A 72,089-nucleotide genomic window follows, 5' to 3' on the forward strand; every position below is an offset into this window, starting at 1 on the left:
AAAAGTATGTCTTTTGAACAAGGGGGAGATGGTGTATTGAGGTATCAAGGTAGGTTGTGTGTACCAAAGGTGGATGAACTTCAAGAGAGGATCATGGAGGAAGCTCATAGCTCCAGATATTCTATCCATCCGGGTTCCACAAAGATGTATCGTGACTTGAGAGAAGTTTATTGGTGGAGTAGTATGAAGAAGGGCATTGCAGAGTTTATTGTTAAGTGTCTGAATTGCCAACAAGTTAAAGTAGAGCACCAAAGACCAGGTGGTATGGCTCAGAATATAGAACTTCCAAAATGGAAGTGGGAGATGATCAATGTGGACTTCGTTACTTAGTTTCCACAGTCTCGCAGGCAACATGATTCTATTTGAGTGATTGTTGATAGAATGACAAAATCAGCCCACTTTTCGCCAATAAAGACTACCCATTCAGCAGAGGACTATGCCAAGTTGTATCTTCAAGAGGTAGTTAGACTTCATCGGGTTCCAGTTTCGATTATATCAGATAGAGGTGCACAATTTACAGCAAAGTTCTGGAAATCTTTTTCAGAAAGGCTTGGGTTTAAAGGTGAAGTACTGTTTTTCATCCTTAGACAAATGGTCAAACAGAGCGTACTATTCACACCTTAGAAGATATTTTGAGGGCATGTGTGATTGATTTCAAAGGTAATTGGGATGATCACCTACCTCCCATTGAGTTTGCTTATAACAATAGTTACCACTCTAGCAGCCAGATGGCTCCATACTAAGCTCTTTATGAGAGAAGATGCATATCTCATATTTGATGGTTTGAAGTTGGTGAAGTTGGGTTGATAGGACCAGACTTAGTTCATCAAGCTATGGAGAAAGTGAAAGTTATTCAAGAGAGGTTGAAAACAGCGCAGAGTCGTCAGAAATCCTACACTGATGTTAGGAGAAGGGAGTTAGAGTTTGAAGTAGATGATTGGGTATACTTGAAAGTTTCACCCATGAAGGGTGTTAGGAGATTTGGTAAGAAGGGGAAGCTTAGTCCCCGGTATATTGACCCTTACAGAATATCCAAAAGGATTGGTAATGTAGCTTATGAGTTGGAGCTACCACAAAAGTTAGCAGCGGTCCATCTGGTATTTCATATTTCCATGTTGAAGAACTGCATGGGAGATCCTTCATTTTTCATACCAACTGAAGATATTGGTATCAATGATAGCTTGTCTTATGATGAGATCCCTGTTCAGATTCTAGATCGTCAGGTTCGCAAGTTGAGGACCAAGGAAGTAGCATCAGTCAAAATTCTTTGTAGGAATCAGTTTGTTGATAAAGCTATTTGGGAAGATCAGGAGGATATGAAGAAGAGATATCCACATCTCTTTGAGCCCGGAGAAATTCCAGACCAAGGTACTAATTCTCTTCTTAGTACTCTTTAATTTATATGCTTGATGTGTTAGATTTGTTGGTTGGGTGTTTGAACTGAATGTTAGATGTTACGCCCTTAGCCTACGTAGAGTGATCTCATTCGGGGATGAATGCTCCCAAGGGGGAGATATTGTCACACCTCGCTAAGTGAAAGAGCTAGAATTAGAAAGAGTCATTTTGGAAAGAAATGAAAAAAATCTGGAAATTTGTTTAAGTTATGTTAAGCTTGAGTTTTGGGTCAACTTCAAACAACCATAACTCCTAGATCAGGATGATTTATGTGTGCTACTAGATACCTTAGGAAATATCTTTGAATTATCTTTTCAACGCCGCCGAGTTTGCTCGATTTCGAGTTCGTATGAGGGAGATATGGCCATTCAAAGTTGGGATGTCTAGATAAGGAAAGTCAAAACCGGAATTTAGAAGGGTATTATGGTCTTTTCACCACCCAATTAATTAATTTCGTTTTTGGTAATTAAGTTTGGGTCTAAACTGAATTTATTCATTTTACTCTTTACAAAATTTAATTAGGGTTTTGAGAGGAGAGAAAATAAGAGGAGAAGAAGCAAGGATTCGTCACGTTCTTGAAGCTAAGCTTGTGAATTTCGCCTAGGGTTGATCCCTACGAGGTATGTGAGATCACATAACATTGGGTTAGTTCACCCACGAGCCAAACATGATTTAATTCAGCGTATTTGTGTTCTTGAAAGAAAAGTTTATGAGTTCTTTAGGAATTTTGTTAAAGTTTTGTTTGAATCTTGATTGTTGAGTTATAATAATAGTTATCACTCCAGCATAGATATGGCACCATTTGAGGCGCTTTATGGGAGGGGATGTAGATCCCCCATAAGATGGTTTGAGGCTGAAGATGTGAAACCTTTCAATTTGGCTAGGTAATAAAAATTTCGTTTGGGTTTGTTGATATTGTTTTGGGATCGAGTGATAGCACGTGTAGGGGGAAGGGAACAGTTAGGCGGTGAAGTAGCGAGTTCCAAATCAGTGATAGGACTAGTTGGCCGAGGGTCCAGGTGGGTTGACGTGTTGGTGTTTTGAAGTTGATAGACAATGAGAGGAGATGAGTTTCTATGTGTGTTTAAAAGGGAAAGGTGTGTGTGAATTTGTGAGGAGGCGTGGTGGTGGGAGACACTGGGCAGTAGGTACAGAAGATGGGTTCTGGGAAGCGGGAATTATAAGAGATGAGGGAGATGGAAATTTACGTGGAGAAAGGAAAGGTGCAGGAGGTGAAGCTGTGTTCGCCACTAATGCATTGTCGGATGAGGACTGGAGTATGAGTTGCCTTGAAACTGGATGGAGAAGGAGTAGACGATGACAAAAACTCTGTTATTGTGCAAGCTTCTATTTCTAATGGGAGGGAAGATCTGTAACTATAGGAATTTTAGGCGTGGGGTCTAAAGAATTTGGCATTGTGGCTTTTGCCCATTCCAAGTGAGTTGATTTAATGGTAGTATTGAAGAACAAATTTTTAAATGGAAAAATATGCTCAATAAATCACACATCGCGGGATAAATACACCTTTGCAGAAATTGGATCAAAACATTGGTGACAGTGATGAGATAAGGAGAATCTGAGATAGACACACGGGGTAGATTTTGGTTCAAGTTTATTTTTGGAGTATGGTTTAAGCCATGGATAGCATAAACAACCAAAAATCCATAGGGAGTTATAATCGGGTGATTTACCAAGTAACGTAGGAATGGAGATTGACTATCTAGGTGAGAGGTTGGCAGATGATTGATGAGGTAGACACTATGATGACAAGCGAAAGACCAAAATTGGGGTGGAAGGGATGCCTCGTGTAAGAGTGTTTTTGCAAGTGTTTTTGCAGTTTCAACGATATGACGATGTCGTCGTTCTGCAAGTGCAACTCGTTGAAGCGTATAGGGTGGGGTGGAGACATGTTCAATGTTGTGAAGTGAAAGATAAGAGTCAAAGACTTTTATACTCTCCTCCGCCATCAGTATACAATGATAAAAACTTTATGTCAAAAATGTCTTTCCATCAAAGGATGAATTTTTGAAAGATGTCTTTGACTTCACTTTTTTTAGTTAATGTGTAGAGCCAAGTGTATTTTGTATATTGGTCAACAAAGATACAATAATACAGCTTCTTGTCAAGAGATAAAATCGGTGATGGCCCCCATAAATAACTAAAAATAATTGAAGCGGTTTAGAGCTACACAATGATAATTGAGTAAAAAGATGTCAATGGGCTTTATTAGATTAACAAGAATTGCAATGGAAGAGTTTGTCTCACTCATGAAACGGTAGCGAGAATTTATTTAAAATAAACCTAAGAACTCTAGAGTGCGGATGACCAAGACGTTGATGCCAAGTAGTGAGAGAAATGGATGGTGCAGTCATGTGAGCTTGAGGATGTGAGACAGGTCACTTATACAGTCCATTGTTGGTCCGGCCGTGCACCAACGATTTCCGCGTTTTCAAATCCTTCACAACAAAGTCAAAAGAAAAAAATTCAATAGACTTTAGATTGTCTTGACAAAAGTTAGAAACATATAGAAGTTTGTGTTTAATGGAAGGGTCACACAAAGTGTGGGTTAACTTGAAAACATTGTTTGATGCATAGTAGAACAAGTGTGAGAGATGGGAATTTTCTTACCATCATCCATGGATACATCCTCAGTACCATGGTACGATTGTAGATTGTGTGATTATGTTGTGATGTGATGGGTGGCTCTTGAATCAACTATCCAAGGGTCGGCTGCAGTAGTAAATCCAGTTGCATAATTGGCTTTGGCTTCAAAGTGATTGTGAGACTCCGAGCGGTAGACATTGGCGGTGTGGCCAATCCTATTACATAGTTGACATCGAGTAACACCATTTGGATTTGAGTTGGACTGCCATTGTGGTGGAGTATTTGGATGTGAGTTTTGGTGCCATTGTTGAGAATTGTTGGTCTGCCTGCAACTGTTGCGATTATTGGTATTGGATTATTGGTATTGGATTTGGTGAGAGTAGCGATTGCAGCAGTGATAGGACTAGACAGTTTCTTAGCATCCTTATGGCAAAGGAAAAGTTCATAGTCCAGTAGTTTTTCAAACAATTCCTCATAGGAGATAGTCGTATCACGTGCACGAATGGCAGCAGAGATCTCACGAAACTCAGGACCTAGACCACTGAGTATTTTGACAATGAGTTCAGGATTGGACACAGGAGCACCAGCAGTGGCTAACTCATCCGAAAGAGACCGAATAGTGTAAAGATAATCAGAAATTGAGTGAGATTCTTTAGTGACACGGGCAAGCTGATCACGCAAACTAAAGACTCGAGTTTGAGATTTGTTCGCATAAGTGGTATGTAAAGCATCTCAAGTTGATTTAGCCGAGTCATCAGCAGCAACAGTAGGAACAATGGTGGGTTTGACAGAATCCATGAGGGTATTCTAGATGAGTTTGTCCTGACGGAACCAAGTTAAGAAGGTAGGATTAGGAGATGTGTTCATGCCTAGGGTAATCGTGCGATTGGGGGCCAGAGTGGTCCCATCGAGATGGCCAAAGAGGTTGTATCCATACATAAGCATGGAGAATTGGGCTTTCCAGGTGGCGAAGTTGTGACCACCGCTTAGTTTGAGAGGTAATTGGGACGCAGGATTAAATTGAATGATACTGTTGGTACCCATCGTGTTATCAACATTGACAACTCTAGGATTGTTGCCATTGTGATTGGTCATGTTGTTGATCTGCGTGAGGAGAAGGAAGGAAAAAAAATTGGATCGTTCTCGTTAGAGCGTAAGAGCCCTGATACAATGTAAAGACTCAATAGGTTCTAGAAAATGATACTTTATTAATGAAGGCTGAAAGGTATTAAATAGAGTTACAAAGAACTAATAAGACTCCTAAACTAATTGAACTACATAAATAATATTTGCTGATATAGCTAATGCAGATTCCTAAATAAGCAAGGACTATGAAACACTAATACCGACTTAATTATTAACTACTGTCTTAACTGACTTCTGATGCTCCAATAAATGAAACCGTCAAAATCAATTTCACGCTTGTTTACCCAAATAATCGACTTTGATCGAACTTCAACCAACTTTAAATTTTAGAAGGAAAAATCTTTTTGGTCAGAATGATATTTACCTATGTTATTTTACCTTTTTAAACATTTTTACCCTTTTAATTTTAATACCTTTTAACTAAAAATAAAAAAAATGATCAGTTTATTTTAAAATTAAAAAATATTATAATTTTTTAAAATTTCTGATTAAATTCTGGCCATTTAGCATTACCCATTTTAGAATTTATTCACCGCAAGCATATGGTTTGCCTCGTTTATCGTGTCATCCTTTTCCACGAGTCACAAACCACATTTCAAGGCTATAGAGAAGGTCTTGTTGGAAGAAGGGATCCTAGAAGTCAAAAAAGACTGCAGATACGTTACATAAAATCACTTTTTTACTGCGCATAGTACACCTACTTTACCTTTTAGTTTAAAGTGTAGATTTAATTAAGAACAAATTACTGAATTACACTCTTTTACTTACCTTAATATTCATTTATCCCTATTTATTTCAAAAATTTCAAAAATCCCTTATTTTACCTATGTATCCCGCATGTATTCCGTGCACAATGCTATGTATCCCGCTATGTGGAATGTATCAAACGCTATGTATCTCGTGCACAACACTATGTATCCCGCATGTATCCCGTGCACAACGCTATGTATCCCGCTATGTGAAATGTATCAAACCTAATGTATCCCGTGCACAACGCTATGTATCCCACAAACATCATTTTTAAGGAATTTTTGGTAAATAGAAAACTAGAAAGAATACAATGTTATTTAGTACTTATAATATGTGATTCCTATAATTTATACAATTAACTCTCCCTACAAACAGTAATTCTGTCATGTCACTATCATTCTTGACTCATTTTTTTTCATTATTATGTATCCAATCACTATTATTTGGGCCACATTTAACACTCCTAGAAAAATTATTAGTCATTAGTTTACCAAATATCATAAAATGCGTTCCTTCATGCCAAACTCTCACGATTATGATCATCAGCCTGGACTTTTATCACATTTTGCAAAGGTAGAAAGCTTACCAGCCTTGAGTTTATGAAGGAGTTTGGATTTGCTTGGCTTTGATCCAATCCCTAATTAGGAACTAAAGTGAGTTTACAACATACAGCTACCAGCAAATAGCTAAAATAAGAATTTGGGAAAATAAAAACTACCTCATTCAGCTAATCTCACCCTCGAGAAATAGCTGAGATACTTAAACTACTTTTATACAAGCTTAACCATTGTTGAATTATGAAATCCCAACTTAAGCTAATGCCTTACATTACAATCATCTGATATCGTCTCCTCTGATGAGGCGTCGCTATTGATGACAATCAGCTCAACTTTTTCATCTGCTTCTGTCTTACAATGTTGCTTCCCCTCTCTCATAGGGAGATGAGCACAATCAGCATTACCATTATTCAGCTCAGTTTTTGGTGTAGTGTACAAGTCGCTCAGTCTGTTCATTGATTCATAATGAGCTCGGTTAGGTTCAGAAAACGCTGGACCAATCCATGGATGGATAAACCATGAAGAATCTGGGGCAAATCCAGGAGGCCTGGGTGGGATAGCAACCACTTCCTTAAGCCAGTGAGGCAAATTACCTACTTCAGACACTCTGTTCATAATTCGAGAACTGAATGAACATTCAACACCTGAACCTGCAGAGTTCTCGGATTGATTGAATCTAGCTCTTTTGTGTTTTCCCCTGAGACAGAGAGAATCTAAGGTCCCTACATTTGTTGTAGCCAGGTGAAGTAATTTGTGCGAAGTATTTTGAACATTTGGAAAATGAAATGGTATTTGGCTCCGGATGTTCCCCTCTGACTGGGAATGTGCATGCCCAAGTGAAAGTTGAACATCATCCATACCATGGGATGAAACATCAGCTTTATGTAACTGTCTCACAGGGGAAATGGATTTTCCATGTAAAAGTTTAGACTGTTCCTCCATCCACCGTTCTGCCAAGTCTGTTGGTGTCCTCCAGGAAAAAAAGCGCAGTCTTGGATCCCTCAACATCACATCCCAGTTACCTCTTCCATGCCGCCTCACACCAATCCAAAGAGAATCTAGCTCCTCTTCTGACCACATGGTTGGAGACCCTAATTTTTCTGCAAATCTCCTCTTGTTTCCGTTTTGAGATCTTGCTCTATTAAGAATGTTATCCAGGATCATTTGATGTCGGTGAAGCATTGATGCATCAACAGAAAACTGAGAAGCTGCTCCTTGAATGAATTCGCTTGGTTGATTCCATACGTCAGCCAACTGTGAGGATCTCGAAACTAAAGCTTGACTTGGCAGTGACAAACCAAGAAAATCTGAGGATTCTGCTATAGTAAACGCACAATGTCTCTTGTCTTCTAACGAGGAAGCTTTTCCTTCTTTAGAATTAGCATGAGCACTCTCATTTTCCTGCAGGCTTGCTAATGGGAAAAAGTTGTAGGTTCTATCATCCGACAAAAGCTGAAAGCAAACAATTTAATGCATCTCAATCAAATGTCAAAGACTCAATTGGAAGTGCACAGTATCACAGAAAACTGGTAGAGATTGAGATGAGCAGCAGTTTCTTTAACACTACACATACCTGCAGTAAATCATTCTTCGAAGAACTACCTGCACAACTATCAACCATTGCTTTTCCAGATAAGCAACCAGCTTCAGGTAACTCTGCATGAATTGGAGTTATCTTCTCGGGCTTGTTGTCAAGTAATTCCAAACTTTTATCAGAAGGCACCCTATGTAAAACCGTGGAATCATTTCCATTCAAGGAGCAAGGAGGGTTCAGCTGAACTTCCAGTGCAGTTGGAATGAGGTGTTCATCAGATGCTTGTTCTGACCTATTGCGGTCCATTTTGTCATCACTATCTGAACATGGTAATTTAAAACAGAAGCATACTGAGACACATAAAATTCATGAACACGAGCTCCTATAAAAACATATATCTTAAATCCAGGAGGATAAAACCAAATAAAAATACATACCACAAGGTATAGATATATCTAAAGCTTGGGAACCACTGTTACTTGCAACCTCTAAGGGAGACGACATTGGCACTTCAGTTCTGGATAAACCATCAAAAGAAGGGTCCTGAGGGCTATGAAATGATGACTCCTTGAAAGCATCTGAAGCAACACCGTCATCCAAACCAGAGAAACCTACTCCAGAATTTGGATCAGCTACTTCGTCGATTGGTGGAGCTTCCTTCACTGAGATAGGCTGTTCATTAACATCTAACAATCTGTACAAGCAAAATCCAGGAATTAAAATTGAATATCTTCAACTAGGTTATATTTCCAGACAAGAATCTTTCATTAAACCTGTCCCCTAACTTCACTATAAGGCAAGAGTAGACGATAGTTAAGCTTACATCTTCATCTGTGAAGGAGATCCAGCACAAGCACGATAAGTGTCACCTCCGTTGGTTGTCTATAACAAAAAAAAAACTTGGTTAACATTGGAATCACATGATTTTCTAGAGAAATAATTAGCATGTCAGTCTTCATCGGGTGTTTAGTAGGACAGCAAAGACGAACAGAGAAGCAAGCACGTTCCACCAACCTGAGTTATCAATGCCTTCACATAGCTTAACATGTCAAAGGAGAAAACCAAGTAACCAGTTCAAGCAGGATGCAGAAAAAAAAGTCTCATGCAAAGTGAATTTGTCTCTCAAATTACAGAACCTGTAGGCTAGTATCTGCAGTTATAGGAAAGCAAGAAAATTTACATAATCCATTTGAAATACTTTGGCTGAGCCTTGTCTGGACATAGAAAAAGAATGTTCTGTTTTTGCACAGTTGTTTTGTTTTCTTATACAATATTTTTTATTTTATGTTTCTGAAAATAAAAACAAAAAAGACTCTCAGAACATCCCAAAATAATATCTCCTAAAACCAAATCCAAACATCCATAGAAACAAAACAAACAAATTAGATGAAAACCAAGAAATATTAGTCTAAGTGCCCTCAAAAATAAAATAAATCTAGACATCAATTTAATACCCTATATTGCAAAAGTCAGCAGAGTCTAGGCTTCAATCTGCATGCTCATGGTTACTAAGAACTCGTACAAGAAACACAGAATATAATATTCGTAACAGTCGAAGGAAAAATGGATGAGTATAAATATTTGTCTCATGTATTCAAAGTAAGAGTCTAGAGAAATACTATGGCTATCCTACAAATGCATAATCTATTTGTGTTTTGTTTCTGCCAATTTTGCACTTTAGTTTAGGAATACGAATAACTATAAAATAAATTAGAAAAGATTATGAATAATCAGCATTGATCTCCGAAAACTGGTTAGATATGTTTCAGATTATGAATAAGTTTAATATGGCACACTTTCTAGTATCATCTAAAAATCAACTGACAAAAGTTCTTTTCATTACTAGCAATGAAGTGGCTTGTCTAGGATAAGGATTAACCTCTGGATGCTTAAAATCTACTGAAAGATCCACCGAGCAACTCTTAGCAACTGATTTTTCAGTGTCATGAGGAGAGACAAGACATGCAGTATTTACAACTGATAAGCAAGCAACATCTTCAGCTTCAAGATTGCCCTTGGCATCTGCCCAGCCTGCATCCTTGTCCCGCTTGGCTCTTCGCTGAAAAGTAATCAGACTGGAAGACAATTTACTTGTACTAACTGCATTTACAGAGGGGATCAGAGAGATATCTTTTAGTGTGTCAGCTTCTTCCGGACTCGGTTTTACCAAATCAGAAGAATCAGAATCCTGAAGATTGCATCCCCTCTCACCACCAGAACTTGGGGAGACCAAATCCTGTTCTCTCAAAGAATTCAATCCTGTCAACGGGGAACGAGAAAACTTCTGGGTGCACTTACTATCACATAAACTGCCTGAAATAATGCAAGAACATAATCTCTTCTGTGAACTCCTCGATTCTCCTTCAGAAAGAGGCCCTTTGGAACCCTTTGAAGACTGAACTTCTTCAGAATTATCCTGCAAAGATGAATGGCAATTAAGCAACTTGGGAAGTTTAGGCAAGAAGAAGATTGTTTCAATGAAAATCACAATTCCAAAAGTCACATTGAAGCTCAAAATCCATCTCTCAGGCTAAGCTTGACTATCTAACAGTCACAGTCCCTAAAAAGTCATAATAAAAATCCTGAACACATCATACAAGTATAAAATAATTTCAATAACTCAATTACCCATCTGCTATCTTGATTTTGACAAGGAACAGGCATTTAAATGTGCAAGTTGATACAAATAATTTTTCAATGGTGCGCACTATTTTCATCCTTAAGAAATACAGAAGTAAACTTAAAAGAGAATGTTGAAATCAACTATGTCCAATCAGTTGTTTCTGCATAAGATGCATGTACGGTTGTTCAATTCTATCCTTTTTTCTATTATTTATCTTTCTTTTCTCTTTGCTTTATCATGCAAGATAGGGGAAGCAGGAAATGTGCATAGCGTAACTTGAAGAAATTTAAAGGGATTATGGTGATCCAGCTAGGCTACAACTGAGCAGCAGGGAAAGAAGTATAGATCAGATGGAGTGGTGCAGCAGGATTTTTGAGGGGGGGGGGGGGGGGGGGGTAGAAGTGCGAAGACCAATCAACATGGATAGCACACTAGTAACGAAGACCTAGGAAAAAAAATTGACAAGTTGTGTGAACATGCTTGTGTTAAATTGATTTACCTTCAGATTAACAAGGTTGTCTTGTGTTAACAGATCAGTTCACGATGGAAGAAAGCATTTCCAATAGTTTCACAAGTTTAATACTAGGAACACAGAAAATAAAGGGGATGACTGCATCTTCACAATTAATTTGATAGTAGGACGAAAGAGGGAGAAGATTATATTCACCCTATATAAAAAGTTCAACCAACATAATTCAACAACGGTTTGTTTGATCTAGTAGTAGCTTATAAACTCAACAAGTGATTGCTTATCACGTACAAAAGAGAGATTTTTCTTAATTGATATGTCTGGACCAACTTGCATGCTCCTCAACCATTCAACTGGGCAACTTGCCAAATCCACTAGCACAAGATTGCGAAAGTGATCCTGCTCGCTATGGTCAGAGAAAATGAGCTCACATCGAGGGTTATAGCTGGGATTCAAACTTGGGATCCCTGAATTGTCACTCCCATGTTTCAACCACTACATCACCTTTGGGACCATGTACTATAAAAAAACTTGGTTTTCTGACAAAAAATGAAAAATCAAGTTCTACTTATGAAAACTCTGCCAAAGTCTACGCTCTCACACTTCCCATACCAATTTCTAAACCCACACCCCGTCATAAGGAGTTCTTTTGTCACTATTGTTTCAGTCAGTTTGCACCCACCCCTAACAGTTCTATCATGTAAGCACAAGCAGACATGTTTCAGTATATACAACTTAAGCAATTCATCACAAGAAGAACACCATGAACTCTTGAATTTACCCTAATATACTCTTCATCCTAGTTGTCATTCTAATCAAGTAAACAATTTCCCTAAAGCAAAAGAATGACAGAGAGAAAGAGAGACACAGATTGAACGGCTATTAGAGACAGTAGCTAATAATCATATAATTAGCATTTGCATAATGTACGTCTGAAAGCAAGAGATACAAGTGTTGGGATCATGCACCACACTACACATCTGTGTTTATTGATTATGAAGAATCACTAGTAAGTCAAAATCTAGGAGATGATCCATATGTAGATAACAATTTAATTCAGAATAGTTGCCACAGTTACATTAACACAAATGTGACGACATAAATTAGAAGATGTCTATCCAAAGAAAATCAAGCCACAAAAAGGGACCTCATACAACAACAACTACTACAATTACTACTACACCTCAATCAAAAGCACAACAAAGACCTCATGCCTCCAATAGAATGTTTGGTTTCCTAAACCAATTGGAGTACGGTATATCAAAGATCTCACCTCAAAGTCTTTCTTTTCATCCTTGAAGCTAGGGTTGTCATACTTCTCCTCTTCCTCCAGCAAAGGGGCTACGGCCTTTGATTTTCTACACTCAGAAGGTGTATTGTGAGTCCCATTTTCCGGAAAAAGATCAGAACCTGGTAGCCTCTTTCGCTTGTAAGTCAAGAACACTTTTTTCCGAATCATTAAGCTTTTGAAAGGTCATACAAAGAGGTACTGAAACTTCCACAGCAAACTTAAAACAACATGAATTGCAAAGTCGTCAAATTGAAGCTAAAGCCACACGATATGCTGCAAAAATCATAAAAAAAGAAACTACATCAAAATGACTTCATGTAAGCTCAACATTATTGGAACCACTTTTCACCTCATCATGAACTCGTTATTGAATTTTACCTATATGTGCTATAAACAATCTTGGGCAAACAACACGAGAGAAAAAGTATAAGCAACACTTACTCTTCAACATAAACCCATGCAAATAACTACTCCCTCTATCCCAATATATATGACTCACTTCCCTTTCCGGTCACTCCAAAAAAGAATGACACATTTTTACATTTAGCAACAATTTAACTTCTAAATACTCTTTTCACACCTAATGCAATGACTAATAGTCACACAAACCTCATTTTTTTACCACAAATTTCAAAAATCTTTGATTTTTTAAAAAACTCTGAGTAAGTCAAACTACATCACATGGAATGGAAAGGAGGGAGTATAAATTCAGGGCTAATATGTATAAGGTTATCTCTTCCAATTCAACAATGATGATTATCGGAATTCCTAAATAAGCAAAGACTAAAACTTTACAGAATCCACAACTTATCAAACCAAAACCTTTAAAATAACAAAAAAATAAACAGAAAAAAGAAAATCACCTTAAATTCAACATAGAGCACCAAGAAATTTGAAGTGCCAATATGCACTTCATCCAAGATTTTTTGTCAAAAAAAAAAAAAAAAAAGGGGAAAATAGTACACTTATCAGCAAATAGAGTTATTAAAATGGAATTTACCCTTAGAAACCCAAAAATTAAGACGGAAAAAAATAACAGATAATGAGTACTCTACACACACAAAGCAAATAACAATATGAAATCTTTCTAACAAAAAGAAGAGAAAGTTGGAAAAAGGAGAAAGAGGTTACGCCTCACCGGACGGAAACGGAGAAAGTCGCCGGCGATAAGGAAGCCTGAAAATTTTCCGACAAGAAAGCTCAGTTTGAGAGAGAGTGTAGTTGTACTCACTTGTCTGGTCTCTAGAGTACTGTGCGATTAAAGTGAAGGAGAGAGAGAGTGTGCGTTCTCTTTTTGGACTCTTTCACTTGGTCAGTTTTTTCTTTATCACAATAAATAAATTTTCAAATTAAATAAACAATTTAAAAAGTTATTCACACAAATAACAATGTAAAATTTTATTGAATTCAAATATTCATAAAATAATGGATCATATCAAATTAAAGGTATATAAATTGAAATAATCTTTCTAAATTAATATAATTGAATTAATTATATAAGTCCAATAAATAGAAATCCAATTTTTTGGGTTAATTCGTCAAATTGGAGTACACATGATAAGTCCACATTGTAAAAGGGGAAAGGCATAAATTGCCCCCTAACTTATATCGAAAAGTCAGTTATATGATTATACTATTAGGGCGATCTATTACATACCTTTAGCACGCAAAAGTGTATTTATTTATCCCTTCTGTCACTCAACCCCAGGCATTATGTATAGAGTGAGAGTCACTCGCCTCCTAGTGAAACCACGTATTAAATAACATATTTCATTTCACCCAAATCCATTTTATTTTACCCTAATCCATTTTATCTCACCCACTTGTTTAGTTTCTCTAAGAAAACTAAACCTAATTGACACTTTCGATCTTAAATCGATCATTTCGTGAACATGATGAGAGTTGGTCTTCTTCAAATAGAGGTATTTTTCTTGAAATTTTGCAATGATATGGAGATATTGATGAAGATATTTGAAGTATTATTTTAGAAAACACTCAATAAATGAAATGATGTATTCTCCAAGTATTCAAAAGGATATTGTTGATTTTTGTGCTAAGAAAATTTTTAAAGCTATCCTTGAAGATTTAGATGGGGATTATTTTTTGAAATATTAGTGGATGAATCAAAAGATATATCACATAAGGAGAAAATGACACTTGTTTTGAGATATGTTAACAAAGAAGGCGAAGTAATAAAGTGAATTTTTGGTATCACTCATGTTAGTATACATCTACTCGTTCAGGAGACGATCTACTTTTATCTTTCAGATCATTCATTAAGTCCATCCCTAATACTTGGACAAGGTTATGATGGAGCTAGCAACATGCAAGGAGAGCTAGATGGTCTTAAAACTTTGATTTTGAATGAGACTTCACCAACATATTATTGGGTTATGAAGGGTGAGTAGGGAGTCATGCAGAAGCTTACAATTGCATATCATATGGTTGATAAATCATATGACAAAAACTTATACTAAAAATCAAAATATTATTATATGAAAACTAATATAAAAGAAAAATATTAAAACTGTTGAGAGAATAAAATCTCCTCATAAACTAAACTCTTAAACGTCTACATTGTGGATTTTATTGTGTTATGTTATGGGAATAGGATCTTCAATTTATAGATCTCCAAACTTTTCCTCTAAGAAAGAATAAACCAATATGGAAGAAAATTATATTTTCCTTTCAGAAAAAGTAAAAACATTTATGGTAATGTTTTGTTTTTTCTTTTAGGGTCTGTTTGGAAAGCCACCTGGTAATTGGAATTGGTGTAATTACTAGGGTAGTAATTACCAGCCTAGTAATTACACTGTCTAGTAATTACATTGGCATGTTTGGTTGCCACAGTGTAATTACACTGTAATTACCCATGTCATGTTTGGATGCCACAATGTAATTACACAGTTAAATTTAAAATAAATTAGATTATTAAGTAAATAATATTACTACTTAAATTAATTAATGAATACAAAAGTTTTTCAAGCCTAGATTTTCCAGCATAACACATCAAAATTATGCTTGAGATGGCAAAAAGAAACTGATTGCACCCTCAGTGATAATAGTTGTGCTTGCAATAATGGCATAACTTGGGTGACATACAAGTGGTGTAGCAGTGAAACAAAAAAAATATGGAGTTAACAAGATTTGCCATCATGAATGACATCAGACCAAAAATATTTGAAGAAATGTTGATCTATCATTCATGAGTTGTGATAACAGACTACTCCAAATACATATGAACTTAAGTCTCTTGCAACCTCCATCCACAAGCTAGACTACTCCCATTTCTTTTCCCCACTAATCCGTCCAACGACTAGGATAATTGACAAAAGGCAATTTCTTACAATGTTGGCAACTTGTATTGCACATGATTTACATCCTTGATCTATATGGCATATGCGTACATACGTACTTAGAAGTATATTTTTTGCTACAACATAACCTTTTTTATACAGTCAAGTCACAACAAAACTAAGAGAATCATTCGATCTATGATATTCACCTAATTGCTCTAGCATTCCACATTTGTTGAGCTATTTCATCTCTCAGATTGCACATATATTGTTTATCAGCATCTGTCGGTCCTCGTCCAATGTCTTCTTCATCAGAATTAGAATCAGAGTCAATATCATTCAAACCGTGAGAATCTTCTATTTCCTCTTCCATGTGTTCTTCAAAATATGAATCCTGCCAATTCCACTTACGAATGAAATTATGAAGTATGCAACATGATAGTACAATCCAACCTTGTTTTTTGATGAAATACGGAGGAGGAGTCGTTAATATAGGAAATCTTTTTTTCAAAACAACAAATGTCCTCTCTACGACATTTCGAAGTTTTGAATGTCTCAAGTTATAGAGCTCACGAGCATTTTGTGGTGCTTGTGTTTGGCTCCATTCTCTCAAATGATATCGTGCACCACGATAAGGTGCTAGAAAGCCCTTTGTATTTGCATAGCCTGCATCAACAATGTAATATTTTCCTACAAAATTACAAGTATCAGCTTGAACTCTTTAGAAAAATAAATAATATCACTATTTGAATTATTAGTAAATTACCATTCGGACTTTTCAATCTATTTTGTGATCTTTCCCAAACAGCATTTCTTAACACTCTAGAATCCGAAGCAGAGCCTTCCCAACTACTAAGCACGTATTGAAATTTCATATCAAAATCTACAACAGCAAGGACATTTTGAGAAAGAACTCCTTTACGATTTCTATATCTCGATTGTTCTTCCATGGGTATTAGTGCAGGAATATGAGTTCCATCTATAGCTCCAACGCAATCCTTCAAAAAGCTTACAATAAATTTTAAAATATGACACAAAACAATTATAAAATTTTAACTAGTAAAAGTAAATGTAATGCTAAAAACTAACCTTGAACCAAGGATAAAAAAATGGATTAGAGAATATTTCATGCGAGATATCTTTTCCTGCCTATTTCACATAGTATTTCCCTAATCGGAGACAAGCTTTCAAGCACTTGTTAAAATAACGACTAATTGTTTCTCCTGAATGTTGAAAACGATTTTGCACAACTATTTTCCTTTCATTATGAGCTAACGTAAATAAAAATATAGCCAGTTGTTCTTCAACTCTAACCATTCTTGAATCAGTTAATAGACCTCTTGTTTTCATCTCATCTGCAAATTGCAAGAAACATCCAACATTCATACGTAATAGGTCATAGCATCCACGAGGATGTCCTTCAATCAAATATTTAATAAACTTTGCTCTAGTTAAAATTGATCTGTGCACTCTTTTTTTGGATCCAACACCAAAATAACTTGCAATGATACTAATTAAAAGTACACATTTTGTCAGAAACACCATGATGTGATCATTCTTTGCCATCCTATTTGACAAGTAAATGAATTAATTCTAGAATAGATAATCTAGAAGAGAAGAGATAATATCATATACAATCTTAACAAAATATAAGATAAGTAACGTAATTTCAAAACAAAGAAGAGATAATATCATATACAATCTTTAACAAAACATAAGATAAGTCTTAGGATTAATTCTAGAATAGATAATCTAGAAGTAAATAAGATACCAGCCCAAAACGTCATTCGAACAACAAAATATGCTTTTAAACGACATCACTCAATATAAACCAAGTTTGCGCATGACCCATTTCTTTCTAAGCTCTGGAGGCATAGCAGCAAAAAATTCAGCATTTCTCTTATCTACAAGGAGGTCAACAGTTTGCATAGTCCATTCATCATCGAAGTCTAATTCCAATATCAAAGGCATTAATTTTTCAGCGGAAGTGTTTTTTGGTTCATGTTGTAGCCTTATTTGTTCTTCAGCTATTGTTGTCCATCGATCAACAAATTTTGCCAAGCTATTTCCAATAGAATTCTTAATTCTCTTTGGACGTGATGTCAAAGTTGGTTGCTCATCTAAATGCCTTTTTCCTGCTCTCTTTTCTTGATTAGATGATTGAGTTATTTCAGGACTAGTAAAGTTCATGTTCTGAACAAAATATCCATCATCCTGGTCAACAAATTGTGTATCTTCAGCACGTATGATAACTTTTTCAGCAGCTATATCATCATCGGTGAATTCACTTTGAAAATCCTCGACATCATTAATTTCACACCCATTCCTACCATCAGCAACAGTATCTCCAAAAATTAATGCCAAAGTATTATAGTCTGGCAACGTCTTCGTCCTATACTTAGAATCTTTTGGGTGTGCCTATTATATTATCAATAGTCTTAAATCAGAAAATAAATAACATAAATTTAAACTATATCGAGAAAAAAAATAAGAATATATGTAACTCACTGCAAGGTATTGCTCCCAGACATCATCTTCAACATCAACTTTTCGAGTTTCTTCATTCCACCCAAGTCTCATCTAATTTGTTCCCATATAGCTTGTTCATTTCTTTTTCTACACTATCCCATCCTTCAGTGGTTAAGCCTCCTGGTTGCGTTCTTCCTAACTTAACTTGTTCAGCAATAAAGTAAATGAAATGTTCATCTTGAACTTCACTCCATTTGGTGTATGGTTTTCCAATCTTAGGTGTTTGGTTAGTTGTCATCCTACATAAATGAAAATATTAAAAATTTCAAGGCAAAAAAGTACTTCACTAAAGTAGGCTTTGATGTTAATTTGGCAAGGTGAACTTGATTGTTCTTAGAATAGCATGAGGAGTAATTTACATCATGCTCACATTTACCGAATGACTATGACTAATCACATATATCAAGTGTGGCAAGAGAGGAATCGAACATTATTTTGATTTGACGCATCATCCAGGAAGTGATGTACAAGGCCAGTTTCAAGCCCAAGCTAGCAACGAGGACAGCAAACCTGAACTGTTAACCCATTTACAGTTTGTTTGGTAGGCTGACTAGGAGTTGATATTTTGTTTTGCTACTTACTATAGCTACCAGTGATAATATTATGCACTGTAACAATCAACTAATATACAATTTTAAATACAAAGAGTGTAAATGGAAAGAAACCAAGAGCAGAGGTTTATCGATTGATGCAAACTTCACAACCTAAAGTCGTCAAATTACAGTTCTCAGTCACTCTTGTACCAACTCGCTAATACACCAACAGTTGCACAGATGATAACATAAACACCAACCAAATCAACAAGATTTCCACCCATACCAACTGACATTCACCGATCAGAACCAATCATAAAAATAAAGTAAATATGCAGTTCTTATCTTTAGTATTTCTATAATATCATGTGCCCCTTCATCAACTTAATACCCAGAGCCTACAAGTAAATACGCAGCCCAATCTCAATAGAAACAAACAGTGAAAACAACCATAAAAATCCTCAACAAATATTGGCACAAATCATGAACTCAATCAATCTCTAATTAAATAAGGCTTGATTTGACTTTAGACACCAAACCCAGTTTCAATTTATTATAAAAAAATTTTAAAAAAAATTATCATATTTATTTTAATCTCAAGAACTAATAGGAGAAAATACAAAGATCAAACTCATACATAATCTACCTAGACATCAAAATTTGAAAGTAAAATGAATTAGAAAGAAGTCTTACTTTGAAAGAAGATGCACAAGGTTTGTTCTTGTCCCGTTGAAAGAAATGGAAATGTCCAGACAAAAAGAAAGAAGTGACCTTTTGGTGTTTCAAATAAAAATATATTAAAAAAGATAATATTAAAAAATTCATGTAATTACATGGTGTAATTACACTCAATTCCTGACCCTCCCCAAGGAATTGAAGAGTGTAATTACACCCCTTCAATTACACCCAATTCTCCTCTTACCATGTAATTACTTGGTCTACCAAACAAGACAAAGAGAGTAATTACACCAATTCCCAATTCCATTGTGTCCTTTCAAACAGACCCTTAGGAAAAAATAAACTTCAAATAAGATAAGAAAATCAGGGGAAAATCCTAACAAATCTCCCATTTTGGCTTGAATTTTCTTGATCCTCTTTTATCATACAATCTTCATGTATCACTGTTGCTTACCATGGTTAAAAGTTCATATGGGTTAAAAATTGAAGCCATGTGTTAAAAGTTATGAACAGGGTTGAAAGTGGAGCTCATGCGTTAAAAGTAATATGCATGAGTTGAAAGTGGAGTTCATGCGTTAAAAGTAAGATCCATGAGTTAAAAATGGAGCTCATGCGTTAAAAGTAAAAATACATAAGTTAAAAGTGGAGTCCGAGCATTAAAAGTTTGTTGGGGTTGAAAGTTGATTTTATTTTTAAGGATAGAGCAGCAGGATATGTTGAAAATATATTTGAAAATTTTCTCCACATGTAGTAACACAAAAATCATTATCATCACATTGATTGCAAATTGATTTGAAATCACGTGAACCTGTCTTCAATCTTGTTCAACCATTGGATCATTGAACCATGTGCTCTGATACCACTTGTTGGGGTATTGTCACAACCTAGGGGTACCCCCTAGATGTAAACATGGCGTAGTCGACCCCGAAGGGGTCTCATACAAGCCCTAACATCATCATATCATAAGAAAGTAGAAATAATGCGGAAAATTAAAACTTTACAATCGAAGTTCAAACTTCATTTTCATAAAAGGAAACTAGTAGAATCTAGACTCTTAGTCTCATACACCATCCAAGTACAATAGAAAATCTCAAATAGGGTCAATAGCCCTTTAGACATCATAGTCTCATAAAATGAAGTACATAGAAAGTTTACAAAGTCTAGTACAATAAGAAAGAACATAGAGTGGCATCAAATGCTTGTCCTCAAATCTTGAGGACCTACCACAAGTCTTGGAGAAGTCTATTCCAAGTCTTCTTCAAAGTAGGAAATGGAAGTCCTAGTTGGAACCTACACTCATAATATGTAGAAGGGAAAAAGGCATTAGCACATAATATGTACTAAGTATGGAAATATACATAAAAACCTTAAAACATGCAAAAAGGACATTTTTATAAAAGATAAGCATTCATGAGGTTTTGAAACCAACTTGCATCATCAACATAAAATTCAAGCTAATATCACAATTATATTCACAATATAGTAAAGACATGACCATAGCAACCCCTAAGGTCCACTTGTGTCATGTATGGTTGGCATCCCATAATGCCAACCTTACTAAGCATCCTTTAGGAACTACCTTGGTCACACATATTACTTTTAGACTTCATCACATTCTATAATCATAAGTAGAGGATTAGTCATATATAACATTTGAATATAAGGACAAGTCATTCATAGCAACTATCCATTCAATATACATGCATGCATTCATGTCTCAACATAGTAATGAGAACCATCTATATCGTCCTACCAAGTTTATCAGTACAATGTAAAATTAAAGTCTCATACCCCCACTCCTACCTAGCAACCTTACTAAGAAGTTATAGAGTAGTTCATGCTTCATCCATTATCTCAGTATCTAGGAAAAAACTACCATAACCAACATAGACCATGAGAGCTACATGGAATCTGGTGTCTAAACCCCACACCGAAAAGAGGTGTTCTACTTGCCTAAGGTAGAACTAAGTATATAGCTATAAGGTGGATCCACTAGCTAAGTCTTATGTTGGCACATAGTTATGGGATAGGGAGATTGCTTCTAGAAACTCTACCTCTTGCATTAACGGAGGATTCCCCATCTCATGAGTTTACTAAGATGACCCAACCTCTCGCATTAACGGGAGGGTCTTCCTCATTGGCCATATCCACTCGGTGCTTAGTATTATTTCCCAAATTATTATCATTAGTATTTCCATTGTATCTACATGTGTGAAGGATTGTTCAAGCCTTCATTCAATACAATTCAATAAGTAGCTTATAGATTCATTAAGGTGAGAATGCACTTTCAACCTAGAATCAACATTAGCATGTGAGTAGAACTTTCACATTAACATTCATAGTGTCTTCATGAGAACTATAATTTCAATCAACACAATACATTAACATCATTCTAAGCAATTTATGCAACATCATATGTAAGGGATAAGGGAAGAAAGACCATTCACCAATACCTCACTTTGCACCATTGTCATAAAACTTTTACCCTTCAAGTAAATCCCAAGTTCATATACAACATTTCTCAATATGTACATAACCCTAGAAGTTTACCCCTTTCAGGGTCATGAATCAAGTATCACAATTACACCTAAATATACTACAATAGGCATGGGGAAACAAGATTCAACAACTAAATAATCATAGATACAATTCATAGTAATCATCTTGCATCAATACCTTCACTAACATTCGTGAAATTGGGGTCATGGGGTGCACATGGGTTCACGCAGATTTTTACAATAGAAATCACCAATTAACATCAATTCATCCATGATATAAGTCAAATAACATAATGAAAACTTTTTTAGGATGAACCCATGGCTAGAATAGAAACCCTAGTTTTTAGTCAAGATACCAATTTTGAAATAAGAGTTTTGAAGGGCTTCATGAAGAAACTAATTCATGAATCAAGATCCCCATACCTTAATAGAAGCCTTGCCCACGAATTGAAGTGAAAATCTTGGGGCTTGAACCCTAATCTTCAAGTTCTTGGTGTTCTTCAATAGAGGAACTTCTAGAGAAAGAAATATTGAAAGGATTTGGGTCTTCTTTTATTTCTTTTTAAGAGTGATTAAAAAGGGATAATATGACTCTAAAAAGTATTTATATTTTGTAGGAAAAGAGTAGAAAGTGTTGGTTTAAGTTTAGGAAAGATTTACTAAAAGACCCTTCATTAAACTCCAAATTCTAGCCTTCCCACGCTGAAGCTCGCCCATTGGCACCCTTTGGCTCGCAAGGCACTTAGGCGACTCACCTAATGCACCTTAGGCTCTCCCAAAGTTACATTGAGCTCCATAAATTGGCATCTCACTTAGGCGATAGGGAGGGGCAATGGGCCAATCGCCAACCCATTGGGCGACCCTCAACCCATCTTGCCCTTTGTTACAATAGCTAGGACTAGTGAGGAGGTTGTCCATTAGGCGATAAGAGCCCTTTGGCGCATCGCCAAGGCTCATGGGTGAAGCTACTGCCCATCGCCGAATGGTCTTGAGGTACTATTATTTTTCCTTTATTATTCTTAGGTAGTTTAAGGTCCTAGACTTCACCCTAGACTCCTCCCTTAACCATTTAAGCTCTAAGATAGCCTAGTTGTTGCTTTAAGATTACTTTAACCCACACAATGAGGCTTTAGTTTATGCTACCATTTTCCTGGGTGTTACAGGTTTGAAGGGTGATTAGGCGTCATGCGGAAACTTACAATTGCATATCATATGGTTGATAAATCAGATGAGAAAAACTTATACTAAAAATCAAAATATTATTATATGAAAACTAATATTAAAGAAAAATATTAAAACTGTTGAGAGAATAAAATCTCCCCATAAACTAAACTCTTAAACGTCTACATTGTGGATTTTATTGTGTTATGCTATGAGAATAGGGATCTTCAATTTATCGATCTCCAAACTTTTCCTCTAAGGAAAGAATAAACCAATATGGAAGAAAATTATATTTTCTTTTCAAAAAAAGTAAAAACATTTATGGTAATGTTTTGTCTTTTCTTTTAGGAAAAATAAACTTCAAATAAAATAAGAAAAACCATGGCAAAACCCTAACACATATTGCATTCATTGTTCTGCCCACCAATTGCAGTTAACACTAATGACTATGATTCAAATGTAGATAACTTTTTTTTTGATTAATTACTACTGTGTTAAATATTGTTGGAGCACCTTTTAAGCGCAAGGATTTGCTTCGGGAACATCTTGCCAAAAAGTTAGAAGATTTACTCATATCGGGTGAAGTGAAAATTGAATGAGGATTAAATAAAAAATGTAGGCTTTAGTGGTTAGGTGATACTTGTTGGGGTTCTCATTATAGAACATTAGATAACTTTATTGCTCTATTTCCATCTGTTATTATGTGCTTGACTTACTAAATGTGAATGTCCAAACTATACTAATTTGTTGCTAAAACTTTTGTGATACGATTAAGACATTTAATATTGCCTTTATGTTGCACTTGATTTGAAAAGTTCTTAGACAAATGAGTTGAGCTCCTCATTACAAAGGATGGATCAAGATATATTATCAATGCTACGAAATTTTTTGCTCTTACAAAACGATTATTACAAAACATGAAGGATAGTAAATTCGAATCATTAATGAATGATGTCTCTTATTTTTGTGATAAGCATAATATAACCATGCTAGAGATGGATGCTAGTTACTTTTCTGGTAAGTTAAAGCATAACGCTCTTGATATTACATATTCTTATTATTTGCGAGTTGAAACTTTTTATATTGTTATTGATTTGCATCTTCAAGACCTTAATAATCGTTTTGATGTTATGAGTACTGATTTCTTTCTCGGTATGGCTAGTTTGAATCCAGCTAATTCATTTGTTAATTTTGATAAGATCAAGATAATGAGAGTGGCTGAATATTATATGAATGAGTTTGTCATCAACAAACTTCGAGATCTCAGTTTTCAGGTTGATAGCTTTATAGTTTATGATTGTGGTTCTGACAAAAGGTTCTTCAACTTGAAGGAAATTAGTGATCTTACTAAAGTATTGGTTAAGTCAGATCTACATCAAATTTGGTCACTTGTTTATTCACTTATCAATTGACTCTCACTCTTTCTATTGCTATTGTTTATGTGGAACGAACTTTCTCATTCATGAAGTATATCAAAAATGTCACTTTCGTAATAGTATTGGTGATGACTTTTTGAGTGATTGTTTAGTTTGTTATGTAGAGCGTAAGATATTCACAAATATAAGCAATGATGATATTATATATCGTTTTCAACATATGAAAAGTTGTCCAACACAGTTATGACTTTAAGACTAGAAGTCTCTTTTTGTAATAATAATATTACTAGCAGGTTATTGTGGCTTCTGATTAAAAGTTATTTTTGGTGATAATATTAATCGTTATTTTATTTTTTTACTTTTTTGTTGAAGTGTTTGAGACGTTATTATATATTTATATTATGTAATTGCTAACAATTTTATGTTAAAGGAGGTGAGCACCTTTAAATTCTTGATCCACCACTGCTTATAGAGATATCAATGGACATTGTATTTTCTAGGTCATACCTTTTTAGCAACATTTTAATATATTTAAGCTAACAAATCATTGTTCCATTCTTGGTTTGTTTTATTGTAGGCTTAAAAAGAAATCCACTTCCCTTATCATGCTTGTTAAATCGGTTGCAACCTATGCACTTTACGAATCAGGTCCTTTGATTAACTATGCAAGAAGATAAAGTGCAGAATAATAAGATCAACATAAGTTTAATTAGTATGGAAAGTTTAATTAGTATGGACAAGCTCCTTGCTCAAGGGAGGAAAACTCATGACCATTAGAATTTTTTCAAACTTTCACTAAATATGAACAACTTGTTTTAGTTTACAACGTCGTTTACACCTATAAATTGTTCCTAACAGTATCATCCCCAACTTTTCCTTCTTCAATAATTCCGAATTGTTGACTCTCTTTACTAACTATTAAATAACTCTACACAGTTAATAACATTTCTTGCAATTCAATAAACATTACAATTACTAAGTAAAGTAAATAGATGAAACCACACTCAAGAAGCTAACTATTATAACTAAGAACAAAATCATAAATCTTGATAGGAAAACTTTTTGGCTCTCTCGAGACTGATGTCAACTCTCAAATCACTCTAGATATCTCTCTTTGGATGAAGTCAAGCTCCAAAGCCTTTTGACATGTACGTATAAGAGTGATTGTTATTTTCAACGGTTGAATTTAGCTAATATCTTTTGTTAATCATTGTAATTTATGATATTTATTACGTAATTATTAAATATACAAATTATTGAAAAGAGTGTTTTAATTATTGTAATGCGTCTATCCAATAATTTAATATTTATCTTAGTTTCCTTTTAAAATATCAAACATTACAATAAAGATTAGATTAATTTATTTCGTCAATTGTAAAGACATTTAATTCTATTATACTTTATTACTATATACTCCTTTTCTACACTTTTACTTGTTGCATTTTAAAATTCAATTTAATTAATCTTTAATGATCAATTACACTAGATAAATTTAATATTTTAAAATTTAAATTTAAATTTTTCAAAATTATATGAAAAGTAATATAAATTGTAAAATTTCTAATAACTTGTATATATTTGTTCACTAGCTAATAGATAAAATAAAGAAAGTACCATAAAGCTTATAACCTACTATGTACTATTCTTTCATTTTATTTTTTTATCTTTCCTTTTAATTTGTTTGTTTATCGTCTCTTTAGTTCATTTATTTTTTTATAATTTTTTAATTTCAATTTTGCACATAACAGGTTTTAAAATTACAAGATTAAGAGTCTGTTTTGATTGACTTAAAAAAGTAACTTTTAAGTCAAAAATAAAAAGTCAAACTGAAATGACTTTTAAGTCAAAAAATAAAAAGTATGGGATGCCTAATTTTTATTTTAAACTTATTTTAAGTCATTTTTTACTTATTTTAAGTTATTTTTATATTTGTCAAACACTTTCAGAAGTCAAAAACTAACTTAAAAATAGGTTTGACCAACTTTTAAGTCAATTCAAACATCCTCTAAGAGCATTCTGTATATTCTATCTATTTTTAATTTCAAATGACTATTTTTTATTTAAACAAATAAATTAATTAAAATCAAATAAATAAATTAAAATGGAAAAAGTATTTAACATAGACACTTGAATTTTTTGAAACACCCAAAAAAGAAACACTCAAAGTTTACTATACTTTCAGCACTATCAAGAACATATAGAGAAGAACAAAGAAATAAATTCGAGGTTAGGAATGACAATGGGGCAGGGTGGACGTGGGTCGGGGCAGTTTAAGGCTATGTGGAGCAGGGTGAATTTAAGGTTGTGCGGGGCGGGTTGATGTGGATTTTTTTAAAGTTAATGTTGGGCGGGGCGAGTTGCGGGTCTGTGCGGTTTTAAACTTAATTTTAGCTATTTATTAAGATTAGTTTCTTTAAAGTTACTAAAATATTTAAGATACTAAATGAAAACGATTCAGTCAAAACTAATATAATTTCTTACATGTTTTTCAATTGACCTCTCAAAACTAATATAATTTCTTACATGCTTTTCAATTGACCTCTAGAAATTAAAATTTTAAGTCATTATCTATTAATTAATATAATTAATAAAAAAATAAATTTATTTTTATAAATTTTATTTTTAGTATCAAACTTAACTAGAAAGAAGAATATTAAAAATTTATGCGGCGGGTTCATGCGGAGCTAGATGAGGCATGTTGAAAATGAAAAAAAATTATGTGGGGCGGAACGGGTCAGGTTAAAAATTTGCGGCTTAAGCTCAGCTTGCCCTGACCCCATGCCGCACCACCCCATTGCTATCCCTATTCGATGTATATATATTATGTTCGAAAATTTCTTTTATTGTATTCTTTATTTATATTTTTTAGGTCATAAGTATATTTATAATTTTGCTTTAAATTATTTATATTTTTAATAATAATTTGATAATAACTTAAAAAGCAAAGTGAAAATTGATATTTAATATTATGTTTTTTAAATGAATATGCATTACCTTATAAATTTTAATTTAATTTAAGCTCGAGAGGGAGTATTACAAAGAAGTTCAATATAAATTTGAAAGTCAACTTCTTCTTCTTCTTTCTTTTTTATATTGAAATTTGAAAGACAAACAGAAGATACTCCCGCTGTTCAATAATAGTCATTCACTTAATACACATTTTAAAAACAATAAATAGTAAGGATAATACTATTCTTCAAATATATTAAATTTAATATTTTGAAAAATATATTAGGCATTAAATAACATTTAAAAGCAAGAATAAAATAAATACAAAAGATAATTTAACTCTTAATTTTTTTAACTAGACAAAAATTGATTGACAACTATTTTACTATGGTGAACAAGTACAAATAGATGAATGAAGTAGATGAAGTACTCTCTTCGTCCATTTTTATTTATTTATGCTTAACTTGATACATTTCATAAGAAAGTAATAATATGAAGTACTCTCTTCGTCCATTTTTATTTATTTATGCTTAACGTGACACATTTCATAAGAAAGTAATAATAGAAAAGCAATCTTGTAATATCACTCTTATTAATAGTGTAAATCATTTAAATCGTGAAAAAGAAATAATAATATTTAATAACAAAAATGTAATAGATAAAAAATAATAAATTATTTTTTAATTTTTAAAATAAATAAAATTAAATAATTATTTTACATATATTAGACGACGAAGAAATTAACAGTTATCCATAAGGTAAAGAAGTGGGCCACACATTACTTCAATTCAATTTAAGACGGAGTGACCTCTGTTACTTTGTGTCTTGAAAACCCCAAAAGACGGAGGTGATATTTTGCTTCATACATGCACGCAAGCTACTCTTCACACTCTTCCATATTTCTCCAGACCTGCTTTATCTTTATCTCACTTCATTTATTTTTCTCTCTCAAAATACTCATCTAAAATGTTTTGTTTGTTACTTCCCTACTTATACTACTTATATAATATATAAAAATTACTAGAGTAATATTTAATTAATTAATAATTTCTCTAAAATAATACTTTTTTCTGGTTTTAATTTGAGTTAATGAAAAAAATCAGTCGTTTCGATAAGATAATATATTTTTGAAAGATCCATATATAAATATATAACGTTAATATTATAAATTAATAATTCTTTAAAAATACAAATATATCTAAGATAATTTAGTGAAATATGATTTTATTGTGTTCTGTTTTTTGTTAAAACTTAAATCTAGTTGAAGCTCATTTATAACTTTTCTTATTACATCGAAAAGTTTTTCGAACTGCACCATTAAATTGTGAAGAGTTGTAGATACGTTAAGTGTTTCCTAACGCGTAACTGGTTCCAAAAGTATTGTATTATTTCCAACTTTATCATCAACATTATTTTTTTCAATGGTATCCACAATTTGTCCTAAACTCTTAACCTCTGAGCATTTTCACCCATTCAACATGTTATTAACATTCATTTATTGCGGTAACTGAGATCATTAGTCATGACCTCAAGTTCAGGAATGACGTTTTCACAAGTGGTTTCATTCAAATTATCTCAGAGTTCATCCCCAAATGAATTTTGTGGTGTCGAAACACTCTTTAAATTAATTAACATTAATTTATCGATTAAATAATACATCTATAAAAAATACTCCCTCCGTCCCAATTTATGTGACACTTTTCGTTTTTCGAGAGTCAAACTGTTTAAGTTTGACCGGGAATTTGCGCATGAAATCTTCAATTTTTTTGAAGTAAAATTTATATATTTGTAAACTACGTAAAAAGTATTATAAGTCACAATAATTGATAATTCAAAATATTTAAAGATTTATGAAAAATTTACAGTCAAAGTTACTTGTTTGAATCTCAAAATCCAAAAAAGTGTCACATCAAAATGAGACGGAGGGGGTAATATTTATTGTCCTACCTATATTAATTTAGTAATGTTTTACTGTAATTCATTTTTATAAGTATTATTTTAAAAAAAATACTTTATCATTAATAAAAAACATTTTATTAATTTATCCTTTTAAAACTTTCTTTAATATGCTCTATTTACATATCTTATTTATCAATCTCTATAAATATATAAAACTGAATGTAGACTAGGCTGATGTGACACCTCTCAATGGCCACCATTCGTATTTATCTATTTTCTCCTTTTTTTAATATTTTAATTTCATTTTTATACATAATTTACTAATTAAATAGATTAATAAAAGACTAATGCAATAAATATATAATCAAGCCTACATAGTAACCACAATTGATTTTTATGACCACTCTTTAATTTATCATTAAAAAGACAATAATGAAAGAACATTAATGTGAGCAAATGTCAAAACTGTTTTAATTGATTTAAAACCTTGAAAAAATAATCAATGTTAAGATTAATCCTTATCATTTATAATAAGAGACTCTTTATTTTTATTTTAATAAATTCTTTCGGTTACAACATAATTTGCATTACTTAATTGTAGAATTTGAAAGATTTTTACATCATTAAAATTTGAAGACAACTATATAAATAGAATACAATATACATTTACAAACTCAATTTTTTCATGAATCAATATGAAATTTATGTAATATAAATTTTCAGAAATAGATAGACAAGAATGAATGAGTCTAAGAAAGAAGGTCATCACAATTCAAGATTATTTTGTAATCTCAAACCACGAACATTACTAATGTCTTGTGTTTTTTTGTAGAAATGTTGGATCAACAACACCTCATATTATATGAACAACTCTTCGTTGATTACCTTTCAAGATACCATTCATGTGATTTGACATCCGAGAGTGAAGCAAGAAGAAGAAAAGAAACAGGAATTGATACTTTTGAAGAAATTTTAGCCTAAATCTACAAACGGTTAAAATTTCCAACTCAACTCTTATATGAACGTTGATTTTCTTCTTTTGTTCTCTTCCTTTTTTCACTGAAATACTTTGAATTTGTATAACAATAAAGTGATAATATTTTAAGAAAGTATTGATATTGAGGACTTATACATAAAATTAGAGAGATACAAAAAGAAAATATATAGAGTACTGAAGGAGAGAAAGAAAAATGAAAATATACATAGAGTGATGAGAAAAATACAGATATCAAATAAAAGAAGAAAAAAAAAGGCTCTCTATATATATATAATATTGCAAAAATTAAAGTTTGATGTACAATGAATAATTTATTTATTTTGTTCCATATATAACTCTTAATATGTTCCATATATGGTTTTCCGAAATTTATATGTTGTTCCATATATAGTCTTAATATGTTCTATATATATATATCCTCCCTAAATTTATAGAGAACAATAATAAATTATTTAAATAACAGGAGATATTATTTAAAAAGACAAACAAAAAGAGAGGTGATAATTTAATTTTAATTCATTATAAGGAGAAAAAGAAAGAAAATGGCTTCGGTTTTTAGAGTAAAATTTGGAGATTCAAGTTGTAATTAAGGAAAGCACAAATTAATGTGTTAAGAAAAAGAAAAAAGAAACTAAAATGAAAAAGAAAGGCATAAAGGAAAGAAAAAAAAGGACTACCGAAAATTTGAAAATTTAATTTTATTAATTCCTTTTTATTCTATTTCCTTTTTTTTTAGCTTATTTCAGATTATATAAAATCCACACAGAAGAAAACATACTTTATATATAGCATTATATATAAAAAATAAATAAAAGATATGATTGAATACATGTAAAAAATATTAGTAAAGATTTATAGACTAAAATTTGAAGACAGTATACTTCACAAATTAATTAATACTATGTGTGGTATTTATTTAACAAAAAATTAAAAATTAAAATATTTATATTTGTAATTCTTGGATATATTGATGAATACATTCATTTTGTTACCATACGAATGTTATTTAGGGTTTGTTTGGAAAGCCACCAGGTAATTGGAATTAGTGTAATTACTAGGGTAGATATTACCAGCCTAGTAATTACACAGTCTAGTAATTACACTGACCTGTTTGGTTGCCACAGTGTAATTACACTGTAATTACACATGTTCTGTTTGGATGCACAATTGCAATCATAAAATTATAATAAATTTTAAAAACGAAAAAGGGTCAAAATTGCCCCCGAACTATATGAAATAGATCATTTATACCATTCGTTACATTTCGGGATCAAAAATGCCCCTGTTGTTATCCTAAGAGACCACAAATACCCTCAAGAGTTAACACCCCAAGTTAACACCCTCAAGCCACGTGGGACTAATCCTTCCACCTAAGTGTTGCCAACTAGGATTCACTACAAAAGAACTAGACCTTTAGCGACAACAACAGTCGCCACAAAAGCCCAGAAAATCGTCACTAAAAGTTTTTAACATTAAATTCTAATTTTGTGTTTTTTTCTTCATTGTTTTTAAAAAACCAAATATGATATCGATTAAGTAGGAGTTTGAAGACACTATATGTTTTATTTTTATGTCATATGTAAATGTATAAAATGTACAATGATGCATTATATATATATATAGTAGGAGATTTGAATCGAGAAGTAATTTTGATTATTTTTCGTAATAATTTGGATGTTTTTAATATGGATATTGCAAATTATTTATTTTAGAAAATTAGGTCGCAATCGAAAATTAATTATCATATTTTTTTGTTGAAAAAATAGGTTTTACTAGCGAATGGTTGTTGGAGCCGTAGTCGCCACTAAAAATCACTCATAGCTTTTAGTGGCAATATTTTGGGATTTTGTGGCGACTTTGTCGCCATTAAAAGTCAAGTTCTTTTGTAGTGAATCTTAGTTGGCAATGCTTAGGTGGAGGGATTAGTCCCATGTGGCTTTCCACGTCACTAAAAAAATGGGGTGTTAACTCTTGAGGGTATTTGTGGTCTCCTGGGATAACTGCGGGGGTATTTTTGATCCCAAAATGTAATGGAGGATATAAGTGGTCTATTTCGCATAGTTCAGGGGCAATTTTGACCCTTTTGCGTTTTAAAAATAAAAATTAATCATTTAAAATTTATACTAGACAAATAAGAAATTTTATAAATGACATTAAATTAAATATTTAAGATATATATTCTTTTTTGAAAATATATTAATTAATAAACATATTTACTGTAACTAATATTATGAAAAAATAATTGATTTATATTTTTTCAAATTAATATATTTCAATTGAATTGATCGTAACAACTAAAAGTATAAAGTTTCTACGAACATTGTGAAATGCATGTTTGATAAAAAGAATAGTAATATATAAATAAAATATCATAAATTATTAAATGTTTGACAAAAATATAATCTATCAAGTCTAATTAAAAAATGATGTGCAATGTAAATTCAATATTACTAAAACAAATGAAACTGAAAATATAACATAAGTAATAAATTCAAAACAAAAAATTTAACATAATACTCTTATAACAAATTTCAACATAGCAATAAATATGATTTATTTTTATTTCTTCATAATAAAGAAAACGTAAGTCTATAACCTTACTTAACAATAAATTCTATTTTAATTTAAAAATTAGAATACTAATAAAATTATGCTAATGAGAAAATAAACATGGCATAAATAAATAGATAATACGAGAAAATTACATAGAATTTGAGAACAAGAATAAAATGAAATATAATAATAAAAAATAAAAAATAGACTTTTACAAATTTTTAGAATAATAAAAAGAAATTAAAATAATAGAAGTAAAAAAAAATTAAAACAAAAATAAAAATAAAAATAGAGATTAAAAAAAAAAGAAAAGGTAATCAGGTGGTAGTTACACCATGTAATTACTAGCAATCCACAGCCTGTGCCTATGAATTGTAGAGTATAATTACCCCCTGCCAATTACACCAATTACCTGCTGACTAAGTAATTACCTGTCCTTCCAAACAGGACAAGACAGTGTAATTACACCAATTACAGCAAATCCAATTACCAGAGTGTCCTTCCAAACAGGCCCTTAGTAAATTCATTGATGTTCATAATTTGTATAAAATTTGTTTATGGAAGAGTGATGTAGTACCTTTTATAGGCAAGTTAAAGTGATACTTTTAGTTTATTTTATTGGTAATTTTGTCTTCGTTATTATCATTTTTTCGTTTTTCATTTTGTAATTTATGAGTTTTTTTGTTCGATACTTATATTGAAGTTCGATAATCCGAATTCAAGTATTGTAGAGCCCATTTGTATATTTTTTAAAAAATTGTAAGAAAAATGCTTATGCAGGTGTAAAAATGTAAGTTCATTCACATATTTATGATTCATATGGATATAGATTATATAGCAAATAATTAAAAAAGGAACTAGAGGTATAAACGTAATAAAAATCCTCATACACTATATATTTCATAATATATCTTTTAAATAAATCACATTTACTAATTCACTCAAATATATATTGTTTAAGTTGTTTAAAGGTTGTTTTATTTTCATAAAAAAGAGGGTATACTAAATTTAAATATATATATTTTACACCGCGCGAAGCGCAGATAAATTCACTAGTATCAAGATAACAATGAAGGAAATTTTTTACAAGCGATCAATATTTATACATCAAAAGTACTAATTTCAAAGACAAAATGATTTTTTTTAAAAATGAATTCTATTTTTGTTTTATAAATTAATGAATAATCAATTAAAGGGACCATTTTTTTTGGGGGGTGGGTGGGTGGGATTTTTAGTTATCTTTACGGAGGTTTGAAATAAATACTTTTAGTTAATTGAATAAATAGCGTAAAATAAAAGATATATAAAGATATACATTATATTATGAATTTTCATTAAATATTTTTATAATTTCTTAAATATGCTTTCAATCAACCATTCTTGTCAAATGTATTAATTAGCCAAAGGAGTTGGCGTTGCTATTTCATTTTTTTAACCCCTCTGTAAAGATTAATTCTCAATAATGCATGCATTAGATTTGTGTATCATTAGTACTTTATTTGACATTCTTTTTTAATTTATGTATAATTAATGTTTGCATTAGTTATACACTTTATTGTGTGTTAAGGTGTGTATTGTTAATATCATGGATTTTTAGGTATTAGCAATGTAATGATTTTAATGCATGTATTAACATAATTAAAGACACAATTGCCCCTCAAAACCTTTTTTACATCTTATCCATCATAATAGGGGAGTGTATCTTAATTTGTAAATAATTTTTTTTATGCAACACATGCTATTTTTTAATGCATCAAACCAAAAAATAATTTAGGTATAATAATGCAAGCATAACTAATACATGCATTGCTAATGCAAGTATTACTAATACACTATATACAACATTATTCTTATACATTCTACCAAACGACCCCTTAATAATTTATCTGACAGTATTAACAGGTGTCATGAGTTTAGACTTCTACGTAGTACATTGTACGGTACTTGACAACTTGCTCATATATTTTTATGATTTTGCAAGCTTAAGTAAGTCTTTTAATACTAGATTGCTAAGTGAATGTTAAATTAAAGAAAGACACAAGAGAATTGCTTGAAAAAAACTTTTGTATCACTTAAGCCTTAGAAAATTTACTTGATTCTTGCTTAATTCCATTACAAATGAATGCTCCCTTGTTTATACTACTCACTAGGAGTAAATTTACAAATATTAATTATGTACAAGATCCTATTTAGATTTTTTTACACAACTAGAAGATTTCAAGGATGTACGCAAATTCATGGATTCTAAGGGTTTTCAAAAAATTCTCCCTATATTTCTAGAATATTCTACGAAGGATTATTCTTCCTTTAGTGTAAGTCTTCCACACGGACAAAGCACTTACCTAAGTTTCAAATTTTGCAAAATAAAATAGGAGGTATACAAAAATCTCAATTTTCAGTTGAAAAAATAAGTTGAATGAAAAGTTTTTGATTCAACTATTATTATAGGCAAACAACACTAACAAAGACAAAGTATCAGACATATTAAAGAAATTGATTAACCATTAGCATCTATCCACTCCGCAATTTCAATATACCGATTCATTGAGTAACTCTTGGATAAACTATTAAACTAACAAGAAATGTATCTTCTAACTTCATTCAAAAATGAAACTTGTATTTTTATAGAATCAAAATAGAAATAATTTTCTAATTTGATCATTTATTAGATTCTGGTGAATTATATCGAATCTTATGTCAAGTAGAGCCTAAGTGCCATGATTACATAGTGAATCATGACACAACCCTATATAAGAAGGTATTGTGCAATAGCTTAAAACATATGAAATCCATTAATAAGATTAAGTTGTTCTTTTTACTTACTATTCATCTGTTAGGATTGAACTATATAAATATTGTGTTATTCAATTTGTATTAGTAAATACTTAGAATAGTAACTTTATAAAAAGGGTAAAGGGTCAAATATGCCCCTAACTATTTGAAAAGGTCTAGATATATCCCCTGTTTAAAGTTTGGCTCACTTGTGCCTTCGCCGTCCAACTTTTTGTCTAGATATGCCCTTATGGGCGTTAGTTGGCCTGTTGGACATATCCAGCTCATTTTCCATTTCTTTAAATGCCACATGGAATTATCATGTCATTTTGACTTTACCACATGACATTTATATGAAAATGGAAAGGGATCAATTATGCCCTTAAAAAATTCGAACCCATAAACACCTAATCTGACCCATAAATCAACCCCCTTTTAAATAAACTACCCGATTCGTTTTCAATAATTTTGTTTAAATTTTTATTTTTTGGGTAAATCCCGAAACTGAGTAATTGATTAATAAAAAATAGGAAAAATATGAAAAAAATATATAAAGTTAACACCAAAAATTCACAAATAAATATTGTAACCTTAAATTCAACAATTTAACAATTTTTTTTAATTTTTATTTTTTTGATAAATTTCGAAAATGAGTAATTGATTAATAAAAAATAGGAAAATTAAAAAAATTTATATTTTATACAAATGTGAGCCGTTTGTATAACGGTAAGGGTATATATGAGCCACTTTCATAACGAGGGGCATATCAACTCCAAATGACAAAGTTGAGGAGTATATCAAACCCTTTTCCCTTATTTTAATGGTATGTAATTGCATCATAAAGGATCAATGTAGAAATCATAAACAACTTTTTATTTTTATCTTTTTTTGTATAATATTAAATGGATGTGAGTGTAAATGGAGCAATATAACATATTGTATGGTGATCAAATATGGTCACAGGAGTTGAGGAAAATAAAAAATCATACACAGGAAAGTTATATTGGGAGAGATCTAAAATCTCTATGAATCAATTCGGCTTTAACAACAAACATAACATAACAGACACAAACTATCCTCACAAGTGATTCCAATTACTTGGAATAAGGATTAGTAGTTGTTGCAAATACTTGTGATCTTAAGTTTGTCTGAAATATTTCATTCTGGTCTGGAACGTACAGGTCTACGCAGAGGTAAGTGTGAAGTTCAGAGATCCTTGATGGACAAAATAATGTAGAAACATTGGAATTCAGGTGTAGTTGATGGACAAATTAATTGTAAAATGTTGCAAAATGGCAATATCAAAAAAAAATATTCAGAATATCTAACATGTAAACCTCTAAGCAAGCCCTTGGTTCAAGCATCCACCAAATGTTGTTGCAGGCTAGGAATATCTCCTCCAGTTTTGGAATAAGATTTGCAGACACCTCATTCTCATGAATAGGTGTGCCAGAAATTTTACGAGAATCCTATCATCAACGAAACATACACAGTAGGATTACATATAACCAAGATCCTTGTCTTTGCAAATATTTTTTTATTTGTAACAAGGCAAGACTTTCATCATATCATACCTTATCAATTTCTTTATCTTCTACTTCAACTTTAAATCTTGGCTCTCAAATTCCTTGAACTCGTCCTTGCAGCGTCTTAGATTCATGTTATCAAGTTCCTACGAGTTTTGAGCATTATCAATCTGAACTCTTTGACCAAATTTGGTTATACAAGAAAGTTTCGAGCATAATTGATTTCAACTCTTTGACCAATTTTGCTTTGATCATATTTAAAACATAATATAGTAGTAATACTTATGAATTCCCAAGGAAACCATCCCATTCTTAATTATAAGATATTATGTAGAGGGTATACACCTTTTGTCTTTTAAGATACTTTGAATGCTTTGACAGTACAACTCTAGGTCCTTCAGTGTTTTGCTATTTTCCCTAATTTTCTCCATGAAAGTAAAAAGTAAATAATCATTGAGTTTGACTCTGAATGAAAGCACTATCCTAATGAAAGGGGATTGAATTGAAATGAAGTAATGTAAGTACAAGCATTGATAAAGGAGTTGGTCTCTTTTCTTGCAACAACACTAGGAAAAATAGGGTTCATCGTGATGAAGTCCTTTAGGCTTCATTAGTGATATTTGTTCAACCTCACCCAACAAACTATTTTAGTGCGTATCTTTCATGAAATTCCTACCTCTTTAGCTATCTATGAGATGCTTTGATTTTTCAAAAATCCAAGGACATCTCCATATGAATAGAATCCAATTTATGAAATTAACTAAGATCACATGACAAAAACAATAGACTTAAAGAAGTCAAAAACCGATTGTTGTCTAGATCAATCATGTCACGCTCCGAGGCTACCTCTTGGTTGTAAACACGGGACCTAGGATCACAAGTGACCCCAAACTAACTTTGAGCTGGCATATCATAAGCAAAACTGAATATATCTATGAAAGATAAACTAATGCGGAAGCTAAATCATGAGATAACTAATAGTGGGGAATACCCAAAACTGGGCTGAATGTATATACAATTCTAAGAGTTTAGTGATACTGAGCAATCACTAAAATGCTATAGCTGAATCTAAACTATGTCTGAAAAAGCCTCTAACTGACTAGAGTTGCTGGGACATGCCCCCAGCTAACGCTAGCAAAACTGAAACTGAAATGAAAGACTAAATTTGAAAACATGTCTATTGTCCTCGAAGTATGATGACTCACCACTGAAGCTGCGGAATGTGGATCGGGAACCGATCTACGCATGATCTGAACCTACATCATGAAAAGATGTAACACAGAGTATGCGTTAGTACTTGGAAGGTACTGAGCATGCATGATATATAGGATAAAAGCTGAACAAAACATATAACTGAACAAAGCATAACTGAGCAATGACATAATCAGAACATGATGGAAATACTAATTGAAAAGAATTGAACTGAATGCAATGACCAAGTACTGAACATGCTGAGACTGAATATTGAAGTATAACTGAAAATTTGGTCAAATGCACTAGAGTCTGACTGTTGGAGCTACTAATAACCGACATAACCACCACGTGAGCTAACCGTAGTGTCTGATGTATACACCCCATCGAATGTCCCGATATACCTTGCCAGGGGTATAAAGGCATGACTGGCGTGATCACTAAAACTGATGCCCAACAGAGGGTGCTTAACCTACGGGGGGACATAGTTCTGGGACTATGAGGGTACGCTGAAAACCCTAGTCCACTCGTGCTAAGCCTACTCCCAATTGAATATGTATATGATACATTATGACTGAAAATACTGAAATACTGACATGCAAATCTGAGAATGTAACAATTATATACTGATAATGTGACATTCAAAAAACTGAAGCATGTATATTTGTTTAACTAACCTAGCATGTGTAATTCATGAACTAAGAGAATCTACACAACTAGGGTTCTGAGTTTCATGCAAAGAACTTAGCAACGATTCCACGAAAACATGATAATCTGATTTGGAATACTCTAACAACTAAATCACAACTAATATATAAGGTTTTAGAAACCCTAAGTCTAAGCAAGATATAAGAATCAAGAATCTCACTAAATTCTTGGGACCTAGTGGATGAAAGGGATCCACCAGTGAAATCCCACATAATTGGTGACGAATTTCACAGAGAAATCTTTCAATTTTGGGGATGGAACCGAAGAAAACTTGCTGCGTTCTTGGAGGGGTTTGAGTCTCCTCTTTCTCCTCTTTTCCTCTTCTTGAACTCCTCTAAAAACCCTAAGCATATTTTAGAAATAACTAAAACTGATTATAATCAGTTTTGACTCCTAAAACCTTACTAAAAATGTTTAAATCTGATTGGGTAAGGAAAGGACCCAAATACCCCTCATATTTTCGGGTAACTTTCCTTATTTGGACAACCCGACTTCAAACGGGCATAGCTCCCTCATACGAGCTTGAAAATTAGCAAACTCGGCGGCGTTGGAAAGAGGATTCCAAGACCTTTCATTTGATATCTTATGGGTTTTCTAACTCATCATGTGTAAAAAGTTATGGTAATTTGAAATTGACCTAAAACTTTTAAAAGAACTTAGGAATGACTTGAATGAACTCTATTCTAAAACCCTAAGCGTATTTGAATTTATAAAAACTGACCCAAATAAGATTTGTCCCCAAAATATTACTAAATTCGTTTTAAGCTGATTGGGTAAGGAAAAGACCAAAATACCCTTCATATTTTCGGGTAACTTTCCTTAACTGGACAACCTGACTTCAAACGGACATATCTCCCTCATACGAGCTCGAAAATTAGCAAACTCGGTGGCGTTGGAAAGAAGATTCTAAGACCTTTCATTGGATATCTTATGAGCCACCTAAATCATCCTGTACCGAGAGTTATGATTGTTTGAAGTTGACCTAAAACTCATACTTAGCATAACTTGCCAAAATTTCCAAATTTACTCTTTCCAAAAATAGTTTCTTTCTAATTTTAGTTCTTTCTAAGGCGGGATGTTACAGTGATACATCTAGTGACCTTAACACTTAAGAAATTTTAAATTCCTCGGCAAAATCCTACTCACAACGAAGGATGGTTCGAGTCTTAGCTCAAAAATATTCTAGGGTGTTACAAATCCTTTCTCCATCTTAGTGACCTCTGTGAAGTTACTTGTTTGGTCATTCATATAATACTTGGATGAATTATCTCGAAATGCCACACGTGTAATTACATAATCACTTCCATGAACAACTTCATAACTACTTCTCAAAGATACATTGAATGGCGTACGATTCTCAAAATGTAACTTGATAGGAAATAAAGAAAAAGAGTCTCGTGCATACATAAGTAAAGTGATAAAAATACCAAATGTATAAAAAAGTGGTTAAGGTTTCGAAAATCCAAGAAGCATGGTTTTACCTCATCTTTGGAGCCACTTGGTAGATCAAATTTTTTTCTGATACTTGTACTAACTTTATTTTTACTTTCTTAGATTTTCATGAAGCTTGAATGTTCTCTTCCAAATCATCTTCCACTTTTTCTTCCTCCTCCCCTTCCCCTTCCTCAAAACATCTTAGTTTCTTGAGGGGTTCCCCCAATAAATATATCTACTACATTTCTTGGTATAGGTTAGGATTTAGAAGGTTGATTTGTCAATGAGATAAAAGATCAAGATGACCCCAAGCTCGAACTTGTTACCAGTCCTTTGAAAATGAAATAATTAAATGTTGGAAGATTTCGATTCACTAATGGATCAGGCATGGTATAGAGGCGAAGGGTGTTCGCTCCCCCTTTTGTTTCAACATTGTTAATTTGTGTAGTTGCATTCATTAGGTACAATGTGAACTAAAATAGGAGATGAAACATCCAAAGGAGTGAGCAAAGCGACACTACTAAATGAACTGAAATAGAGGAGGTATTCAGAGGTGTGCGGGAAGTGGCATCATAATGAAGATATGTAATAGAAGAGGAGGCATCCAAATGAGAAGATTGATAAATGACTTTTGAAATAGAAAAGAAGGCATCTCAAGGAGTACGAAAAGTGGCACCACTAGAAGCAATGACAACAAGAAAGGTATCTAAAAGATAGCAGAAAGTGACACCTCAAGGAGAATGTGTCGCTTGATGTGAAGCATTTGAGAATGTAACTTCAAGGGAGGGAGTGGAAGGACCTGATTCTGACAACTGTCTAGCAAAAGGAAATTTCAACAAAATTCCCCTTTTTTGCCCATTTACTTACATATTCCAAGAAATAGGCAATTCAATTTGTTGATAGACAGATATCTTTCACAAAAGAGCTTGGGATTGAAAAAACAAGTGTATTTATTCTTGAGATTCAACTAGAGATAGAAACGATATGGTCGTAATAAAACTACTTGTTCGACCAAAGGATGGGGAACATTTTTTTGATAATGGTAACTGTATATTCACACCAAAAGGCCCATCAGGTGAAAACTGATGGGGTGGGATTTACAAACCCGGGAGTATCATCAAGACCAACAACTAGACATGAAACTTTACAATTGTCCTATGAAATCGACTAAACTATCTATCTCCCCCACTATATCTTGTTTACACCAAAAATACAAAAGACTAAGGCTCCTCATCTCGATATTCTGAGAACTGCTGGCTATTCCATCATGACCTCTTTCATTTCTTTCTCTCCAGAATGTCCACCAAATGCATGCTGGAATGCTCCTCCACCAGTCTTCTTGTGACCCTCTTCTACCCACTCCTTCCCAATTTTTCAACAGATCAAAGGAGGTTCTAGGCATCACCCAATTTATGCATAGTATACAAAAGAACATGTTCCACAGATTTGCAGCTTTTCGGCAATACAAGAACAAGTGACTATTTATCTCTGCCTCTTCCTCGCACGTAAAACACCTTGATCAAATCTGTACACCTCTTCTCTGTAGTACTTCGTGGGTTAAACATGCTCTTCTGATCACCAGCCAGATGAAGCATGAAACTTTGAGAGGTATTTTAACCTTCTAGACCAGTTTCCATGGCCAGATAGTTGTCATTGTGCGACTGTAATTCAGTCTCCAGTAGCATGATTTCACCGTAAAGGACTCCTTGTTGTGCAATTTCTAGACTGGCATATTAAGACCTGCATTTACTCCTGGGAAAAAAATTAGGACCTGCAGCAATTTAGCTATTCTATTTATCTCCCAGTCATTTAAGGCCCTTCTAAAAATCAAGTTCCACCCTTGAGGAGTCCATACTTATGCCACTTTGTCTATCTGTTGCAAGCTCAAAATATACATATCTGGGAAGGTAGTCTTCAGGTTTTCTTCCCCAATCCACAATTCGTTCCAGAAATTTGTCTTTTCCTTATTACCAATTTTGTACTTCAGATTATTACTAAAGGAGAGCCACAACTTCCCATACAGAACACCCAAATGTACAGTCACCTCCTCAGTCATCCAGCTATTCAGGAGCCCATATTTCTGTGAAATGAATCTCCTCCAAAGTGCCATATCTTCACAATAAAATCTTCACAACCATTTCTTCAGTAAACTTTCATTTTGTGCACGTAGCTTCTTTATGCCTAGTCCACTCTGCTCTTTGCTCAGGGCCACCTTATCCCATTTGACTAGATTGTACCCTTTCTTCTCTTTATTGCCCTGCCATAAAAATACTCTTCTTGCCTTGTTAATTTTTTTCTCTATGCTGACTGGTAAAAGGAATAGACTCATCATATAAGTAGGTTGGCCATCCATGACTGATTTTATAAGAGTTAGTCTACCGCCCAAAGACAGATATTGATTTTTCCATCTTGTTAGTTTCATCTCACTTCTTTGCAGAATCTCATTCCACACTTCCAACTTCTTATTCTTTGCTCCGAGAGGCATACCTAGGTCTTTAGTAGGTAGGGAAGCCACTTGACACCCTAGGTTCTCTGCTAGGATCTGCATATTAGGCACTTGGTTGACTGGGTAGAGACAACTTTTCTGCCAGTTAACATGGAACCTTGAAACGCCTTCAAAAATGGTTAGGATAGCTCTCAAATGCCTTATTTGTGTAACTTCAGCTTCACAAAAAACTAGGGAGTCATCTGCATAAAGTAGATGAGATATCTCCATAGCATTACCCATATTTTTGTTAGCACAGAAACCTCTTATCCATCCATTCTCCCTTGCTCTCCTGATCATGAAGTTCAGGCCTTCCATTGCTAGAATGAACAGAAAAGGTGACATGGGGTCACCTTGTCTGAGCCCTTTCTGTGATTGGAAAAAGCCTTTTGGACTGCCATTGATTATGAGCGAAAATTTCACATTGGAGATACAAAAACTGATCCAGTTAATCCATTTGTTGCCAAACCCCATATCTCTCAATATTTTGAGAAGGAAAACCCAATTTATGTGTTCGTAAGCCTTCTCAATGTTAAGCTTGCATAACACTCATGGTACATTTTGCTTCACCCTTGAGTCTACCAATTAATTTGCCAGAAGTGTTGCATCCATGATCTGTCTGCCCTTCAGGAAGGCCATTTGGTGTTCATCAACCAGAGTCCCCATAACCTTCTTCATTCTCTTAGTAATGAGCTTGGCTATAATTTTGTAGACTCCACCAATTAGACTTATTGGTCTGAAGTCTTTCAACTTTTTTGCTCCCTGCTTCTTAGGAATAAGTGCTAAAGACTAGCATTGAATGACTTATTAAAAAACTCATTTTGATGAAAATTTTGTATTGTCTTCATCAGGTCCTCTTTCAAGGTCCCCTAACATTCCTTGAAGAAACACATTGTAAAGCCGTTTAGGCCCGGAGATTTGTCACCATCACACTGTTTGATAATACCCAATACCTCAACTTCAGTGAATGGCCTTTGCAACCACTCTTGATCTTCCTGGGAGATTCTAGGACAGTTAGCAATCCCAAAAGCAGGCCTTCAGCCTTCTGATTCAGAGTATAAGTTCTTGTAGAACTCAATCACGCTCACTTTGATTTGGTCTGGATCTTTGATTTCCTTCCCCCTAATTACCTGTTTGTTGATAGCATTATATCTGTTGTGTGCCGTTGCCATCCTTTGGAAAAATTTTGTATTGTTGTCATCCTGTTTTAGCCAAGAACTCTAGATTTTTGTCTCCATCTAGCTTTCTCATTTTTTGCCAATTTTTCGAGCTCAACCAAGACAGTTGCTCTAACAATCATTTCGTCTTCATTTAGAGCCCTAATATCCTGAATCAAATCAATATCAGCCAACTCAGTTAGAAGGTTTCTCTTAGTATCCAGTTCGCCACAAGCTAATTTGCTCCATTCTGTGATTTTTTTCTTCTGCATCCTTAACTTCAGACTTAAAACGTAATCAGGGCATTCTATCACTTCAAATTCATTCCACCATTTATGCACTAGTTCTCGAAAACCGTCTATCTTGAGCCACCAATTTTCAAACTTGAAGTAGGGTCTCTGTTTTTCCCAGTCACTACATTGCAGCAAAATAGGACAGTGGTTCGAAGTCACTCTAGGCATAACCATTTCTTTAATGTTTTTGAAGAACTCTTCCCATTCTACAGAGTAGAAGAATCTATCTAATCGAGCAACACTGTGGTGATTTGGCCCTCGAAAACAGGTGAAATTCCCCCCACACAAATAAGGATCATGCAGTTCCATCTCATCAATCCACTTGGAAAATCAGCCATCACATTAGTGATTCTGCTACAACCTCTCCTTTCTGCCATGGTTCTGATCGTGTTAAAGTCCCCGCATGCCACCCAAGGTCCTTCACAAAGTCTCTTACTGCTGTCACCTCTTCCCAGCACTCTAGCTTCTCACTTCTGATGTGAAGGGCATACACACCGGTAAGAAACCAGTTGAAGGAATCCTGCATTGCTTCAAATTTATAGGTAATTGAAAATTGTCCTATCTCCAATAGGCTACCTTTCCATACTCTGCAATCCCACAAAATTAGGATGCCCCCCTTACTTCCATCGGCTTCCATATACCCACATTGCATCCACTTGCTGAGCCATAGTTGTTTGGCAAGACTATACACTTCCTTATTTACCTTTGTTTCTTGAAAGCAGTAAACATCTGCCTTCCACCTGAGCATAATACTCCTAACAAGATTTCTTGTGGAAATATTATTAATCCCCCTTACATTCCATGAAAGTAATTTTATTTTCATTTAAAGGTCAAATTTAAAACTCTCCCTTTTGTCCTGGATCCCTCCACTTTCTGATTCAGACAGGATTGTAAATTTTTTAGCTCATATTTTCCAATTCCCCTATTTTTGGGAGTGGCAGTTGAGTTGTCTGATTTCTTGTTCTCTAGTGCTGCCTTTCTTTCATCTATTCTCATCAATAGGGCATGTGTTTCATCCCTAAAACCTTCGAATGCCACCTTGTAATTGGCATTGAGTTCCATGATGTGAGCATTAAACCATTGCGATGCCCACCCCCTACGTCTTGTCGGACCTCAGGCATATTCGTAGACTCTAGTTCAACATCATGAATCTGTTGTATTTGCAAGCACTGTTCAACATCAATATCTTCTGGCAGCTTCGAGCTTTCCCCTGCCTCTTGTAATTGGTTTCCCAGGTTGCTATAAACTCTACTATGGACTGTTGCGTTCTGTTGCTTGTTGAAGTTCTCTGCTCAGAATTTGATGTTGGCTTAATTCTGTTCTCCATTGACTCTGATTCCCAAGCGCTGAAAGCATTGAGAAATTGTGTTGCTAATGTTTTAAGGCTAGTCAAACTCTCCTTTGTCCCTTCACTTAAGTTCTCGTGCCCCTCATATGTTTTCCCCTTAAACTGAGAGGTCAAATCTAGACCACCTTTAAAATTGAGGACCAAGTTTATTTTTGGGCCATGATCCAAAGTTTCTTGGCCTACAGTTAGGGTTGGACATTTAAGCCCTCCCACACTTGTTTCTGCAATATCACGTGGCTGGTCAGCTACGACTGATTTGTCCTTGGACAGAGTGCAGTCCCTCCCACAAACCTTTGGTATAAACCTTATGGACCGCTATTTATTTATTACTTCACCAACGATTATTGTTTATTAGAAAATTTAATATCTCCGGTTGATGTTCATTTGATTCTCCAAAAATATCAAATAGTAACACTTCCCGGAAGCAAAAGAATAAATTATAAAATCAAATTAAAGTTGATTGATAAGGTTAAATAATAAGATGTTAGAATTATCATCTTCCTTTACATTATTAATATTTGTTACTACGTAATCTGGTATGTAAGAAAATATAGTGTTTTTGTTTTAATGACTGATAGGTTTTAAGTATTATTTTATAAATTCCGTGATATTAAATTCTCGCGCCAGGCGCACGTGATTTTACTAGTTAAATATATACACCTAAAGATTATTTAATAAGTAATAATCTATATCTATATTATTATATAAATATAAAAGAGAAAAAGTTATAGTATAATATTTTTAATTATTATTGAATTGAACCAGTTTGTTGATGAACAATTAATTCTTATTTTATTTTTGTTTCATAATTTAAAAAAATAAATTAAAGTAGGTGAAATTGACATTTTCAATTTTATGATATCTTTTTGAATTTTAACTATAAGTTTGTCATATATCTTTTAAATATCTTAAATGCTTAATTATAGTGAATACAAATTATGGATGTTGTAGTATTTGACTAATGCATTGGTTGAATCCAGAAAGTCTCAAATTAAGCTAATTGTACACTTTCATTAATTAATCATTATTTGGGGAAAGTTAATCAGTGTGAATCCGTTAATCTACATGATCTGTTTCAAATATTAACTCAAACTTTATTTTGTTAAATAAATTATATGAGAAAATGAACAAATTTGGGAAGTTCAAGAAAAAGACCTTTGAAGAACTTAAGAAAGTGTTCATTGGTTTTCTTCCAACTTAAAAGTCGTTCATTAAAATCTATTTAGACCTCTAAATTCATGTTAAAGAAAATATCAAAATTTGAATGTAAAATATTTACATAAAAAAATTAAGCATGAGTCGATGTGCTAGAAGCAAGTTAGCTAGTGATCTTAGAAATTCTATTTTTTTGTGAATTAACGATTGAATTACTACATAAAATATTACAGCTCATGCCCATCAATTATGCTGCAAGAACAAGCACCTTATCGAAGCAGCGATGGAGACGGTTATGGTCCACACAGCCACACCTCGTGTTTGATCCTCTGTTTTTTCAATATATATCTAACATTGGGTCTTCTGCTGAAAGCGTAATTCATAAAATTCTAATGCAACATACTGGAAATGAGCATGAGCTCTACTATTTTATGTAGTAACTCAATCGGTATAATTCACAAAAATAGAATTGCCAAGATTACTAGCTTACTTGTTTCTAGCACATCGTCTCATGTTTTGATTTTTTTAAATATATTTTATATTCAGATTTAGATATTTGCTTCAACATGAATTGAAGGGTTTATATATAGATTTTAATGAACAACTTTTAAGTTGGAAGAAAACCAATGAACACTTAAGTTCTTCAAATGTCTTTTTCTTGAACTTTCCAAGTTTGTCCATTTTCCCATAGGATTTATTTAACAAAATAATGCTGGCGTTAATATTTAAAATTGAGCATGTGGATACACTGCTTAACTATTTCCAAATAATGATTAATTAATGAAGGTGTGTACAATTAGCTTAATTTATGACTTTCTGGAATCAACATCCAATGATTGTATCCCCTATAATTAATCATTTAGTGTCAATAATTAATCATTTAAGATATTTAAAAGATATATGACAAACTTATGGTTAAAATTCAAAAGGTACCACAAAATTAAAACAGTTATAGAATCTGTCGCAATAGATATAGAATCTGTTTGATTAATCAATCAGATTAATTATCTTAAATTGATTCATTTAACCATTCTTATATTTTTTTATATATCTTAAATGATTAATTATCGTTGTAAAAAACTAATTCAATTTAATTTACTTTATTTTTTTTAAATTATGAAATAAAATAAGAATTTATTGCTTATTCAATTCAATAATAATTAAAAATATTATTATTATTTATTGATTTACGAGGAGAGAATTGAAAGAAAATAAGGACCAAACTATAAATGGAGGATATATTTGTTCATTTCACATAATTTAACCTTTTTTCGATTAATTAAAACATACATTTTGTTCAAGCTAAGAGGGGTTGAGACAAGGGGATTCTATGTCCCCTTACCTGTTTGTGATTGCTATGGAATATCAAAATAGAGAAATGACAGGGCTGGCTACTAATAAGATGTTCAAATTACACCCTAGATGCAAGAGATTTGGAGTGATTCACATGTGTAGAACTTCTATTAGATTTTTGCAGGAGAATTTCCAGAGGTTCTCTCATCAGCAGAGGCGTATCTAAGGGGGGGTCACCGGGTTCACGTGAAACCATCGTCCCCTCCCGAGATCATATATAGTAGTGTTATATCTTAAAAAAAATATTGAAATATAGATGTGTGAATCCACACTTGAAGTATCACATAACTTATGTGGAAGATTCTTTAACCGACAACCACCACTATGAGCCCTAGTGATGATACAACGTTTTACCTCATGTTGCCCAAGGACCATCCTATACCTTGCCGTGATATAGGAAGCTAACTTTACTAAGTGGATCCACTAGCTTAACTTTCGTGATCATCTAAAAAGTATGACCCGAGAAATCCCATGTTGGCGCATGGTTCTTATGGAGAGTTGAGTTAATATGAACTTGTGTCCCCAATTCGGTGCTCAATACTACTCCCAAAAATACTTTGGCTCATAAGTGTCTTTAAACACATCTTTCTTTAACTTGAGATAAGTACTCAAAATCTAGCCCAAAGGCTCTTTTGGAATCGATGTTCCTTTCTCACTTAAATGTAAAAACATTTAGAAACTTCTTTGGGAAATACATAGTTCCCTAATAACTTTGGAGAAATGGACTCGACTTTATGCTTTTGACTTAACTTGAAACTTGAGACTCTTCACTTGGCTTGAAACTCTATACCCATTTAATTGACTTGAAACTCTATACTCTTTTACTTGACTTGAAACTTGAGTCTTAAAAATGAAGCTAAAACGTTCACTAAAGACTCTTGAACAACTTAAAAAAACTTGCTTTGACTTACTTAACTTCTAAGCTTGGCTCTAACTTCACTTGACTTGGAAACTAACTCTCCTTGAATCGGATTATGAATTCAAGGTGTTTGATCACATGTTATGGATGAGTTTGGGATGTTAAGATGTACCTTAAAGTATTGGAAACAACTATAAAACATAGGTACTTTACCAAGGAATATGTATGAAAAAGTGGGGAATGAAGGTAACAGGAAGGATTGGCGTCCTTGGCGCTCTAAGAGGTGCGGGGCGCCAACCCTCAAACTCACTCTGCCAGGCGCCAGCCCTCAACTTCAAAGGGGCCTGCTGGGCACTCTGCCAGGCGCGCCAACTCTCAACTTTAAAGGGGCCTGCTGGGCACTCTGCCAGGCGCGCCAGCTCTCAACTTCAAAGGGGCCTGCTGGGCACTCTGCCAGGCGGCAACCCTCAACTTCAAAGGTTTCAGCCCCAATCACTTTGAAACATAAAACCCCTCAACATACAATAGATTCAACTCAAGAATACAACCGGAAACATATCCCTCATCAACAAGAACTTCAACAACACAACCAACAACTCCAACAACCAAAATAAATCTTTTCTTGGAATTAAAAATGAGTTGGCGTGTGGGGGTATGAACCAACCAACACTATGAACTTACATACAATAGATTCAACTCAAAAACACAACCAAATCATGTCCCAAATCAACAAGGGACTTCAACAACACAACCAATCTTTTCTCAATAATAAAACGAGTTTGGTGTGTGGGGGAAAGAATCAACCCATCACTATGAACTCACATACCTAGTAGGGATCACCCCCAACGATATCCACGATGATCTCCTTGATTGCTCTTCTCTTTCTCCTCTTCCTTCTCTTCTTTCTCTCCTCTCTCCCAAGCCCTAGCTCTTTACTCTTTAAAAAAATGAGACAAACTGGTCTAAAATCAGTCTAACACTTTAATATAACCAAAACAATTGATTAGGGAAAAGACCAAAATACCCTTAAAAATTTCCGGACGGAAATCCCTGCCAACTGCCCAACTTCCAAAGGGCATAACTCACTCATACGAACTCAGAATCGAGCAAACTCGGTGGCGTTGGAAAGGTCATTCCAAGGGCTTTCCAAACATATCTGGAAATACACCTAAAACATCCTGAGACAGGAGTTATGACTGTTTGAAGTTGACCAAAAACTCATTTTTTTTTCCACACTTCACCAAATTTTCCAGATTCTGAATTTAGCCAAATTTCCAGATTCTGAACTTAGACAAATTTCCAAATTCTGAATTTTTCCAAAAATGACTACTTCCAATTTCAAGCTTCTTCATATTCATTTTAAATTGTCGGATGTTACAATATCTCCCTAAATTGTCGGATGTTACAGAAACGATTAGAACAAAGTTTTAATCTTGATGTTGGGAGAAAGTCACCCGAAGATATAGTGACTCTATGTGGTTTGCCTTAGAGGAATGCTGCAACAGTCAATCGAAAAAGTGGAAGGAAGACTATTCAACCAACACACAAAAAAGACAGTTAAAGTTTTGGACTTGATTTGTTTTTGTTTAGCAATAACTGTTTGCAACAAATTTGTTTATATTTTATTTTAATCATTGATAAACTGTGTTTTAGGATGCTATGTAGGTACTGTTGCTTTTTATTCTAATGGATTGCATAGTAAGACCTTCACCCTCACCAATTTTGCCAAGATGTTTATATGCCTTCATTTATATCATCTAAGCATTTGTGATTTTGTAGTTGTCTATTTGTTTTTTCATTAGATGTTATGAATGAAGAACCAGATGTTTCAGAAATAACAACGTTGGAATAAATTTGTTTTCTATTTTATTTTAGCAAGTGGTAAGATAAGATTTCAAGATACTTTCATGTGACTAACTTATATCGACATTGTACTCCTTTTTCATGTCATCCATTATGTCCTCAAGTCTATGTATTCTTGACGGATTTACGTATTTGTCCCTTACTGATTTTATCATGTATACATTTTTAGGAATTCATGCACGCTAATCCTCTCGAAGAGTTGACCCATCGATCATCCCTAGATCGTCCTGGTCAAAGTAGGATCCCAACATCCGCCTCTATAAGTCAAATGTTTTGGATGATGGGGTTTAGTATACCTCTCAGGCACATTTTCTCATCTAAAGGTTGTAGAGAAGGATGCCACAAAAGTTTCTTTGATTGGCTTGAAAGAAAAAGATGAAACCTGAGGATGCTCTATTAGTAGGGAGGTATGTTGTCTAAATGACTTGTATCTTAGTTATTTGGTGAATTTTTCCAAGGGACACTCTTCTTTAAGGTATATCTGATATTTAAGTGACTGTCACTTTTAGAAATGGACCTTGAATTCTATCATTTATTTGAGCGATGTCATTAGGGTTAGAGTATTGGATATCTGAATTTTACTTTATTCATGATCATCCTGAATTATGTCACTGATAGTGTTGCAAGATGAGATGACAGTCTCTTCTTTCTTCAATTGAATAGGTCAATAGATGAAAAACACAGTTCCAACACTGATTTCTATAAAATTAGTGATGAAACGTGAACACTTGTTACAAGTAAGCACTTGAAAGACAAGATATTGAGATACATTCCTTTTTCAAAAGGGGTTTTGGGAGAAGGTCCTTGACCTTATATGGAAAGAACTGTGACTCGAGCTGCCAATTTTTCAGCTTCTTTATTGTTTTTCCTGCCAGTATGATGAAATACCATTTAAGACAGAGGTAGACTTGAAAACAGGAATCAATCCCACAGATTGAACTGTCTGATAAGTAGGTTTCTCCGGGTTTATTTTAACAACATATTCATTTAGGATAGACTTGCAAAACATTGTATCCTGACAAAGTACACAAGGTAAAATCAATATTAGAAATATGAAAATGGGATATATAATTAGGATTGTGAGAGAACATTTTCCTATTCCAGCTTTGGTATAAATGATTCTAGAAAAAAAATTATATGGTTGATTTGACCAATAGTTGAAATCGATTTGGATCAACTGATCTTTGAGACATTTGTTTTGGATCTTCAGAAACTATTAAAACAAAGAACCAATATTCTAGACTTAAGATCCAAACACCAGAACGTTCCTGTTAAATATCCAAATGTCATACTAGTACATAGACTAGTAGTATGACATTCATGGAAAAGCTTTCAGTTAGAGTTGTTGTACTAGTATGACATTTGGATATTTGACGGGCATATTCTGGTGTTTGGATCTTAAGTCTAGCATATTGGTTATGTGTTTTTATAGTTTCTAAAGATCCAAAAATAATGTCCCAAAGACCAGTTGTTCAGAATTGGTTTGAACTATTGGTCAAATCAAACATATAATTTTTTTCTAAATCCATTTACACCAAAGCTGGAACAAGAAAATGTTCTCTCTCAGTCCTAATTATATATCCCCTTTTAATATTTCTAATACTGATTTTACCTTATGTACTTTGTCTAGGATACGATGTTTTGCAAGTCTATCTTGAATGAATATGCTGTTAAAATGAACCTGGAGAAACCTACTTATCAGACAGTTCAATTTGTGGGATTCATTCATGTTTTCAAGTCTACATCTGTTTTAAATGGTATTTCATTATACTGCAAGAAAAACAATAAAGAAGTTGAAAAACTGGCAGCTCGAGTCACAGTTCTTTCCATCTAAGGTCAAGCACCTTCTCCAAAAACCTCTTTTGAAAAAGGAAGGGGATCTCAATATGTAGTCTTTCAAGTGTTCACGTTTCATCACTAATTTTACAGAAATTGGTGCTGGAACTGTGCTTTTCATCTAGTGACCTAGTCAATTAGAGAAAGAAGAGATTGTCATCTCATCTTGCAACACTATCAGTGAAATAATTCAGGATGATCAAGAATCAACTAAAATTTTGATATCCAGTAATTCAACCCTAAAAACATTGCTCAAATAAATAATAAAATTCAAGGTCCATTTCTAAAAGTGAACGTCACTTAAAAATCAAATATGCATTAAAGAAGAATGTCCCTTTGAAAAAATCACCAAGAACTAAGATACAAGTCATTTAGACTCTCTTATAAAACTAAACAACATACCTCACTATTAATAGACCATCCCTCAGGTTTCATCTTTTTTTTTACTCAACCCAATCAAATCAACTTTCGCGACGTCATGCTCTACAACTTTTAGATGAGAAAATGTGTTAGGAAAGGTATACCGAACCCCATCATCCAAAAAAAATGATTTTTAGAGGGCACATGCTGGGATCCTACATTGACCAGGATGATCTAGGGATGATCGCTTGGTAAACTCTTGAAGAGGATTCTTGTGCATGAATTTCTAATAAAGTATACAATGTAAATTCAGTTAGGGACAAATACGTAAATCCATCAAGAATACATTGACTTGAGGATATAATGGATGACATGAAAAAGGAGTACAACGTCGATATAAGTTAGTAACCTGAAAGCATCTCGAAGCAACAATTATTTTTATTTCTGAAAAATCGGGTTCTTCACTCATAACATCTAACAAAAAAAAAACTAATAGACAACTACAGATCGAATCACAAACACTGAAATGATATTAATGAAGGCATACATACATCTTTGTAAAATTAGTGAGGGTGAAGGCCCAACCATGCAATCCATCAGAAGAGAAAAAAAGCAACAATACCTACACAACATCCTAAAGCTCAGTTTATCACTGATTATAATCAAATATAAACTAATTTGTTGCAAATAGTTATTGCTAAAAAAAATCAGATCAAGTCCAAAGTTTCACCTATCTTTTTTGTGTCTTGGTTGAACAATCTTCCTCCCACTTTTGCGATTGACTTTTGCAGCATTCCTCTTAGGCAAACCACACAAAGTCACTGTGTCTTAAGGTGACTTTCTCCCAGCATCAAGATTAAACTTTGTTCTAATTGTTTCATTTCTCTAAAAGTGTGCTTTAGTCACTCTCAGGTCCAGAACATTCAGATAGATCCTCAGGCTGGGTAGAAAGTTGGTGTTCTTTCTCCTTTTGTTATTCACTCCCTTGCTCTGGAAATCTCCCTTCTAGAAGATTTCGATTTACTAATAGATCCTTGGGTAGGGTAAGCGGTGGGTATTAACCCATTCAGCGTCGTGCATATGTGTAGTCGCATCACTAGCTACACATGTCCATTCATCAGGTACAATGCCAGCTTAAATATGAGAGAAGGAAAGCGGCACCACTAGAACGAACTGAAATAGAAGAGGTAACCAAAGAAGTGCGGAAAGCGGTATCGCAAGGAAGATATGTAATAAGAGGAGGCATCCCAAGGAGTAGCTTGATGAGCGGAAACTGAAATAGGAGAGGAGGCATCCCAAGGAGTTCAGAAAGTGACACCACAAGAAGCAACCAGAACATGTATCCAAAAGAATGCGAGAAGCGACACCACAAGCAGGATCCTACGCATTTTTTTACCTCCAAAAATGCTTTTGCAAGTATTGAATCGCCTCTGATGATATTCTGATAATAGTTTTTTTCGTCAAGTCCTGAAATGCTTTTGTTATAAGTATTGAATCCTCTATGTGTGCTTGTTAGAAACTTGTTTCCTCCTTATAATTGGGGTATTCAGTTTATCATTTTTGTAGATTCTCAAGGCGTCCGGGCCAGTCCCCAGAGAAAGCAATAAAGGCATGATTTTGGCACTGTTGTTGAAATCATTCTTAATTTGCTGGATGCTGAGTTGCTGTTTTTGATGACTGCTTTTATGTGTTTTGGAAAGGGTTCCAATAATTCTGCTCTTTGGTTGCTTCATCTGTATTCTCTAACTAACTTTTCATGAATTTCAAGCTAGCTAGCTACCTTATTCAGGAGAGACGATTATCTGAAAAAAATCAGGAAACAGGACATATTTGCTAGTATGGGGGTGAACCAGATTATGATAGCATCTCCTGTATCTGTTATGGATGGCGAACTTGGATGAGTAAATGTTCCTTTTTTTGCTGGCGAATTTTGAATGAAATAGTGGTTAGATTTCTTCCAATGTGTTTGATATGTTATTTTGTATCTAGGTCTAGCTATTAGTAATTTATGAATTTGTTAGGGAGAAATTTATGCTTTATTTTATGGAATGATTAATTGTGCAAAATTTAGTTATTCATGTATTATTCTACTTCTATTTTATGTGGATTTCTAAATTACAGAATACATTGTATTTATACTAGCCTAACTCACCTCCAAACTAACTAGCAAACAATCCCTTATGGTTCAATGCCAATTCTCATAGCATATGAGTGAGTTCCTTACTTTGTAATTCTCACAAAGTTTGGCGTTAATATTAATTGAAACTAATTAGTGGATATGCCTATAATAATTAGAAAGTTTCCTATGAAGATTGAATACTTAACAGTGAATGATCTACTTGAATTACAAAGTGGTTTGAAAGGAAGGTATTGTTAGAATATGCACAACGGAAGCATTATTCAGAATCACAAACTTACATAATAGCACAATAATGTAAACTAAATAAATTGTGAAATTCTAACCTTTTGTAGCTTTCACACAACTCGTTCAGTGACTGAGACTCCAAGATCGCAGCCTTCTACTAATTACTGACTAACTCTCTCAATCAAGTCTTGTGTGGGCAAGAAAATTTTCAGAAAAAAAATGATCTTTCCTTGAGAACCAACACCCCTATTTATACTTTCAGTAGAAGGGAAAAGTTTGAAAGATGAGATGTTTCTAGTCATAATTAATAGTCATTAAATACCTTTAGGTGTATTTGGACACTGTTAAGTGTATCCAACAACCATGATCAGTAGTCATCAACAACCATTGAATACCATTAAGTGTATTTTGACATCGTTAAGAGTATCCAACAACCATGATCAATAGTTATCAACAACCACTAAATATTATTAAGTGTATTTAGAAAGTCTAAAGCCCCCCCCCCCCCCCCCCCCCAAACTATACCTGAAATCCTAATTACAGACTCCAACTTCACGGGTGTCCTATTACCCCCCTGAACTATTTAAAACTGATATAATTTACTCTCTAAACGCTTATGTGGCACAGTGAGTGTATCTCACTATCTCAAAGAGAGTGAGGACCAAAACAAATAATAAAACTTTATTTTTAAAATTTCTTTTCATAAATATGTGTATTTTTAATTATTCTTTTTTCTTATTTATTTCCTTTCTTCTTCACAACAACATAGACCAAATCTCTCCATCACTCACCTTCTTTAAGCTGCCGTGACCATCACATTCATTGGATTCACCATGGAATTTCATTATTCCTCTTAATTCTGGAATTTTGATTATTCAATTTGTGCATGAAATTAGGAAATTTTGAAAACCAACTCTTTATTAATATTATTAAATTTGTTAATCATCATGCCTAACCACATGGCCAAATGAGTTAGAAAATTCTTATCTTGATTTTTGGTGCCCTAGTTTAATAATTTAAATTCAAGTTCAGAAAGAATTTTGGGTTGTCAACGAAGCCCATATGTGATTTTGAAAATAGAAATGAAAATATTCATTGTTATGTATCCATTACCTCAATTTGAAGAATTCGACAAATTCATCCATGAAAATAACTTGAGTATCAATCAAATAGTGGATGAAACGGTTACGAATAAAATTCTCGCCAGATTTTGCCTTTCAAAATTGTTGTTGCGGTCATCGATGATGAAAACATGAAACATATCGTCAACTCCTCCAAAACTTGAGTTTTTTTTGGATATATCAAAGGTTTAAAACTTGATAATATTAATGGTAGGAAGGAAGAAGTGAGTTGGGTTGATTGATAAACTTCTGATGTTTGCAAGGAAGATGAAAATAGTGGAAAAAAGATTAATCAATGGCAAAAAACGAAAGATTATCAAAGATTTGTAACTTTGCCTTTCAATAATAAAACTTGAAATTTCATAACTGAACATTTCATTACTGTAAGCTTAAAACTATCATAAATAAAACTTGAAATTTTCTCTTCAATGGCAGAAAAAGTTTCATCAAACAAATGTTAAGAAAAAAGAAAAAGAAAAGAAGAAAGAAAAAGAAAAGAAGAAAGGGGCTGGAAAGAGAAGAAAAAATATATAAAAGGAAAATAGAATAAAGAAAGAGATAATAATTTTTTATTACAAAAATAATATAGACGTGGCAGGCGAGTGCATTCACTTTCTAACACAAATATGGGTGTGACCTTTTAAGGGGCTATATATTTCATTTTAAAAATGTATAGGGGGTAATAGGACCCCCGTGAAGTATGAGCGTGTAGTTGATAATCCGGTAATAGATTAAGGGGACATTTGATTATTTTTTCTACTTTTCAGTAGAAGGGAAAGGTTTGAAAGATGAAATGTTTCTAGTCATAATTAATAGCCATTAATAGTCATTAAATATCTTTAGGTGTATTTGGACACTGTTAATTGTATCCAACAACCATGATCAATAGTCATCAACAACCATTAAATATCATTAAGTGTATTTTGATACCGTTAAGAGTATCCAACAACCATGATCAATAGTTATCAACAACCACTAAATATTATTAAATGTATTTAGAAAGTCATTAAACACCAAGGGTAAACAACAACCATTAAACACAATCAATAGCCACTAATAACCATTGAACACTATTATTTGTTTCTTTCATCTTCTAAGGAAACAAAGAAACACAATATTTTCTTTTTTCTTCTTTAAGGAAATAAAAAGTTTTTTCTCTTTTAAACTAATAAAAGTAAAAAACGATTTATTCCTAATCTGATTTTTTTTTACTAATATTCCTTTTCTTTTCGAACTTGATCAATTAACCAGGCAAAGTAGGGACCACAAATTTATTAGTAGAGGCTTCCAATTATAATATTTAATTCGTAAAAGCATGAATTAACCATATCATAATAAATCACAGATTGTACCACTAAAAATTTGTAACTGCACTCCTCTATTTAATTTCAAATTTTTACCGTTACGACTTATTTAACTCTCCATGTTAGAATTACCGACACCAATCAATTAAATCAAACTTTTGAAAATTTAATTCATTGATTAATTTAATCCTTTATCTTTATGCTTAAATTAATTCACGTGACGGATATACATATATAATCCACTTGCAGGGTTTTCACGTTACTACTTAAAAGCAACCATAAATGGGTGTCTTCTTTCTCATATCCGAGATATGGTTCTATCAACTAGTTATTATTTCACGAATGTAATTTGTTATTATCCAATTCATTATAAATATTTTGACTCATCATAGAGTCTCACCTTTTAATAGATTAAAATAATAAAGCAAACTACACAAATCATAATAACTACATCAAGATTAAGAGTATAAGCTCATGTAATGGACTAGAGATATTATTTATTAAAATTCAGAACCTAAATACATATCCCAATTTGGTCCATTCAGTACATGCAAAGTGTACTAACACAAGAAGTTGAAATTTTACCATTCCCATAATTAAGATTGAATTATATTTAATCTTGTGTTACAATCATCAAGATATTTGTACAACTTCATCTTTGATTGTGATCATTTAATTTATAAATTATAAGAACCGACAATTTGAATCTTCCGCATATGAGTTAAACAACTCCATACCCAAAAATCGTCTACTATATAAGTAATGGACACATATAAATACAATGACCTATTCAAACAAAGACTTTATTGTAATAATTAACATAAAGGATCAAAATTAATACTATAACTCAACCATATGGTTAATAGTATATCCCAGGTATGACCACCCGCTGACGATTTCGTGAAGGACTCCTTATGAGTGAATTTACTTACGGCTACAAGATTTTCTGCTGTATATGAAATTACTTCCCAAAAAAAATTTATGTATAAAAGATGATGATAAGCTAAAAAAGACTCTTACTATTTTTCATGCATGAAATGTGATATTACAACAACAATATGAAAGGAGATTTACAAAGTATCATGAAGTCTGTCCCATTAGAATTGCACAATTACCTGAAGCAAATGTGATAGAAGCACATGACTATTCTGAAATAAGACAATGCTAATTGGATCCATAATAATGTGTGTGGCATGATAACGGTAAGATTCAATATAATAATTGTCGCAGTGATGGTCATCATAGAAGGAGGAACAATATGAGTTCTCAAAGTAAGAGGCAAAGACAATCACTGTCATCATTGTGGTATGTGAGGTCATTGAAAAAAATGAAGATCGGGCACCTAAATATTTAATTTTATCAGGCTTTATCAAAATTTCTTCAAAAGAAAAGAAAATAAATATGATACCTCTTCTTTTATTGTCCGGGTAGAGTCAAACTTGACTTTTAAAAATAATGCTAAGGCAATGACTTCACAAAAATATGATGATAGTGTTGAAAATTTTTTTGCACAAGAATTTTTTGCAAAGGCCTGACACTGATTATGTGGAGACATATTCTCTTGCAATCACCTTCAAGTTCTAATAAATCTAGCAGTTCATGAAAAACTTGAAATGCGCCTGAAGCATATATAAAAGTTCATAAGGAACTTGTTGGATCCGGCTCCTCTCCATTTTTCCCAAGTTCCTATTTGGATTAGTGACACATGACATAGGTTAAAATAAATGGCTAAGATTTAATTTTCCAAAGTAAATCTCTAACCATGATTTAACTAATAAATACAATATATATTTACTATTAAAAATTATTATAATCTCACAATCTTAGCAACATATTATCTTATCCATAAATATAGGAAAAAAAGTTTTCTTCCTATTTTTTTTTAGTAGAATCTTTTTTTAATTTTCTTTTAAATAATATTTTTATCGTAATCTTTGTTTGAAACTTTCGCGATGAGAAATCATAATTGAGAAATGAACTAAAGGTAGAATTGTAATTAAATAAATTACTACTAAATTATCGATTCAACCGTTAAGAAAATAACTTAAATCGTTACTAAATTGATAACTCAATAAGAAGAAAAACTTTTAAGCTTATAAATTCTTTAAAAAAGAAGAAGATGTTACCGATTATATGAACATTGAACTGCCTCCAAATAATAACTAATATTAATTTTGGAGGGAATAGAAAAAAAAAAGGGTGAAATAAAATAGGAAAAATAATAAACTCTTCAATAGCTAATGGTTAAAAAGAAAAATTCAAGGAAAAAATACAATAAAAAGATAACTAAAAGAAAAAAAGAAGTAACATCCTGCGTAATTTTTTTTAGGAAGAAATCTCTTTTTCCTCTAAATTTATTAACAAGACAATATGTTGCTAAGATTGTGGGGTTATAGTAATTTTTAAAATAAATATATAATATATTTATTATTTAAATCATGGTTAGAAATTTACTTTAGGAATTAAATCTTAGCCATTCAATTTAACCTATGTCATGTGTCACTAATCTAAATAGGAACTTAGGAAAAATGGAGAAAAGAGAAATGGGCCTAGCCCCCCTTGCTTGTACTTATCCCTTTTAAGGATTTTTATGTTAATAAAAGACCACTAGACACTCTATCTAGTGGTATACTTGGAAAAAAAAAGGAGAGAAGAGAAATGGAGAGGAGCCAAATCCGAACTTGTTCAACAAAGTTTAAAAAATCCTTATATAGATTGAAACAATCGGGCGGATGTGGTACAATCTCTTGGCAAATTTTTGCTAAAGAAGGGTATAAAAATGACCCTACATGCCCTTGTATTTTTATAAAGAGACAGGGATCTGAATTTATTATAATATCTCAATAAGTTGATGACTTGAACATCATTGACACTCTTAAAGAGTTTTCAAAAGTTATTGAGTGTTTGAGAAAATAATTTGAAATGAGAGATCTTAGTAAGAATTTTCTTTTGTCTTGGCCTATAGATTGAATATTTGATAAATAAAATATTTGTCCATCAATCAACATACACTAAGTTTTTTTAAAGCAATTTTATATAGATAAATTACATTTGTTAAGTACCTCGATGATTGTAAGATAACTTGACATAATCAAAGATCCATTTCGACTTCAAGTAAAAGATGAAAAGATTCTTAATGATTAAACTCCATATATATCTCAGTTCTATTAAGATATTAATGTATGTGATAAGAGTTTATGCCCTTTTGTAACACCCCGTATTCGAATCAGGCCAAAAATGCAAATTTTGAGAAGTTGCAGGTGCAACCCACGGTTGCCATCCACGGACCGTATGTCAGACCACGGCCTGTGCTGGTGGTCCGTGGTTCACCACTGCAACCTCTCCCCAGCCAAGCTAAGAAAAATCGGCTAAGTCTCGACTCACGGATAGACCCACGGTCTGTAGATTAGACAACGGTCCGTGGTCTATGTCTATGGATCAAGACCTCCTTTACCCAGCCTCTGACACAAACTACAGTCGACCAGCACGGACCGTCATTCGATCCACGGTCCGTAGGTCTGACCGTAGATGAGGGTCAGCAACCAGTTAGCTGAAAATTGTTGATGGGTCAACTTCAGATGGTCATAACTACTAACAAAAAATGAATTAGGTGTCCCATGACATATTATATGATAGATAATTGAATTATCTTTCCAACGCCACCGAGTTTGCTAAATTCCGACCTCCGAGTAAAAAGTTATGCTCGATTTAGTGAAGCTCTGTCGGGCAGACTCGACCTACGGACCTAGTCGACGGACCGTAGATTGAGTGACGGACCGTAGGTCCAATCCGTCAGTCACTCCGACAACAATTAATTCAGGGGTATTTTGGCCTTTTCCTATTTCGTTTAACCCCTTAGATACGTCGTTTAAATCCTAAATCATATGGTTTTAGTCAGTTTGATCCTAGAAACATAACTAGAACTTACCTTAGTCAAAGTCATTAATCAAAACATAAAAAATTAGAATCAAGAGAGGAGAAAAAGGTCAAGAACCCTAGTTCAAGAACGCAACAAGGTTCCATCAGTTCCAGCCCCGAAATCTATAGATTTCTCCATGGAATTTGTCACCAGGTATGTGGGATTTCACTAGTGGGTTCCTTTCACCCATTAGGTCCCTAGAATTCAGTCAGATTCTTGATTCCATGATTATGAACAGACCTAGTGTTTTCTAGAATTTCAACAGATCATTGTGAATTAGTTATTTAAATATTCCAAATCAGATTATCATGTTATTGCTCAGTGTATCGCATAAATTTCAGAACCCTAGCTATGTATTTCTTTAGTTCTTGAATTACACATGCTAGGCCAGATATTTCAGTATTCAGTTATACATGCCTCAGTTCATGAATGCATCATTATTGAATGCATCATTATCAGATTAATTGTTGCATTCTCAGTTTGCATGTTCAGTTTAGAGCTATCCAGTATTTACAGAAATTCAGTCATAATCAGTTAACCACTTAATTCATTGGGAGTAGCATAATATCGAGTTGGACTAGGGTTCAGCGTACCCATATAGTCCCAGAACTATGAGCCACGTAGGTGTAAGTCCCCTCTGTGGGCAACATCAGTTTAGTGATCACACCAGTATGCCTCTATACCTCTGGCAGGGTATATTGGGTCTCTCGATGGGGCGTATACATCGGACTCCACATTTAGCTCATGTGGTTTTATGTCGGTTATTAGTAGCTCCCACACTTCAGTCAGATTCTATTGCATTGACCATTTATCAGTATATTCAATATTCAGTCTCAGCATGTTATAAATTGGTCATTACATTCAGTTAGATCAACATTTAGTATCTATATCATGTTTAGATTATTTCATTGTTTTATTGCTCTGTTCAGTTATATGTTATTTCAGCTTTACTCTATCCTGCATGCTCAGTACCTTTCAAGTACTGACGCATACGTGCGCTACATCTTCTCGTGATGTAGGTTCAGGTTCTCAGCATCCAGATCACGCTTAGATCGATTCCCGATCTCCAGATCAGCAACATCAGTGGTGAGTCCTCATTCTTCGAGGACTAGTGACATGTTTATCTTTATCGCTTTTAGTCTTTAGTTTCAGTTTTGCTAGATCTAGTTGGGGCATGTCCCAACATTTCTAGTCAGTTTAGAGGCTTATTTTAGACATAGTTAGATTCAGCTTAGTATTGAGTTAATAACTTCTTTTTATTAAACTCATCAGTTTTCATATATCTCAGTTATAGTATATGGGTATTCCCCATCTTTTCAGTTTATTTATGATTTAGCTTCCGCATCAGTTTATTATCTTTAGTATGCTCATGATCATGCCAATAGGGTTAGCTTGGGATCACTTGTGGTCCTAGGTCCTGTGTCCGCGTCTCGGGGGTAGCTCGGGGCGTGACAAACTTGGTATCAGAGCCTTAGGTTTAAGTGTCCTAGGATGTCTGAAAAGCCGCACTAAGTAGAGTCCTTTTCATGAGTGTGAAGTGCACCACATCTAATAAGAGGGAGACTATGAAGTGTTTTAGGAAAACTTCATTTTCTTGATATGGTTATCGTGCGTTGGTATGATCTCATTTCTAATCCATCGTTATGCGTTTAAGATCATGCCTCTTCGTAGAGCTTACGCAAGGAATGCTAATGCATGCATTGCTAACGGAATTCCTCTAGTCCCAGATCAGGAAGTTTCGAATGTAGAGTTTCTAAATGCCAATTCAGCTTTTGGCTCAGGTATGACCAATAAGAACAATCAGCAAGTTCCAGTTCCTACTAATAGAAATGGTGGATCAGTGGCAGCTAGAGTTCAAGATTTTTTTTAAGGATGAATCTGCCTGAGTTTTTAGGGTCACGAGTTGGTGAAGACCCACAAAACTTCATTGATGAGGTTAAGAAAATCTTTGGAGTGATGCAAGTGATTGGCAATGGTAGGGTTGAGTTGGCATCCTACCAGCTTAAGGATGTGGCTCACATATGGTACACTCAGTGGAAAGATTCAGGGGCTACTTTGTCTTTTGTAACTCCTTACATAGCAGTCCAATTCAGTGTTAGCCCAGAAACTCTTTCAGAACCTTTCTCAGTCTCTACTCCAGTCGGTGACCCAGTTATAGCTAGACGGGTATACATAAATTGCCCTGTCACAGTCTCTCAGAAAGTCACCTATGCAGATCTTGTAGAGTTAGAAATGGTAAACTTTGATGTCATTCTAGGCATGGATTGGTTACATTCCTGTTATGCCTCAGTCGATTGTAGAACTAGGATTGTTTGTTTTTAATTTCCAAACGAACCAATCCTAGAATGGAAAGGTAGTAGCTCAGCGCATATAGGTCAATTCATTTCTTACCTTAAGACCAGAAAGATGATCTCTAAGGGTTATCTCTATCATCTAGTTCGGGTTAAGGATTGTAGTTCCGAATCCCCAACTCTTGAGTCAGTTCCAGTGGTTAATGAGTTTCTAGAAGTGTTTCCAGAAGATCTTCCCGGAGTTTCTCCCGATAGGGAAATTGATTTTGGAATTGATCTCCTTCCAGATACCCAGCCTATCTCTATTCCTCTTTACAAAATGGCTCCAACTGAGCTTAAGGAATTGAAAGAGCAGTTGAAAGACCTTCTAGATAAGGGCTTCATTAGACCTAGTATTTCGCCATGGGGTGCACCAGTGTTGTTTGTAAAGAAGAAAGATGGTTCTCTTAGAATGTGTATTGACTATAGGCAGTTGCACAAAGTCACAATCAAGAATAAGTATCCCATCCCCAGGATTGATGACTTGTTTGACCAACTTCAGGGTGCTAGTCATTTCTCAAAGATAGACCTCAGATCAGGTTATCATCAACTTAAAGTCAGAGATAGTGAAATTCCGAAGACAACCTTCAGAACTCGGTATGGTCATTATGAATTTGTAGTTATGTCATTTGGACTAACAAATGCTCCTGCAGCTTTCATGGATTTGATGGACAAATTGTTCAAGCAGTACTTGGACTTGTTCGTTATCGTCTTTATTGATGATATCCTCATTTACTCTAGGAATGAGGAAGAACATGCGAGTCATTTGAGAGTTGTTCTGCAAACTCTCAAAGATTGCCAGTTATTTGCAAAATTTAACAAGTGCGAGTTTTGGTTACAATCAGTTGCCTTCCTTGGGCATATGGTGTCTAGTGAAGGAATTCGAGTAGATTCCTAGAAGATAGAAGCAGTGAAACAATGGCCCAGACCTACCTCTGCTACAGATATCAGAAGTTTCTTGGGTTTAGCAGGTTATTGCAGAAGGTTCGTGGAAGGATTTTCATCCATAGCCTCACCATTGACTAGGTTGACTCAGAAAAAGGTTAAGTTCCAGTGGTCAGATGATTGTGAGAAAAGCTTCACAAAACTGAAAACTAGGTTGACTACAGTTCCTGTCTTGACTCTACCAGAGGGTTCAGACGGTTATGTAATCTATTGTGATGCATCCAGGGTCGGCCTAGGTTGTGTGTTGATGCAACGAGGTAAGGTTATAGCTTATGCTTCTAGACAACTTAAGGTGCATGAGAAGAACTATCCAACTCATGACCTCGAGCTAGCAGCAGTGGTGTTTGCACTTAAGATTTGGAGACATTACTTGTATGGTGTTCATGTAGATGTGTTCACAGACCATAAGAGCCTCCAGTATGTATTCACCCAGAAAGAGTTGAATCTTCTCCAGAGAAGATGGCTAGAGTTCCTCAAGGATTATGATATGAGTGTGCATTACCATCCTGGTAAGGCAAATGTAGTAGCAGATGCTCTTAGCAGATTATCTATGGGTAGTGTAGCACATGTTGAAGAAGAGAAGAAATAATTAGCAAAGGATGTTCACAGACTTGCTCGATTAGGAGTTCGTCTTATGAGAATATCAGATGGTGGTGTAACAATTCAAAATGGGGCAGAATCTTCTTTAGTAGTAGAAGTTAAGGAAAAGCAAGACAGTGATCCAATATTGCTAGAGCTTAAGGGTGCAGTTCAGAAGCAGACAATTGAGGTTTTCTCCCAAGGGGGAGATGGTGTGCTTCGGTACCAGGGTCGATTATGTGTTCCTAATGTGGGCGAGTTGAGACAATATATTCTTGCAGAAGCCCACAATTCCAGATATTCTATTCATCCAGGTGCCACTAAGATGTACCGCAATCTGCGGGAAGTCTATTGGTGAAATGGTATGAAACAAGATATAGCAAATTTTGTGGCTAAGTGCCCCAATTGCCAACAAGTCAAGGTAGAACATCAGTAAACAGGAGGTATGACTCAAGAGATTGACATTCCTACTTGGAAGTGGGAAGTGATCAACATGGACTTCATCACAGGGTTACCTCATACTCGCAGACAACATGACTCCATTTGGGTGATTGTTGATAGAGTTACTAAGTCTTCTCGCTTTTTGGCGGTCAACACTACAAATTCAGTGGAGGATTACGCCAAGCTTTACATTAGTAAGATTGTGAGGTTGCATGGGGTTCCTTTGTCTATCATTTCAGATAGAGTTCCTCAGTTTACCTCTCATTTCTGGAAGTCATTTCCGAAAGGTCTTGGTACTCAAGTTAACCTTAGCACAACATTTCATCCACAGACGGATGGTCAGGCAGAGCGTACCATTCAGACCTTAGAAGACATGTTGAGAGCTTGTGTGATTGACTTCAAGGGTAGTTGGGATGATCACCTTCCTCTTATTGAGTTTGCCTACAATAATAGTTACCATTCCAGCATTCAGATGGTCCCTTATGAGGCATTGTATGGGCGTAGATGTAGATCTCCAGTTGGTTGGTTTGAAGTAGGTGAAGCAACCTTGATAGGACCAGATTCATTCCTTGATGCTATGGAGAAAGTGTAACTCATTAGAGATAGACTTAAGACTGCCCAAAGTCACCAGAAGTCCTATGCAGATGTGAGACGAAGGGAACTAGAGTTCCAAGTTGATGATTGGGTTTTCCTGAAAGTGTCACCTATAAAGGGGGTGATGAGATTTGGCAAGAAAGGGAAGCTCAGTCCCAGATATGTAGGCCCTTACCAGATCTTGAAAAGGATTGGTAAAGTGGCTTATGAGTTAGAGTTGCTAGCAGATTTAGCAGCAGTGCATCCAGTCTTTCCCATTTCTCTTTTGAAGAAGTGTATGGGTGATCCTACATCCATAGTTCCATTAGAGAGTGTGGCCCTGAAAGATTGCCTTTCTTATGAGGATGTACCAGTTGAGATTCTCGATCATCAGGTTAGAAGGTTGAGAAATAAAGAAGTCGCTTCAGTCAAGGTTTTGTGGAGGAGTCAGTCCGTAGAGGAAGCTACTTGGGAAGCAGAAGTAGCCATGAAGTCCAAGTATCCTCACCTCTTTCCCTCCGATTCCATTCCAGCTTGGGGTAATAGTTCCTCTTCAGTTTTTCAGTCATTCATGAGAAAATTCAGTCTTAGAATCATGTTCCTTCAGTTTGTACTTGCATTTTCTGCGTATTTGCATATTCTTGGAACTCAGTTCAGTTAGACATTCAGTTCTCAGTGTTTAATGGTAGGGATTGCAACCCTCTCCCTCTATTTCAGCTAGTTTAGTCTTCATTCAAGGACAAATGGTCCCAAGGGGAAGATAATGTAACACTACGTATTCAAATTAGGCCAAAAATGCAGATTTTGAGAAGTTGCAGGTGCAACCCATGGTTGCCATCCACGGACCGTAGGTCAGACCACGGCCCGTGTTGGTGGTCCGTGGTTCACCACTGCAACCCCTCCCCAGCCAAGCTCAGAAAAATCGGCTAAGTCTCGACTCACGGACAGACCCACGGTCCGTAGATCAGACAATGGTCTGTGGTCTATGTCTGTGGATCAAGACCTCCTTTACCCAGCCTCTGACACAAACTACAGTCGACCAGCACGGACCGTCATTCGATCCACGGTCCGTAGGTCTGACCGTAGATGAGGGTCAGCAACCAGTTAGCTGAAAATTGTTGATGGGTCAACTTCAGATGGTCATAACTACTAACAAAAAATGAATTAGGTGTCCCATGACATATTATATGATAGATAATTGAATTATCTTTCCAACGCCACCGAGTTTGCTAAATTCCGACCTCCGAGTAAAAAGTTATGCTCGATTTAGTGAAGCTCTGTCGGGCAGACTCGACCTACGGACCTAGTCGACGGACCGTAGATTGAGTGACGGACCGTAGGTCCAATCCGTCAGTCACTCCGACAGCAATTAATTCAGGGGTATTTTGGCCTTTTCCTATTTCGTTTAACCCCTTAGATACGTCGTTTAAATCCTAAATCATATGGTTTTAGTCAGTTTGATCCTAGAAACATAACTAGAACTTACCTTAGTCAAAGTCATTAATCAAAACATAAAAAATTAGAATCAAGAGAGGAGAAAAAGGTCAAGAACCCTAGTTCAAGAACGCAACAAGGTTCCATCAGTTCCAGCCCCGAAATCGATAGATTTCTCTATGGAATTCGTCACTAGGTATGTGGGATTTCACTAGTGGGTTCCTTTCGTCCATTAGGTCCCTATAATTCAATTAGATTCTTCATTCCATGATTATGAACAGACCTAGGGTTTTCTAGAATTTCAACAGATCATCATGAATTAGTTATTTAAATATTCCAAATCAGATTATCATGCTGTTTCTCAGTTTATCGCATAAATTTCAGAACCCTAGCTATGTATTTCTTTAGTTCTTGAATTACACATGCTAGGCCAGATATTTCAGTATTCAGTTATACATGCCTCAGTTCATGAATGCATCATTATCAGATTAATTATTGCATTCTCAGTTTGCATGTTCAGTTTAGAGCTATCCAGTATTTACAGAAATTCAGTCATAATCAGTTAACCACTTAATTCATTGGGAGTAGCGTAATACCGAGTTGGACTAGGGTTTAGCGTACCCATATAGTCCTAGAACTACAAGCCACGTAGGTGTAAGTCCCCTCTGTGGGCAACATCAGTTTAGTGATCACACTAGTATGCCTCTATACCTCTGGCGGGTATATTGGGTCTCTCGATGGTGCGTATACATCGGACTCCACATTTAGCTCATGTGGTTTTATATCGGTTATTAGTAGCTCCCACACTTCAGTCAGATTCTATTGCATTGACCATTTATCAGTATATTCAGTATTCAGTCTCAGTATGTTATAAATTGGTCATTGCATTCAGCTAGCTCAGCATTCAGTATCTATATCATGTTTAGATTATTTCATTGCTTTATTGCTTTGTTCAGTTATATGTTATTTCAGCTTTACTCTATCATATATGCTCAGTACCTTTCAAGTACTGACGCATATGTGCGCTACATCTTCTCGTGATGTAGGTTCAGGTTCTCAGCATCCAGATCACGCTTAGATCGATTCCCGATCTCCAGTTCAGCAACATCAGTGGTGAATCCTCATTCTTCGAGGACTAGTGACATGTTTATCTTTATCGCTTTTAGTCTTTAGTTTCAGTTTTGCTAGATCTAGTTTGGGCATGTCCCAATATTTCTAGTCAGTTTAGAGGCTTATTTTAGACATAGTTAGATTCAGCTTAGTATTGAGTTAATAACTTCTTTTAATTAAACTCATCAGTTTTCATATATCTCAGTTATAGTATATGGGTATTCCCCATTTTTTCAGTTTATTTATGATTTAGCTTCCGCATCAGTTTATTATCCTTAGTATGATCATGATCATGCCATCAGGGTTAGCTTGGGATCACTTGTGGTCCTAGGTCCCGTGTCCGCGTCTCGGGGGTAGCTCGGGGCGTGACACCTTTGGTGGTTTGATGATCTCCTCACAAGTGCAGGGACGTGGTCCTCTGCAGAGTATGAATCTCGTCGAGTATCATTATGTTGTACAACTATAAAAGCTATCTACGTCAGAAAGTTTGTGAAGCTGCAGAGTACTTCACAAATCAGAAGCGACGAGGTTGCTTGTTCAATTAAGGGGGAAACACCAGTTATTGAATGAATGTTTCTTCACTCACATGAGGAGTTATGCAGGTTGTTTGTCATCATCAAAAAAGGGGAAATTGATAAGTGCTTATGCTTTTTGATGTTTTGATGATCTCCTCACAAGTGCAGAGAGCTGGTCCTCTGCAGAGTATGAATACTCGTCCAGTGGTCAAAGTGTTGTACAGCTGGAAAGCTGTCTGCGTCAGAAGGTTGGTGAAGTTGCAGAGTACTCCAGCAATCAGAAGCAATGAGGTTTCTTGTTCATTGGATAATAACTTTTCATGTCTAAATATATCCAAGAACAAACAACAAATTATTCATTCATTCAAAGAGAGAGTTTTTCAAGCTTCAAGAACAACAAGGGATCTGATCCATTTCTTCAAGAGCTTCTTGTACCAGCTGTTACTTTGTTTGCTTGTAATAGTGCTTACATTGTAGGATTCGTTTCACTTGTGAAAGAAACGTTTTAAACTTATGTGAATCATTGTAAGAACTAGGTTAAGGATTAGGGTCTTACTCTAAAGTCTATATTAATCAGTTAGAATTAGTATAGTGGGCGGTGTTGTATCCGCTTAGCAAAGTCTAAGTTATCTAGGGGTGATAACTTAGTGAACAGTGTTTTATCTGCTCTGGCTCATCTACTTATTCTTATGTGTCTGTGCGATTTGCCTCTGAATTTGATATGATTTGTGATATGCTTGATCCCCCATCCATGTTTCTACCCCAGTTGAAAAGTCAATCATAGTCACCCATGTATATCGTGTTGTCCTATTGTGTTTATGGATTTTTAGATTTGGGTTGATTTGGTTATGCTGGATATGACTTAGTTGGTATAATCTTAGGCATGACTTAGTTGTCCCCTATAATGTTGTGCTTAATGGTAATGCTAAGTCGGTAACTCTAGAGATCCCAGGTAGGGAAAAGTTAGAGTGGGAAGGGGGTACAAACCTAAGTCAGTTAAGGTCATATCTGTCATGCGGGGTAGGAAACTGGTGGGGTGGGATTGTTTGGTGTGATTGGCTCATATTCAGGATGTTGATGTCGAATCCCCCTCTATTGAGTCTATTCCCTCATAGTGCTTCCCTGTGGGGTGTTCCTGTCTTGTTTCGTAAGAAGAATGATAGTAGTCTGAGGCCTGTTGATTTTATCTTAAGCTATAAAAGGGTGGATTAATAATGGGATGACAAGCTTATGGATAAAGAAAGTCCCATTGAGTATACTTGGGTGATGGCAATTGAAGTATTTTATTAAGAAAGTGCACATAAAAATTGGGTTAGTCCTTTGAATTTGATGGGTATACCTGAGTTTGAGGTGTCATGTTGATGGAAAGTTTGACTTTGTGGTGATAGTCAGGGCTGACTGAGCATAAGGTAATAAGAGTTTGTGATGGAATGCAACTATATCATAGGATTGGTTGGCAACTATTGAAAAAGACTTGAGAAATGAGTGTACATACATTAGGTCGAGTGTTGTGATAAGTGCTTGGTTCTTGTTTTTGAGTTTAGTAATGAATATGATTGAAATTTTAGCGAAATATATGGTAAGATCGATGGAGATACAATCAATGATAAGCGCAGATCCATGAATTCATAAAAAATCTTGAAGGTACAAGCTAATGTTGATAGAGAAAGAGATTGGGTTATACGGTGGAAATTACAAATCAGATTTTTCATTGTAAGTCTACATTCGTGGTGATGTATTTTGTCAAGGTATGAATTAGCAAGGTGAGAAATGATCAATTTTATCCGGTATTGAGCACTTGAAATGACTTACACCTGCGTTGAGTCGTAAGTTTACTACTGTTGATTGTTAAGTACCTAAAAAAGGTTTCATTTTTAAAGTGTTGGTTTATAATAAGGTAAATGGTCGGAGTGTTTATGGTGGTTGTTAGTATTGTGAGTATGATTTACTAGCTATGCTCTAGTGTGTTTTCACTTTTGTGGGTGGATCTCTAGTGGTGGATCAGGGGTACCAAATCCTGCGATGTTCTCTTGGTTGAGTGGGAAGATTGGGAAGATTTGGTTATTTTGAATGACATAATTGGTGTTGTCTTGGAGTTGTTAAAGTATTTTAGTGGTTCGACATGTACCACTTGTTTATGAGAATTCATAGAAGAGCTACCCTGTGTGATCATGGTTGTCCGACAATCTTAATATTTGTCTAGTCGTCAAGGTCATGTATTGATTGTGTGTGGATGAGTGAGGGAATCATTGGGTCTAATTCTACTGCTCTTAAG

The 72,089-nt window shown here is 34.3% G+C and overlaps 4 protein-coding genes across 4 annotated transcripts; 1 reads left to right on the forward strand and 3 right to left on the reverse strand.

The window, feature by feature from the left end:
• Nucleotides 1-6,519: 6,519 nt before the first annotated feature.
• On the reverse strand, nt 6,520-12,642 carry LOC125838342 (uncharacterized). The gene is made up of 6 exons (XM_049517405.1): nt 12,352-12,642; nt 9,866-10,402; nt 8,810-8,868; nt 8,424-8,680; nt 8,026-8,306; nt 6,520-7,904 (listed from the first exon to the last, which is right to left on the reverse strand). The coding sequence occupies exons 1-6, from the start codon at nt 12,535-12,537 to the stop codon at nt 6,711-6,713; spliced, it is 2,514 nt and encodes an 837-aa protein (XP_049373362.1). The 5' UTR covers nt 12,538-12,642; the 3' UTR covers nt 6,520-6,710.
• Nucleotides 12,643-15,870: 3,228 nt separating this feature from the next.
• Nucleotides 15,871-16,615, reverse strand: LOC125838371 (uncharacterized). Its single transcript, XM_049517449.1, has 2 exons — nt 16,432-16,615; nt 15,871-16,355 (listed from the first exon to the last, which is right to left on the reverse strand). The coding sequence occupies exons 1-2, from the start codon at nt 16,613-16,615 to the stop codon at nt 15,871-15,873; spliced, it is 669 nt and encodes a 222-aa protein (XP_049373406.1).
• Nucleotides 16,616-17,486: 871 nt separating this feature from the next.
• On the reverse strand, nt 17,487-18,245 carry LOC125838372 (uncharacterized protein At2g29880-like). Its single transcript, XM_049517450.1, has 2 exons — nt 18,174-18,245; nt 17,487-18,083 (listed from the first exon to the last, which is right to left on the reverse strand). The coding sequence occupies exons 1-2, from the start codon at nt 18,243-18,245 to the stop codon at nt 17,487-17,489; spliced, it is 669 nt and encodes a 222-aa protein (XP_049373407.1).
• A 5,814-nt stretch (nt 18,246-24,059) lies between these two features.
• Nucleotides 24,060-25,117, forward strand: LOC125838373 (uncharacterized). The gene is made up of 2 exons (XM_049517451.1): nt 24,060-24,379; nt 25,018-25,117. Exons 1-2 carry the CDS (start codon nt 24,060-24,062, stop codon nt 25,115-25,117), a joined length of 420 nt encoding a protein of 139 aa, XP_049373408.1.
• The last annotated feature ends 46,972 nt before the right edge of the window (nt 25,118-72,089 follow it).

This window comes from Solanum verrucosum, unplaced genomic scaffold (assembly GCF_900185275.1).
Source record: "Solanum verrucosum unplaced genomic scaffold, falcon-dt-bn FXZP01000150.1, whole genome shotgun sequence".
In the NCBI taxonomy this organism is placed as follows: Eukaryota; Viridiplantae; Streptophyta; class Magnoliopsida; order Solanales; family Solanaceae; genus Solanum; species Solanum verrucosum.

Coding starts and splice junctions, on each gene's coding strand:
- LOC125838342 (XM_049517405.1), bottom strand. CDS start 12,537: ATGATTCGGAAAAAAGTGTTCTTGACTTACAAGCGAAAGAGGCTACCA. Junction 10,403..12,351: donor ATGAAAAGAAAGACTTTGAG/GTGAGATCTTTG, acceptor TCATCTTTGCAG/GATAATTCTGAAGAAGTTCA. Junction 8,307..8,423: donor AGATATATCTATACCTTGTG/GTATGTATTTTT, acceptor TACCATGTTCAG/ATAGTGATGACAAAATGGAC.
- LOC125838371 (XM_049517449.1), bottom strand. CDS start 16,615: ATGGAAGAACAATCGAGATATAGAAATCGTAAAGGAGTTCTTTCTCAA. Junction 16,356..16,431: donor TAGATTGAAAAGTCCGAATG/GTAATTTACTAA, acceptor GTAATTTTGTAG/GAAAATATTACATTGTTGAT.
- LOC125838372 (XM_049517450.1), bottom strand. CDS start 18,245: ATGAGACTTGGGTGGAATGAAGAAACTCGAAAAGTTGATGTTGAAGAT. Junction 18,084..18,173: donor TCTGGGAGCAATACCTTGCA/GTGAGTTACATA, acceptor ATAATATAATAG/GCACACCCAAAAGATTCTAA.
- LOC125838373 (XM_049517451.1), top strand. CDS start 24,060: ATGGATGCTAGTTACTTTTCTGGTAAGTTAAAGCATAACGCTCTTGAT. Junction 24,380..25,017: donor GATTGTGGTTCTGACAAAAG/GTTCTTCAACTT, acceptor GTTTTATTGTAG/GCTTAAAAAGAAATCCACTT.